Genomic DNA, 63,460 nt, shown 5'->3' on the forward strand with positions numbered 1-63,460 from the left:
TCTTGTTTTGAAGATTTCAAAAAAGCATTCGACTCAATTTGGCATAACGGTCTGTTCCTGAAGTTGATTGAAAACGGTGTAGGGGGGAAAACATATGATATCATTAAAACAATGTATACCAATAATAAATGTGCGGTGAAAATGGTCAATATGGAAACAGATTTCTTCCCCCAAAGTAGAGGGGTGAAACAGGGCTGCAGTCTCAGCCCCACCCTGTTTAACATTTATATTGATCAATTTGCAAAATCATTAGAACAATCCGATATCCCTGGACTCACCCTCTCTGACACACAAATTAAATGCCTCCTGTTTGCAGATGATCTAATATTGCTAGCTCCATCTAAGGAGGCATTACAACAGCAAATGGATCATCTGAAAAGCTTCTGTCAGACCTGGGCCCTGACAGCTCACCTGGAACCCTTCTGTCAGACCTGGGCCCTGACAGTTCATCTGGAACCCTTCTGTCAGACCTGGGCCCTGACAGTTAATCTGGAAAAGACCAGGATTATGGTCTTCCAGAAACGACCCAGGGGTCAGGGAAACCCACACCGGTTCTTACTGGGCTCCACTGGCATAGAACACACACACAGCTACACATATTTGGGACTCAAAATTACTTCAACAGGAAATTTCAATCTGGCCATTAATGATCTCAGAGACAAAGGAAGAAAGGCTTTCTATGCTATCAAAAAGTCTTCAAATATAGATATACCTGTTAGAATCTGGCTCAAAATATTCAATTCAATAATAGAACCAATCATACTGTATGGTAGTGAAGTGTGGGGTCCTCTTGGAAATCAAGACTTTGATCAATGGGACAAACACCCAATAGAAACCCTACATGCGGAGATATGCAAGAGCATCCTGAGAGTCCACAGGAACACCCCCAACAATGGATGCCGAGCTGAGCTAGGCCAATTCCCCCTTTTAATTAGGATACAAAAAAGAGCAGTCAAATTCTACAACCACCTAAAAACCAGCGATCCCAACTCCTACCATTACAAAGCCCTCCATTGCCAAGAGGAGAACATAGAGAGGAGTCCCCTCAACCAGCTGGTCCTGAGGCTCACCTCCTCTAACAGGACAAGGCCTCAGGACAGCCCTCACACAATCTGGCCCAACCAAATTATAGCTAAAGAAAAAGAAAATTACATCAACTATTGGACATGTACCACGAGAGCCCAAAACAAACTTCAATGCTATTTGTCTCTAAACAGACAGTACCCGGTGGCAAACTATCTGAGCGCCGTGACTGATCCCAAACTGAGGAAGACATTAACAATGTACAGACTCAGTGACCACAGCCTGGCCCTAGAGACTGGTCCACACAGGCAGACCTGGCTGCCTAGAGAAGAGAGGCTGTGTCAGCTCTGTCCTCAGAGACAGGTGGAGACAGAGAGAAGAGAGGCTGTGTCAGCTCTGTCCTCAGAGACAGGTGGAGACAGAGAGAAGAGAGGCTGTGTCAGCTCTGTCCTCAGAGACAGGTGGAGACAGAGAGAAGAGAGGCTGTGTCAGCTCTGTCCTCAGAGACAGGTGGAGACAGAGAGGAGAGAGGCTGTGTCAGCTCTGTCCTCAGAGACAGGTGGAGACAGAGAGGAGAGAGGCTGTGTCAGCTCTGTCCTCAGAGACAGGTGGAGACAGAGAGGAGAGAGGCTGTGTCAGCTCTGTCCTCAGAGACAGGTGGAGACAGAGAGGAGAGAGGCTGTGTCAGCTCTGTCCTCAGAGACAGAGAGAAGAGAGGCTGTCTCAGCTCTGTCCTCAGAGACAGGTGGAGACAGAGCAACACTTCCTGCTGCACTGTCAAACATACCAAGACATTAGAACAAAGTTCTTTACAAAGATAACATGTAAACTCCAAGATTTTTTAATCACTGTCTGACCAGAATAAAATGCAACATGTACTTGGAGAAAATAGTGCCAGCAGCATAGAAGCAGCGAAATATGTGAGCGCATGTCACAGCCTAAGAGACAACAACAACAACAACAACAACAACAACAACAACACATAACAGCTGTTCCTCTCAGCTCACTCTGATTGCTCCTCTACTTCATGTGTCTTTCTTTTCTTCCTTTTTACATTTGATACTTGAGGTTTTGTAATATATTGTTGTAAATTGTTTAATGAATGAATTGTATTTGTATGTTTTTCTTATCATATATCCTTGACGCTTTGGCAATATTGTTCACCTGACATTCATGCCAATAAAGCATATTGAATTGAATTGAACAGAGCTGAAAAGGCGTCCAAGAACGCTTCCCCTCTAGTCCAGGGTGAACATGTAGGATAAGGAACAGAGATAGAGAGCACAACGACCTATCTCTTCGTCAGATGCACTCCCCCGCCTGGATAAGCGACTCTGTGCCCCATCCCCCTCTACCGGACCTTAGATCCAGAGGGAGAGGGGAGGGACCAAGCCCAAGGGGGGGTTTAGGGTTTTAAAAGAAAACCCAGCAGAGATCCAAAAATGGATGAAAAAGTAATTACAAAACGGTTTATAAAACCAAGAGGTTATTTCTCATATTTCTAAAATGTTCTAATCTAATTCAGGGTTATACCAACTCAGCTCCAAGCAACCAGACGTAGCAACCAGTCAGTCCAGTCAGAACCTTCTCTGAGGTCTCCCCGCCCCCAACCTACTAATCATAAAAAAACTGAAACCCCATAAAATCCCAATAATATTAATAACACTTAATAATATTAAAAATAGTATCAATTCTGTGGATAACTAAATAAATAAATAATTAAACAAAAGCCAGAGAGAAAAAGTGAGTTTTAAGTGTTGATTTAAAAAAAAAAAAACAGGGTCTGGGCCGACCTCACATGGAGGGGCAGAGTGTTCCAGAGCCTGGGGCCCGCCGCTGCCCTCGGGGTTTGAGCCTGGTCTTAGGCACTATCAACAGCAGCTGATCAGCCGACCTTAAGGCTCTGCCTGGGGTGTAGCGATGGAGGAGTTCGGCTACATAGGCAGGAGCCAGCCCATTTAGGACTTTGAAAACAAATAAAAGGAGTTTAAAATCTATTCTGAACCGAACTGGAAGCCAGTGCAGTGAGGCCAGAATTGGGGTGATGTGGTCACGCTTTTTATGGCCAGTGAGAAGACGTGCAGCTGCGTTCTGCACTAGCTGCAGGCGTCTAATTGAGGCCTGGTCTATACCCACATAAAGAGCGTTGCAGTAATCCAGTCTCGAGGTAATAAAGGCGTTAATAACCCTTTCTAGGTCATTAGAAGATAAAAACGACTTGGTCTTAGCCAATAGTCGTATTTTGAAAAAGCAGGTCTTGACTACAGTGCTAACCTGCTTATCAAATTTAAAGGCGCTGTTGAAGGTCACTCCAAGGTTCATGACAGAGGGGAGGATATTTGTATTGAGGGAACCCAGAATATCAACCAGGGAGACTGTTGGTTGGGATCCAAAAAAGATGACCTCGGTCTTGCTCTCATTGAGGGTGAGGAAGTTTTGGCTCAGCCAGGATTTTATCTCCATTAAGCAGTCCTTCAACTGCTGTAGTGAGTTGGCATTTTGATTGAGAGGCAGATAAATCTGTACATCATCAGCGTAACAATGGAAGGGTTTATTATGTTTTGTGAGAATTGAACCTAGGGGCAGCATCTACAATAGGAAAAGGATGGGGCCCAGAATCGAGCCTTGGGGAACCCCAGATAAGAGGGGCTTTGGCAGGGGAGAAGGCACCTAGCTGCACTGAGAAGCTACGGTCCGTCAGGTAGGACCTGAACCATGCAAGGGCAGAGCCTGTAATACCTGCGGACTGTTCAAGCCGTGACAACAGGATACTATGATCCACAGTGTCAAAGGCAGCAGTTAAATCTAACAGCGCCAAAACAGCTGGGCTACCTGAGTCGGCGGCTAGGGGCAGATCATGAAAAACTCTTCAAAGGGCTGTTTCAGTGCTGTGCATAGGTTTAAAGCCAGACTGACATTTTTCGTGGATGCCATGCGTGGTTAAAAACGACCTGCAGCTGGGCGTAGACTACTCGCTTCAGGGCGTAGACTACTCGCTTCAGGGCTTTAGATAAAAAGGGTAGCTGGGAGATGGGCCTGAAATTTGCGAGAATGGAGGAACAGAGATTTCTCTTTTTAAGTAGTGGCTTAACCACGGCATGTTTGAAGGCAGCTGGGACACATCCTGAGCTAAGAGAGGTGTTTACAAGCAATAAAACACTTGTTCCAATGGATTCAAAAACATCTCAGACAGCATTCCACAGGTGGCCACAGGTGCGAAAGCTCTCTCCAGAGCTGCTGGAAGCCCAATCTCGGGGACCGGAGAAAGTGGAGCAATATTCTCGCCACGCCAAGCAACAGCCGAGAATAACCTCAACCTATAAGTAACCTCGTAAGCCAAGCTACTGATGCTGGACAGGTTCTCAGTGGCTGCACAATAAACAGCAACAAACACATTCATGTAAATAAATAGCCAAATAGTGGATCAACGCTCTGTCTAATATGTTCGCTAGCTGTTAGTGTTGTTGCATAGCAACCACCTCACACTATGTTTCGTGCAGAAGGCAACGGAGGGACCATTTTATTTTGATCATCATTATTTACTAATAGAAACAAATTAGAGTGTAGTTTTCTTTCATATTGCCACACTTGGTAACCGTTTTATAAAAGCAATAGCTCACTTCAGGCCGTGATATATCCTCATTGCATCACAGCTAAGGGGGTTGAACCACGCCCCCTAGCTGTGATACAATGAGCATATACCACGGACTGAAGTGAGCCATTGCTTAAATGTACCATTCAAACCTAAAAGCTTACAAGGTTTAAAAGATACCTTCTCCTTTTAAAATGAGAAAAAGTCTTGAGACAGAATCCAGCTCAAAACGTTTATTCAGTCATCAGAGACTTCCATGTTAAAAGTGTCACAGGAGAGGAGGATTATGGGTAATGTAGTCAAACATGATCATCTACATATGATCAGATCAGGTGAACTCTGAGGATCAGCTGATCTGTCAGGTGAGTTCAGTTCTTCCCCCCATGGTGTGCTTGTCGAACAGGTACTCGGCCATCTTGTTGGTGTTGGAGTCCATTCTGCTCAGATTAGCGATGAAGTCTCCGAGCTTCTTGATGGACTCGACCTGCTCGTTCAGGTAGTGAGTCTCCAGGAAGTCACACATCTGAGGAGGAGGAGGAGAGAGCAGACGTTAACAACTAAAGCTTCAGAGACGTTGAACCCCAGAGAGCATCAGTGTGTAGTTCCTCATGTTCAGCAGGTGTTCCTCACATGAGGGTCGGCGTGGTCTGAGGCCAGTTTGTGCAGATCCAGCAGAGCCTGGTTCACGTTCTTCTCCAGCTGCAGAGCGGCCTGCATGGCCTCCAGACCCGAGCCCCACTCGTCTCGCTCTGGCTTCTGTAACGAGGGAGCACCACCAGTTAGAGGGGAGGGTACATAAAGCAAAGAGCCTCAGTCTTAGTCTTAAATAAGTGAGAAACATGTTTATTTTAAGACAGACTTAGGAACGCCACCACTAAGTTTGTCCCTTTATAATAACCCGTATGCACTTGCAGTCTACAACACTTCTCTTCATTTAAGCACACTAGTTTCTCATGTTTACATAAAAAGACATTTAAAAATATTTGTTTATGTACTTTTTTTTATATATGCATTTAATTATATTTTGTACTCGAGCCCAAAGCCTTATTCACAAGCCGCTGTAACAAGAATAAAAACCCTTTAAAGTACATTTAATCTATTAGACGACATGTCAATATACATACTAAGATTAGTCCTGTACAATAAAACAGGACGAGGTGCAAATGGAAATATTCTGTATTTTTCCAAGCTAAGCCTTTAATGCATCCGTTAAAGTCAACGCCCTGTTGCATTATGGTACATATAGTTGGATAAATGACTCCCACCCTAAATAAGCTTTCTCACGGCGCTGCCAAGTCACCTGAGCCGAGAGCCAATGAAATCTGTGGCTTTAACGGCACTAGGATGTTGAGATTTAGGGTAAACATTTTTTACCAAAATAAGAGTATTTAAAGTCTTAATACTGCAGTTTAAGTTGTTCACGGTGTACTGAGTTCAACAGCCTCTGCTTCTTGTTTGTTTACAGAGCGTTGCATAAACAGGATGTGGGTGGATTGAGTGACTCAGCAGTTTATCTGGTAGACTATCTCTGGGTGCGTCGGGCAGACATTTTGTTCCAACAGGCGCTCACCTTGACTAAAAGCTCTTTGAGCAGGTTCTCTCTCACTGACCCTGCTGTGATGTTACATGTTTGTGGTTCGTTGCTCGTGTGTCTTGATGTGTGTCTGGTGGTGTTACACATGGAGCTGCTGTGATGCAAGGAGCATTTCAGACTTGATCTGACCATTAAAGTATTATCGTATCGTAGACGTTCTGCAGACATGACGTCCTGACAGATATTTACCTTGATGTCCTGCAGGAAGATGCGTCCTCCTCGACTGTTCTGGAAGGTGAGCAGCTTGTCGGCGTGCTCCCGCTCCTCCTCGCTGTTCTCCTTGAAGAAGTGAGCGAAGCCGGGCAGGGCCACGTCGTCACGGGAGAAATAAAAGGCCTGCAGACAGAGAACAGACCGGTCGTTACACACAGAACAGGTCGAGACAAAAGGTCGTTATGAGCCGAGGGCAGACAGAAACATGAGTCATGATTTCAGGGTGCGGATAACAACCAGCGTCAGCATGACACAGCATTATGTGTACTGCATTGTGGACAGGGACGGGAACAGTCAGAAATGGAAGCAGTATTTAGATCCATAACTTAAGTAGAAGTACTATCATCTTAAAATACTAAAGTGTCTGATTAGATAAAGTCAGTAATACTCGTTCAGTCTGAGGTAGAAACAGAGGAGGGTCTGTAATCTAAAGACAGTTTAACAGAAGTGAGAATAATGTAGTCTGTAGCCTTTAGGTTATGCTAATGCATGTTAGCTTAAAACAGGGATTCTGTGATTGTATGAGGACATCTGTAAAACAATAGTCCGCTATCTTGTATGTGTACACCCTGCATCACCAGATTACTCCACGGTTATGGAGATCATGTTGTATTTGATTGGGTACCAAACAGTTACACAGTTTTTAGTTTGTGTGTGTCCTTGGCTCTCTAGGCACTTGTGTTTTGCCCACCAGAGACTACGTGGTTCCCCTGTGACGTTCGCTTGTTTACTCATAATACACTTAAACAATTTAATACAGGCACACAATTAACATGTAACGGTGTAAGAAGAGTGTTTCTTACCATGGAGGTGTAGGAGTAGGAGGCGAACAGCTCCATGTTCAGCATTCGGTTAACGGCCGCCTCGCAGTCGCGGTGGTAGCTCTGTCTCACCTGGGAATCCATTTCAACTGGCGTTTCTTCGCTGTTTTTCTTAACAAAACGGTACAAAAATAAAGCTTACGAAAACTCTTCGGAAGTGCAAATTGAAGCAGAGGTTTTTTCCTGTGTGTCCGGAATGGATTTAAGTGCGAATTCAGATAGAGATGAAAGAAAAGTTCCGTTCAAACACTGTTGAAGCAAGAACTGTTTCTTCCCGAGTGTGAAATGGCAGTTGAGTCGCTTCCTGTATTTATACCAGACGGGGGTCGTGGCGTCACTGCGCGTCTCCTCCAATCAGTGAGCTTTGGAGATCACGTGACGGTGACTAAGCATTCTCTCTTCAGACTGGTGACATTGACTCAGCCGTTTTGACATCAAGTTTATATACAGAAAATGTTATATACATATTTTTTATTATAATTAATTTCATTTTATTAATCTTTTTTTTGCACATTTTTACGGAAGAGGATTAGGGCCACATGAATCATTTTTTGGGAGGATTTGAAAAAAAAACGTGTTTTCTTTTCAGATAAAAAAAACGTGTTTTTTTTTCAGATCAAAAAAACTTTTTTGGGAGAAAAAAGTCAGAAATACCGGTAACTGTAGAACCAGCTTCAGTGAGAGACTTACACATTGCAGTAGGCAACAATGGAGGACGTGAGTGAATTTCTGCGCGCCAGAGGGGTCCAAGAGGAAACCATATTGCAAATGGAAGAACAAAAGGTGAGTTATAAATATATAAGTGTGTTTTGGGCGTTCGTAAAAACAACGAAAAGGCATTAAAACTGGGGTTACCTAACTGTAACCCAGCTTCTATGAGTAATGGCGCAGCCCTCTAAGGCTATCGCTATTGGGTTATCCCTCTGCGCCCCCGCGCAGCACTGAAACACTTGTAGTCCATGCCCACCCGCCAGGTGGGCCCCACCCTCGGGCCTCCTTCCGGTATAAATAGAAAGGTGGCCCGACAATCTACTCCCATACAATATAACTTATCTTCAGCTATTCGTAGAGCCAGTGGGGCCCAGCGCTTAGAGGGCTGCGCCATTACTCATAGAAGCTGGGTTACAGTAGCTAACCCCAGCCTATTTCGTATATGGCTTCGCCCTCTAAGGCTATCGCTATTGGGTTAAGGGCGAAGCATGATGTAGTCTGCGCCCCACTGGGTCCGCCCGGCACTAGAAGCACAGACACACCTGCTCAATAACACCCCCTGCCTGTTGTGCCATGCGTAATGGCGCATCACCGTCCCTGGAACATAGCAAAACATGCCTATCTTCCCGACGGGGTGAAGGCTGGGAACAATACATACCGGCCGCTGTGAGAAAGTAGAGACGAAGGTCCCACCTTATCCTGCGATCATAGAGGGGGAACAGCTGCTCTCTGCGTGTCAGACAGGTAGGAGAGCGCTCAGCTGGATCCCTGACGTCACTCACTCTGATCAGGCACTCCGTACGTACGAAGTGTGTCAGAGTAAAAGGAACATCCCTCTCATACGAGGGGAAAAAAGGGCCGCTCTCCGCGTGCCGAGAGCCAGGAGAGAGGCGCACCGCTGGCTCCCTGACGTCACTCACTCTGACAGGACACCCAGTACAGGGTGCGTCATAGAGGAAAGGGAGACATCCCTCAAATAACATTGAATAAATGAACAGGGGGAAGACCAAGATGCAGCCGTGCAAATATCTTCCACTGACATTCCTCCGTGCAACGCCGTGGAGGCGGAAATTCCTCTGGTGGAGTGCGCTTTGATATTCTCCGGGGGATCCACCCCCGAGGAGACATATGCCTGTGCCACCGCCTCACACAGCCAGTGTGACAGCCGTTGTGCAGACAGAGGTTGCCCGATCGAGCGCTCTCTATAATGCACAAACAGGCGCTGAGAACGGCACCATGCCGCCGTGCGCGCCACATAGCAGGCCAGTGCGCGCACCGGACAGAGGAGATGAGATGTGGCTTCTTCCTCCGTTTTATGAGGAGGCGGAAAAAACCCGTCCAGGGTGATCACTCTTGACCTAAAAGAGCTTGTGATGACCTTTGGCATAAAGGCTGGGTTAGGGCATAACACAGCCGAACTGCCATCCCCTTGGACCCGGAGGCATGACGGGGCCACAAAGAGAGCCGATAAATCACTCACCCTTTTCGCCGATGTTAGAGCCAAAAGCAGTACTACTTTAGCTGATAACATGTTGAGGGGAACCTGCTCTAAAGGTTCAAATTGGGCTTTGCTTAGTTACTTAACACCAAAGCCAAATCCCAGTGAGGCGCCAGTGCGCGTGACACTGGTCTGAGTCTTCGTACCCCTTGCAGAAACCGTTTCGTCAGTGGGTGACTGAACACCGTCCCTGCTCCGAAACCCACGTGACAAGATGATATGGCAGCCGCATATACCTTGATTGTGCTGAACGCCAAATTCCTGTCCAACAACAGCTGGAGGAATGACAGCACGTGAGGCAGGGGGCACGTGATGGGGTCCAGGCTTCTTTCTACACACCAACGCTGGAATGCTGCCCACTTGGCTGTGTAGGACGCTCTGGTAGACGCGGCCCTGGCTCCCTGAATGGTGCGTACAACATCTTGAGAGAGACCCCACCTCTCTAAGTGTTCCCGCTCAGGGGCCATGCCCATAAGGGCTGGCCTATCACTGGGTGACTGTAGATCGCTCCCTCCACCTGTGAGAGAGCGTCCCCCCGCCACGGGATCTCCCATGGCCTGCCTGACAGCGTACGCTGTAGGCATGGAAACCAGGAAGCTCCCGTGCGTTCCGGGGCAATTAGGATCACTGACAGCCGCTCCTCCTGTACTCGGTCCAGGAGCCGAGGAATCAGCGGGACTGGGGGGAAGGCGTACAGCCGTCCCTTGGGCCAGAGGGGGGTGGTCCCGCGCTGACAGGGAGAACCAGAGCGCGCATTGCGCGTTCCCGCATGCGGCGAATAGATCCACCTCCGGCCTCCCGAACCGGCTCCAAACGTGGGCGATCAGCTCGGGATGGAGGCTCCAGTCTCCCTGGCGAGGACCTCCTCGGGACATGAGGTCTGCCCCTTTGTTCAGCTCTCCGGGCACATACAGTGCTCTGATGGAGAGCACGTGTGCGCGCGCCCAGATCAACAGCCGCCTGGCTGTGTTCAGGAGCTGCGCTGTGTGTACACCTCCCTGGCGATTGATGTAGGCTGCTGCGGCTCTGTTGTCTGTGCGAATCAACACATGCTGATTCCGCAGCAACGGGGCAAAATGTTGACTTACTCTCCGTACGGAGATTAATTCCAGCACATTTATGTGGAAAGACATGTGAGCCGGCCACTGTCCTCCCACTGCCTGCGTCATGCACGTTCCTCCCCACCCTGAGAGAGATGTGTCTGTGAACACCGAGGTGTGTGACGTAACTCTGCCCAGGGGAACCCCCTCTGACAGGACGTGGGGACTTTTCCAGTAGATTAAGTCTGAACCCACGGACAGAGGGATGACCACCATGCGCCTCTTCTGTCGTACGGGGTCGATGCGCAGGCTGATGAACCACCTCTGCAGTCTCCTCATGTGCAGGAGACCCAGGGGAATCACCCCGTGACCTGCTGCCATCATGCCGAGCAGCCGCATCACGGAGAGTGACATCACCACGCTGCGTGGTATGACACGTTGAAGGAGAGCTGTCAGCTTCTCCACTCTCTGCCGTGAGAGTCGTGCTCTCATGCGGGCTGAATTCAATTCCACTCCCAGGTAAATAATACTCTGGGAGGGAAGAGGACAGCTCTTTTTCCAGTTCATTATGAAACCCAGCTTTGACAGATGCGATATGAGTTGTACCGTCTGTAAAGCTGCTTCCTCCCTGGAGCGAGCCAGCAGCAGCAGGTCGTCCAGGTAAAATAGTACTCTCATCCCTCCTCTGTGTAGCGGCCGTAGCGCCGTCTCTACACACTTTGAAAAAGTGCGAGGAGCCAGGGAATAACCGAACGGCAGACGGTTGTACTGGTACGATATTCCCTGGAATGAAAACCGCAGGAATTTCCTGTGTTGCGGGATGATGGGTACATGGAAGTAAGCATCCTTTCGGTCTATAGAGGTGAACCAGTCTCCCTGGTGAACACACTAGCACCTTTTTGACCGTCAGCATGTGAAAAGGCCTCTTCATTATTGCCTTGTTGAAAGCTGACAGGTCGAGGATGGGTCTCATTCCCCCCGTCTTTTTCGGGATAAGAAAATAGCGGGAGTAATACCCCTGATTTTCTTCCTCCCGGGGAACCCTGGAAATAGCCTATTTCAACAGGAGTTCCCGTAGCTCTGCTTGGAGCGCAAGACACTGTTCTCGGGATGTTAGGCATGTCATCTGTATCCCGTTGAACTGTGGGGGGGGAGAGGCGAACTGCAGGGTGTACCCTCTGCTGATCAGCCTGCTAATCCATCTGTCCATCAGACACACGCGCTGCCACTCCGAGAAACACTCTGAGAGCGGGCGCACATGCTCGAGATGTGTTGTGGTTGTCACGACAACGAGCCACGCCAAAGCCCTCGCCGCCGCTGCCCGTGAGGCAACCCAAGGTGGGCCTAGAGCGAAAGGGCTGTGAGGAAACCTCCACACGCTGCATTTCACTCCGCCTCTCATCACGCTCAGAGGATGGATGGGTGTGTGTGCAGTGATATCCACATGAGGCGTTACCACGGCGCTCATGGGCTTATTGTGACCGTGTGTAGGTGGCATATCTCGGACAGAGGAATGCCGCGAGGTCTGTGGTTTAATAACCGAAAAGTCATAACCATCAGACCTCTGCAGCGACTCCTGCTGCCTACTAATCAACAGATTGGAGGCAGCTGGTGTAGTTACTGTGCTCCGCAGCTTATTAATCGATAGATTAAATAGTGCAGGCTTTTGTAACGAACTCTGCTGGCTATTAACCGATAGGTCATAGGCAGCTGGTTCACCCAGGGTGGAGGATATGTGAAATACATTTGTAACTGATGACTCAGACAACATGTTGGGAAATAATCTTTTTTTATTTCCTTCACACTCCCCCCCAAACCGCTTTGCTTCTTCGGCGGCTCTCGTGGAGCAGACGCCGAACGGGAGTACCTCACTCCCTTCTTGCCCCCCCTCTCTGGTGGGGGGCCGGAGGCGCGGGACGGTGCCCTGGAGGCACGGGACGGTGGCCCCGCCGCCGCTGACGGACGAGTCTGACGCCTCGGCTGTGCGTGTCTGTCCGTCTGCCGCTGTGGCTGGGTTGGCTGCTCCTGCTGCCGCTGGAGCCGTTGCGGCTTCCCCGCTGGCTGGAGCCAGCTGATGTGCTGGCGGATGTCCTCCGCTTGCGCCGATGCCGCCTTCATGGACTCGACCATGGCCAGGAACTGGGGTCCGAACAGCCCGTCCGAGCTGATCGGAGCGTCCAGCAGAACCTTCCCGGCTGGCTCTGTCACCGCTGCCTGCTGCAACCAAAGGTGGCGCTGGATCTGAGTCATCCAGGCCGTGATTCTAGCCTGGGAGACTGCCACGGCTGCGCACAGCGTGAGTGCCGTGCTGGCCGCCTTAGCGATCTCCTCTGCCTCCTCTGGAGCTACGGTGGTGGACCGTTCGACCAACGTCACCACCGAGTTGGTCAGCAACGCGATGTTGTTCGCTGCTGCCGACGCCTGGAACGCACACTGGTGCGCCCGGTCAGCCTGGCGGGCGACATACTGGTCTTTGGGGGTGGCCAACATAGGGCGCCGTCCGGCGACCAAGTTGGCCTGTCTAACCCCGAAAAACGCCGTTAAGCTCGGTTCCAGAGCGAGTGTGGTTGGAAAAACCTCGCCCGTGAACCCCTCCACCATAGTGAAGGGAACAAAGGTGGCCACCGGAGCCCTTAAGGTCCTCGGGTTCGCCGCTGCCCCTTCCTGGTAACGCCTAATGGCGGGGAAGCGCGGCCAGATCGGGTCAATGCTGCTCATCTGAACCCGGGAAAATACTCCGGCCATGTCATCCAGAGCCACCCTCTCCCGTCCTCGGGGAACGGGGAGGCCTCTGCATGCTGCTGCTTTGCCGATTATCTCCGACAGCTCCAGCATAATGCCACCCAACGCCGGTAGCGCCGTGGACACGGAGAAGGGGACCACGTGCTCGGCCGCCACCTCTGACTCTCGCTCCGACCCCGTCTCCCCCGTCCGGGGAAAAGGGGGAAGGGGAGAGCCGCATGGCGAGCCATGGAGGGAGACGGGGTAGGAGTCGTCCGACTCCTGCCCCCCACTCGCCTCCAGAAACAGGTTGTCGTCCCTGTTCTGGATGGGCCAGTCAGCGCCCGCCCTTTGCTTCCTGTCGGATGATGGGAGACGCACACAGTGAGAACATGCGATCTGCTGGCTGAGAGCCGCGTCCGCGTGCTCTGGCCCCAGGCAGGATGCGCATATCGGGTGTAAAGGACACATGCGGATACGATCATTGCTGCTCATGATTTTTCTCGTGCTTCAGTACTGCTGGTTGCTGAAGAAAAGAGGGAGCAGATTGTCGGGCCACCTTCCTATTTATACCGGAAGGAGGCCCGAGGGTGGGGCCCACCTGGCGGGTGGGCGTGGACTACAAGTGTTTCAGTGCTGCGCGGGGGCGCAGAGGGATAACCCAATAGCGATAGCCTTAGAGGGCGAAGCCATATACGAAATAGAACAGGGGTGCCCAACCTTTTTTGAACCGAGAGCTACTTTTAAAGTTGCCAGTCTGCCGAGATCTACCAGTCCAAATAGAGAGGCGTAGCCATTACTGACAGCCTACTACCAGGTAAATACACACTTCTACTTGTATAAAACTGACCTTTGTACGATTAATACTTCATAAAATACTGCAGATCCTTTATCTTACCTCTTTCTAATCTACACACATACAAATATCTAACTGAAGTTACACAACAGTGTTGTTGATACAAAGTTGGAGTTTATTCACACGTCACATACTACAGTGGGTGATGTTTTCAAGAAACATTGAACAGTGCTGCCACATATGACACAGGGAAAAAAGAAAATACTCTGAACCCTTTCTTTGCCATTATATAAAAATAGTGTTGCTACAAAAGTATAAATTAGGCTTACTAATAAGACAACTCAGATCTGAAGCTACACAGGAATCTGCTGCCAAAGTGCAATAAAAAAGACAAAATTAATAGAATCAAAATGTTGAATTTTAGTAGAGTATAAAAAGAAATGCCTTTAAAATAGGATGCAAGCAACTTAGAAATAGCCTCCTTGTTCTTTTGTTGAGTATGTTAATGGTATGTAACTTAGGCCCCGGCCACACGAGGACTAAAACGGCTAAACGCATAGGATTAACGCAATCGCAAAAAAGCTTCCGTCCACACGCAATAGTCATCCGGATAGTGTCTGTAAAGACAGTAAAAATAAACATATTTATAACTAGTTTAGGTAGTTTGAGAGGTGTCTCTGTCCTGTCAGATTAGACTTCACTCACGTTTATGTCCATATCGAGAGAAAGATAAATAATCTGAATTCAGTGTGCAGTTTACTTTGACGCAGGGGTGAGCAGCAGAGGTGGGGAGAGGCGGGCTATTGCCTCATCATTATCAGAAAATTATCGTATAGGGCGTACACACGGAGCCGTTGAACCCCCCAGAGAGTTGCGTATGCCGTTCTATCCACCTTGGGACCTGTTATCGTTTCCGCAGTCGTTTAGTGCCGTATTCGGTCGTCCTCGTGTGGCCGAACGGTCTATATGACACTAAACAGTAACGCAAACGACCGTTTTCGTCCTCGTGTGGCCGGGACCTTAGTGCGTCACCACCTTCAAAAAACTCACAAAAACTCACCTCTTCAATCTGGCTTTTAATGTGTGATTGTTTTTGTATTATTTAACTTTAACTATATATTTATTTGTTATTCCTTCCTTTTCTTTTCCCTTCACTATATCTGTAAAGCGTCTTTGAGCACCTGTAAAAGCGCTAACAAATTAAATCTATTATTATTATTATTATTATTATTATTATATTTGACCTCCTCATTCTCTGTTTGATACAATTCAACTTTATTCTAGAACAGAATACAAATGAAGTGAAAGAATGAACTAAACGTTATCATAATGTCTGCGTGGTACTCACGTGGGTTTAATTTATACAAACTGATACCTTGGCAATGTAAATGGTGGCCAGATTTGTGCTTTTCCTGTCATGATGGATCATTTAAAGGTAACCTTGATTTGAAGTTCCGCATATTGTTTTATCCTATATGATTTGACATGCTCATATAAGTATTCAGATGCATCACATATAGGGTATGACACATAATAACACAAATAGCATGAGGTAACTGATCATTTTAAAGTAAAAAAAAGTGTGCAGCGGGAGAGTAGTATGATAAAAGTCAAGGTAAGTGTATACTTAATATATGCCATAATAATATCATATAATAACAATTATTTTGTTTAGGAGTGGGAAGAGGAGTTGTGGACCTTGTCTCATTTCCTTGGTGATGATGAAGATCAGGAAAAAGAGGAAGATGATCAAGACAGTGTTGAAACCATAGACTGTATATATAAAGGTGGAAACGCTGTCAGCGCTGTATGGAGAAAAACAACTCTCCTGATAACCTCATGGATAAAGAATACTTCAGAGAAACTCCTGAATGTCTCAATTCCAAGAGTAAGACTTTTACAAGGGATACAGTAAGTAAGACTACAACTTATATCATTTCATAAAACTAACTCTTGGTTGGTGTAGTTTCACGATAGACACCAAATGCCAACGTAAATCCGGTATGTACTCAGAAGAATGGGCTTGATCTATCTGGGCTCTACTAACAATAACTACAAAACCTTTCTACGTTATGCATCATAGGAAGGAACATGTCTACCAGGAACTAACTTGCTTGCAACAACCTAGATATTTAAGGCACTACCAGCTTTACTTTTGAAATCATGTTAAAAATGTTAAACCTAATTGTTCCCCATTACTCAAATATAAACGTACGGTTTGCTACGTTTTGATTGAATTCAGATGTTGTTGTTTCAGTGATAGGGTTTCAAATGTACTTTTAATGTTATTTTAAAGCAATTTAAAGTGAAAGTTTGTTCATGTAAAATAAATGGCCTTGCATTGCCTCTTGTTTTATTATTTATTTTAGGCTGAAGACTTGTCTGCAGAATTGGTCAAATACACTGGAAGTGAGTCAAAAGAGGAAGAGGACTAGAGGCGGGAAGAAGTGCTATTGGCCACTGGTGAAGTGTGTGACTGTCAGGGTGCCGAAGAAGGGTCTTCTCCGGCACGTCACACTTGTGGATCTTCCTGGAAACCGGGATCGTAACAAGAGCAGAGACCCGATGTGGAAAAAGGTGATTTATCCACACGCAATGCGGATCATTGTGGAACACTGACAATCTAACCATTATTATTTGCTGTATTCCCCTCCAGGTTGTTGGAAGTTGTTCTACTGTGTGGATTGTGGCTGAGACCAATCGAGCAGCTTCTGAAAAAGAGTCCTGGGCGGTCCTGGAAGAATCCTGCAGCCTCATGGGAAATGGTGGCGAGTGTCAGCAGATTCATTTGATCGGATAGTCTTGGAGGTTCAGATGATCAGTAAGTGGTTTCAGATGCCAAAAGTACAGTTAAATGTACCATCCAATTTAGACACTGACGCTTGAGACGGAGATGGCCAAGAGGAGAAACCATGGAAACATTGATTACGCTTACAGGCACATCAGTATCCTGGTTTGGATGGTATTCAGGGAGAAACCAGGGTATTCACGATCACAACAGTATCCGTGTTTCTAACATGTCTGCATTTGTGTCTTGATTCCTCAACATCTCAGCCATTTCTTTCTGTCCTAATGTTGTTGCATCACAAACACTTTGTGATGCTGGATGAAGCTACTCCATGTGATCATTGGTCATTGAAAGCAAGATGGAGATGCGTAGTGATATAATATCCTGCAATGTATATGCAGTTCATGTCATTCTTCAAATACAAATCTTTTCATATAGGTCAGCAGCTGATGTTCGTGCTCTGATACTAAAACAAAACGAGCAAGCCAAGATAGACGTGAAGGCAGAATTCAGCAAACTGAAAGACGTTAAGGTGAGTTATATTGAATACAAAAACACAAATATTGTCCAAAACGGCAAACCTGCTTTGATATCGAAACCCTTTATTTTTGTAGAAACAATTCAGTGAGGAATGTTTCAAATCAAGTTTTATTTATAGCACATTTATAAACGATGTATGGTGGAGCCAAAGTGCTGTACATATAATAAAATTAGCCTACAGTAGAGACACTTTATAGCAAATACAACAGCACAGATTGTTCAGAATATCAGTATGAGAAAAACGACACCCTCTGTCCTTAGACCCTCTGTCCTCAGACCCTCTGTCCTCAGACCCTCTGTCCTCAGACCCTCTGTCCTTATACCCTCTGTCCTCAGACCCTCTGTCCTTAGACCCTCTGTCCTTATACCCTCTGTCCTCAGACCCTCTGTCCTTAGGCAAGACAAGGCAAGTTTATTTATATAGCACTTTTCAACGCAAGGCAATTCAAAGTGCTTTACAAAAAATTAAAGACATTAAGCATTAAAAAAGAAAAGCTAATAAAATAAACATTAAAAGGAAAAAGTACATGGATAAAAGTTACAGTGCAGTCTAAGATATGAATAGTTCAATTAAAAGCAGCGGCAAAAAGAAAAGTCTTCAGCCTGGATTTAAAAGTAGTCAGAGTTGCAGCGGACCTGCAGGTTTCTGGGAGTTTGTTCCAGATATTTGGAGCATAATAACTGAACGCTGCTTCTCCATGTTTAGTTCTGACTCTGGGGACAGAAAGCTGACCAGTCCCTGAAGACCTGAGAGATCTGGATGGTTCATCATTTAGCAGGAGGTCAGACATGTATTTTGGGCCTAAACCATTCAGTGCTTTATAAACCAGCAGCAGTATTTTGAAATTAGACCTTAGACCCTCTGTCCTTAGACCCTCTGTCCTCAGACCCTCTGTCCTTAGACCCTCTATCCTTAGACCCTCACATCGTACAAGGAAACACTTCCAGAGAAACCCCACAGTTTAAGGGGAACATGGGAGAAACCTCAGGGAGAGCAACAGAGGAGGGATCCCTCTTCAGGACGGACAGACTGCAATAGATGCCGTGTGTAAATCCAAGAGATAATACATTGTACAGCATATAGACCGAATGTTAGGAAATGCATGTGTCTGTAATGAGAAGATGAATCCACGAGGATGTCAGCTACAGTCCTGTGGGAGCCATCAGGGAAGCAGCATGACGAGACCCAAGGCAGGACCGCAGAGACAGGTTCAGCCACGACCCGAAGTCCACGACTTAATCCAGAACTCAGGATAGAGGATCCAAGACACAGGACTACAGCAAGAGGATCAGCCTCAACTCCGGATCCCGGCGTAGATATAGATACAAGACAAGAACAAAGATGTGGCTGGGTTAATCGGAACAAGAGAATACACAGAGGGGAAAGGTCATTGGATAAAAGTTATTCTTGATAACCCTCTAGAAAGATCTCATGAACTTCACCACTCAATCTATCAAGACCCGAGCAGTTCTATTAGAAGTCCAAGGTAAAGGGCTTTGTGGACTTAATCCATGACAAACTGGAGTTGAGACCAGGAGGCGGAGTCGCAGTCTTACACGCTTCTCTGCGCTCTCTCCTAGGCAGTCATCCATAGGAATCCCGAACCCAATAAAATACCCAATATTAGCGGTGTGTGTGTCTGCCCAAGGACAATTTAAGGTAAAACCTAATAGAGGTGTCATACATAATAACCTAATAAAAGTAAATGTAACAACTACTACAGTGCAACAAAACAGGAAGATTAAATGTGGTCTCTTAAACATAAGATCTCTAGCATCTAAAGCAATATTGGTAAATGATTTAATATCAGATTATAATATTGATATATGCTGTGTCACTGAAACTTGGTTGAGACATGAAGAATATGTCAGCATAAATGAGGCCACTCCACCCAGCCATATCAACACTCATATTGCTCGAGGCACGGGCCGAGGAGGTGGAGTTGCAGCAATCTTTGACTCAAGTTTACTTATCAATACTAAACCAAAATTAAATTATACCTCCTTTGAAAGCCTCGTTTTTAGTCTTACGCATCCGACCTGGAAAACTTTGCAGCCAATCTTATTTGTTACAGTGTATCGTGCACCAGGTCTTTATTCAGAATTCTTATCAGAATTCTCTGAGTTTTTATCAACTTTGGTTCTTAAAACAGACAAAGTAATTATCGTAGGTGACTTTAATATTCATGTTGACGATGATAAAAATAGCCTTACTGTTGCATTTAACTCTATATTAGATTCTGTTGGTTTCTGTCAGAGTGTAAATAAACCAACCCACTGCTATAATCACACTCTCGACCTTGTTCTGACTTATGGTATTGAAATTGAGCAACTATTAGTCGAACCGCATAATCCTGCTTTATCCGACCATTTCTTAGTAACTTTTTTAGTACTATTACGAGACTACAAAGCATTAGTCAAAAGCTCTTGCAGCAGAAACCTATCTGTTAGTGCTATAGCCACATTTAAGGAAGAGATTCCACCAATACTTAACTCGATAGCATGTCTGAATGTAGGGGAGGAAACTTATACAAAATGTACACCACCCCAAATTGATCATATTGTTGATAGTGCTATAGATGCGCTGCGAATAAAATTAGACTCTGTTGCTCCTTTGAAAAAGAAGAAAATAAAACAACATAGATTAGCTCCATGGCATAATGCCGAAACCCGCAAAATAAAGCAAAAGTCTAGACAACTTGAAAGGATATGGCGTTCCACTAAACTTGAAGAATCTCGTTTAATTTGGCATATTACTCTCAATGAATATAAGAAAGCACTGCGTAAAGCGAGAGCAGCCTACTACTCTTCATTAATAGATGAGAATAAGAATAATGCAAGATTTCTTTTCAGCACTGTAGCCAGGCTGACAGAGAGCCACAGCTCCATTGAGCCTTATATTCCCATAGCACTCACGCAGCGTCCACACTACAGCTCCAAAAATAGCTTGGAGCTGGGCGTGTCTGGAGCTTGGGGATTTTATTCAAGCAACACGACCAACAACCAATCACATGAATCTCCCGCCCCCGACATACAAAGCAAAAACCCCCGGGGATTTTATGCGAGCAATATATATATATAAATAAACTCCCCAAACAGGCGAAAACCTACCAGTTCCCCCCACTGCCTCTGCCACCTCCCTCCATGCTGGTTCCTCCGGTTTGTGTCCCGGTAGGTGAAGAGGGTCTGGTCATACAAAACCGGGTGATTGCTACGGTGATAGTTAGTTTCTCCTCCGACTTTTTTTGAAATATAGAAATGAACGGCGGGATATCTCTCCCAGCTTAGACGCGGTTTGATTGGCTGGCGCTTCAGCTGTCAGATTTTGGGAAACGGGATTTGATTGGCTGGCGCTGGCTACTCCGGCGTCCAGGCGACCAGAAGTTGAACAATGTTCAACTTCTGGTCGCCTGGGTCGCCTGAGACGCCTCGCTCTGCTACCCACAATTCAGTTCGGCGAAAAAGCGCGGCTACGTGACGTCACCCCATTGAAAGTGAATGGGCAGCTTGGAGCTGCTTGGAGCTGCTTGGAGCTTTCGACGCTGTAGTGTAGACGGGCCGTAACGCAGCGTCCACACTACAGCTCCAAAAATAGCTTGGAGCTGGGCGTGTCTGGAGCTTGGGGATTTTATTCAAGCAACACGACCAACAACCAATCACATGAATCTCCCGCCCCCGACATACAAAGCAAAAACCCCCGGGGATTTTATGCGAGCAATATATATATAAACTCCCCAAACAGGCGAAAACCTACCAGTTCCCCCCACTGCCTCTGCCACCTCCCTCCATGCCTGGTTCCTCCGGTTTGTGTCCCGGTAGGTGAAGAGGGTCTGGTCATACAAAACCGGGTGATTGCTACGGTGATAGTTAGTTTCTCCTCCGACTTTTTTTGAAATATAGAAATGAACGGCGGGATATCTCTCCCAGCTTAGACGCGGTTTGATTGGCTGGCGCTTCAGCTGTCAGATTTTGGGAAACGGGATTTGATTGGCTGGCGCTGGCTACTCCGGCGTCCAGGCGACCAGAAGTTGAACAATGTTCAACTTCTGGTCGCCTGGGTCGCCTGAGACGCCTCGCTCTGCTACCCACAATTCAGTTCGGCGAAAAAGCGCGGCTACGTGACGTCACCCCATTGAAAGTGAATGGGCAGCTTGGAGCTGCTTGGAGCTTTCGACGCTGTAGTGTAGACGGGCCGTAAGTAGTAATGATTTGATGTGCTTTTTTAACGATAAAATTGTTACTCTTAGAAACAAAATTAATGACCTCTTGCCTTTGACCAGTATAGTGTTATCAACAGCTCCCGGAAACGTAAGTTCTAATATTACACGAGATATTAAACTAGAATGCTTTTCAGCCATAAACCTTGAACAATTACATTCAATGATTCTCTCTTCTAAACCATCAACGTGCATGTTAGACCCAATTCCAACTAAGCTGTTGAAGGAAGTTTTTCCATTAATTAGCACTTCTTTATTAAATATTATGAATATGTCTTTATTATCAGGCTATGTTCCACAATCATTCAAAGTAGCAGTGATAAAACCGCTTCTTAAAAAGCACAACCTCGATCCAGAGGTTTTAGCCAACTATAGACCTATTTCTAATCTTCCGTTCCTCTCAAAAATTCTTGAGAAAGCGGTCGCAAAACAGTTGTGTGATTACTTAAAAAACAAAGATTTATTTGAAGATTTTCAGTCTGGCTTTAGAACACATCATAGCACAGAGACAGCTCTGGTTAAAGTCACAAATGACATTCTAATAGCCTCAGACAAGGGACTTGTCTCTATTCTTGTGTTGCTCGATCTCAGTGCTGCATTTGATACTATCGACCATGATATCCTATTGCAAAGACTAGAGCACTTAGTTGGCATACAGGGAACTGCTTTAGGCTGGTTTAGGTCCTATCTATCTGAACGCTCTCAGTTTGTACGTGTTAACGATGAATCTTCCACGCAAACCAAAGTTAGCCATGGAGTGCCACAGGGCTCAGTGCTCGGACCTATTTTGTTCACATTATATATGCTTCCGTTAGGCAATATTATAAGGAATCATTCTGTAAACTTTCATTGTTATGCGGATGATACTCAACTATATTTATCAATCAAGCCTGATGAAATTAATCATCTAAATAAAATTCAAGACTGCCTTAAGGACTTAAAAACGTGGATGACCTTAAACTTTTTGATGTTAAACACGACCAAAACTGAAGTTATTGTACTTGGCCCGAAGAATCTACGAAAAACAAATTATCTAAAGATATACTAACTATGGATGGCATTAATTTGGCCTCCAATGAGACTGTAAGGACTCTTGGTGTTATATTTGATCAGGATTTATCCTTTAACGCCCACATAAAATCAATTTCAAGGACCGCCTACTTCCATCTACGTAACATTGCCAAAATCAGGCATATCTTGCCTCAAAACGATGCAGAGAAACTAGTCCATGCATTTGTTACTTCTAGGCTGGATTATTGTAACTCTTTATTATCAGGGAGTACCAAGAAGTCAGTCAAGTCGCTTCAGCTGATTCAAAATGCTGCGGCTCGTGTACTAACCAGAGTTAGGAAAAGGGACCACATTACTCCTGTTCTGGCTGCCTTACACTGGCTCCCTATAGCAGTGGTTCTCAAAGTGGGGTCCGCGACCCCCCGGGGGTCCGTGGCACTCTGCCAGGGGGTCCGTGAAAAGTTTTCAGATTCATTAATTTAAATTATCATATCATTTTTTTTTAACAAATAATATATATTTTTTTTCATCTAAAATAGTTCATAGATTACGTTCTAATCTAACAAATAGATACATTTAAAAATCAAGCGCGTCACCCATTACCGTGGAAACAACAATAACTGTTACGTCAGTCAGAGAGCGCCGCTGCAAGCATCATAGAGATATAACACGGCTAGCATACTAGGAAGATGGACAGATTTTTAAAACGACCGGTTACGGCTACAAATGAAAAACAAAAAACAAAAGTAAGGAAATACGATGACGAGTATCTCCAATATGGATGTATTGAAGTGGAAGGGAAACCGAAATGTCTGATATGCCTGCGGTGTCTTGCCAATGAGGCGATGAAGCCTGCCAAATTGAAGAGGCACCTCGAGACCAAGCATCCAGATTATGTAAAAAAAGACCGGGCTTTTTTTGAGAGGAAGGGTGAGGACTAACGCCAGCAACAACAACGGATGGTTAATGTTACGTCTGTTTCTGCTAAAGCGCAGCGGGCCTCCTACCTGGTAGCGCAGAGGATTGCTAACGGTACGTCCACACAGCAGCTTTACGGTACGTCCACACAGCTTCAGACTAATCTTCCACCGCTTCCAACGCTTCTCTGCCTATTGACTTTGAATGGGGATGACGTCACTTTGCCTCGCTTTTCGCCGCACTGCATTGTGGGGGAGCGAAGCAAAGATTTCCAGGATTTCCAGGATTCCAAAGTTGAGCAATGTTCAACTTTTGAAGCTGAGCTTGAAGCGTCAGCCAATCAAATCACGTTTATGCAAATCTGACAGTAGAAGCGCTAGCCAATCAAACCGCGTGTAAGCAGGGAGAACCAGACCGCAGTTCATTTCCTCATATTCCAAACGAGAAATTACGGTAGCAAATCACCCGGTTCTTTACGACCAGAACTATTAACGGGATACAAACCGGAGGAACCAGGCATGGAGGGAGGTGGCAGAGACAGTGGGTGAAACTGGTAGGTTTTCGCCTGTTTGGGGAGTTTATATATATATATATATATTGCTCGCATAAAATCCCCGGGTTTTTTTGCTTTGTATGTCGGGGGCGACGGATTCATGTGATTGGTTGTTGGTCGCGTTGCTCACAAAAAATCCCCAAGCTTTCAGACACGCCCAGCTCCAAGATTTTCAAGATTTTTGAAAAGCTGCTGTGTGGACGTAACATAAGGCGCGAAAGCCCCACACAATAGCGGAGGAACTACTGCTCCCTGCTGCGGTGGATCTGTGTGAGGTGATGGTGGGGAAAGATGCGGCTGCCAAAATGAGAAGTGTACCTCTGTCAAATGACACCATCAGACGACGAATTGAGGACATTTCTGATGATATCAAATCACAACTGCTGGAAAGACTGAGAGGGTCTAAATTGGCGGTTCAATTGGATGAGTCCACTGATGTGTCTGGCTCTGCGCAGCTCATCGCGCTGGTTCGCTACCCGTGGGAAGGAAGGATTCAGGAAGATTTTTTATTTTGTCAAGAGTTGACGGGGCGAGCAACAGGTGAAGAGATTTTCAATGTTATAGATATGTTCATGGAGACTGGCAATGTGAGTTGGGAGAATTGCATTGCGATTTGCACGGATGGGGCAGCTGCCATGACTGGACGCAATAGTGGGGTGGTTGCTCGTGCCAAGGAGCGCAATCCAATGATGATAGCTACCCACTGCATGCTGCACAGGCAGGCTCTGGCGTCAAAATCGTTGAGTCCTGAGCTACAATCCGTTCTCAGCACGGTGGTATCTGTGGTCAACCACATCAAGTGTAAGCCACAGTCCCGTTTATTCTGCCAGCTCTGCAGGGAGATGGGCGCAGGACAGGACACCCTGCTGTTCCATTCAGAGGTGCGTTGGGTCTCCCGTGGAAAAGTGCTACAGCGGGTGTACGAACTGCGCTCAGAGCTGTGTGAGTTCATCCAGAATGACAAGCCAACCACTGCAGCACTCTTCTCGGACCCCGAATGGATCGCACAGCTCGCCTACCTCGCAGATGTGTTCAACTTATTGAACGATCTCAGTTTGTCCGTTCAAGGCAGATATGCCTCTATTCTGGAGGTAAGCGACAAAATCCAGGCATTCCGTGCCAAAACAGCGATCTGGAGAAGGCAGGTGCAAAATGGCATTACAGACATGTTCCCCCAACTCACAGAGTTTCACATAACTAAGACTATAGAAGTGTAAAAAATAGGCTACGTCAGATTATTCCAAGGGACATACATGTCAAATCAAGTCAATTTTTATTTCTATAGCCCAAAATCACAAATCAGAATGAGGGGGTCTTTGGTGTATTCTCTATCTTGTAAGGGGTCCTTGGCTGAAAAACAATTGAGAACCTCTGCCCTATAGAACACAGGATAGAATTTAAAATTCTTCTTCTCGCCTACAAAGCCCTTAATGGGCAGGCGCCATCTTACCTTAAATAACTCATTATACCCTACTGTCCTACTAGGGCATTGCGTTCCAAGAATGCAGGGTTGTTGGTTGTTCCTAGAATCTCTAAAAGTACAATGGGAGCCAGAGCCTTTTCTTATCAAGCTCCACATTTGTGGAATCAGCTTCCAGTTTATGTTCTGGCGGCAGACACCCTATCCGTTTTTAAGAGTACGCTTAAGACCTTCCTTTTTGATAAAGCTTATAGTTAGGGCTGATTAGATTCAGCCCCTAGTTTTGCTGATATAGGCTTAGTTTGTCAGGGGACATCTTACTTCTTCCTTCTCTCTGTCTATACCTGTGTACTCTCATGTTCCGATTAACCCAGCTTCCCCAAATGTCTTTCTTTTTGGTGTCTATATACGCTGGGATCCGGAGTCATGGATGATCCTGCGATCGCGAGCGCTGGATCTTGAGTCGTGGCTGTGGTCCTGGATCATCGGTCCTGGATGGATATCTTCGTGGACTCATCTTCCTATTATACACACATGCATTTCCAAACATTTGGACTACCTATGTTGCAAATGTATTATCTTTTCAATTTACACACGGCATCTATTGCACGTCTGTCCGTCCTGGGAGAGGGATCCCTCCTCTGTTGCTCTCCCTGAGGTTTCTCCCATTTTCCCCTTTAAACTGGGTTTTCTTCGGAAGTTTTTCCTTGTACGATGTGAGGGTCTAAGGACAGAGGGTGTCGTATTGTCATACTGATATTCTGTACACACTGTGAAGACCACTGAGACAAATGTAACATTTGTGATATTGGGCTATATAAATAAACATTGATTGATTGATTGATTTATAAAGGTACAGGCCGGCGCATACCGCTCATGGAATCCCTCACCATATGAACTCTGACCCCTCAAGTGTACAAGTGAAGAGACACCATGTGTCAGCTCCTTTTTAGAATAGTATTTATTCTCTTCTCTGAGAAACAAGGGTATGAAAGAACAGCCAGAAACAGAGGAAGAGAGGCAGAATGTGACTACGTGATGCACTCTCCTAAATATGAAACGAGTAAGAGGTAAAGAAACACAAAGCTATCATGCTTCCCCTTAGAATAGGGTGGAAATTATGAAGACCCAAATTATGAAGAGGGACAACAGTGAAAAGGCCCAACGTGTCCAACGTACTAGCACTCTCCAAAGAGACAGAAAGTCAAAGTATACGCCGAGAGGCACAACGTGACTACGTAAATGCACTCTCCCGTATAAATGAGTTCAAGGGAAAGGGGGTGAAAAACTAAACTAATCAAAAGCAGGAAGTAGAGAGGCCTAAATGCCCTCTCCTAGATTCAGTTAAAGGAAAGAACTGGGGAACAAACAAGTACAGGAGGAAAGGCCCAATGAGTCAACGTCAACACACTCTCCTGGAATAGTTCAAGGTAAACGGGGTAGGAAGAATATAGTAAGAAACAGAGAGAGAGAGAATTTTGATGAGAACAGCAGCATCATCATGAGCTCTTGAAGATTTCAACTTTTCTGTTTTTAAAATGAGATAAACTTAAACTTTTCTGACAAAATTATAAGAAGAAACACCTGTGGAACGGATTTACCTACCTGGAAACAAAAAAAGAAAGAGATACGGCAAGAAACGGCAAGAAACTTGGGTAAAATACGGTCCAACTGAAGAACCCAGCAGAGAAGCTAACCAACTGCCAACCAACTGCCAAACTGACGGTTAGTTAACTGTCCTGCTAGCTAACTAACACTAAGCTAAGAAGAGGAATTCAGGAGTAACAGCAGCAGCAGCTCAGCAGCAGCAGAGCCCCATGGCTTCAACCACAGCCTGTACAGAGGATGTTCCTCTTGTATACCCACAATAAGTCAACAATGACAGTGCCAGGAAGGCATACAAACTAAAACTGTTGAAGAATAGACCAGAGACGCTCTTTGCTGACCTGTACAAGAGTGGAGAAGTCAGCAATCTGATCTTCCTCACAGACCAGCCATTAGCATGGCACGCCGCCATAAGTGCCCACTACCCTTCTGTGAAGAAAGAGGGGATCTGCAATGGCTGGAAACTCAAAATTAAAGAGTTAGAAGACCCAGACACTGTCATGACAACAGTCAACATATATAAGAGTGCAGGGGAACTTCACACAATTTGGGCTGGACTTTCTCCTTATAAAGGAACGGGCCCAACAGGAGAAATCTGCCCCCACTGAGAACAACCACACCCTGCCAGAGACGGACACCACCCCCACTTCTGGCTGCCCCACTGCTGAACCTGAGGAGGGACAACCCGCCGGCACAGAACAGGCCCAGGACCCCCAGCTGAACCACACCATCAATGACCTGAAGGTGAAGTTCACAGAGTTGGAGAGAGAGCTCGTACAGTTGCGAGAGCTGATCAGCCAACAGCCAACCCAGGACACCACGGTCCAGGGGGACTCGTCTGCCATCAGCACAGAGCTCACCAAGCTGAGGCAGGACAGAGACAGCCACAGGAGAGAGCTGTCCACCGTGAGGACTGAGGTGCGAGAGCTGCAGCAGGACAGAGAGAGTCACATGGCACGGCTGGCCGCTCTGACAGAGGAGGTGAGGGAGCTGAGAGAGGAGGGACAGAGCTACAGGAGAGAACTGACTGCTCTATCTGAGGAGCTTCCGGAGACAGAGAGAGTTGCACAGGCCCTGAAAGAGCAGCTGGACTCACACCCAGACCACAACCAGAACCCTGTGGCCCCCATTGAGAGCAGCCAGAACCCTCCAACTCAGCAGCCACCCTCTACCCCCAGCTCCATCTCTAGCCCACAGGCTAACCCAACTCCCAGATCTCCCCCATCACACAGATGAACACCACCCCTAGCCCACAGACTAACACCACCCCTCATCCTTCCAGACCAGCACAGCAGAGAGGGAAGCCAGACATTGTCATCCTCATCGACTCCAATAGCAAATTCATTGATGAAAAGAAACTTTTCCCCACCCACACAGTGGCTAACATCTGGTGTCCAAACACCCAACATGCCATGGACCTGCTGTCAGAGGAGCAGCTGGGATCCCCAAGCCACATCATCCTCCACACTGGCTCCAACGACCTGAGGAGCCAGCAGGAGAGAGTGTCAGAGTCACTCAGAGGAGTGATGGAGAAAGCCTCCACCACCTTCCCCAACAGCAGAGTGGTCATGTCAACCCTGCTACCAAGGAAAGACCTCCACCCCGACACATCCACAGGATCAACAGCAACATGTCCAGAGACTGTATCCTGAGGCCCAACGTCCACCTGGCCCACCACGGATATCAACTGTCTATACGACCAAGTCCATCTGTATAAAAATACAGTCCCCATCTTCGCCCGGACACTGAAAGACGTCGCTCTCAATAGAGACCAATCCACACCCCGCAGAAGGAGCAGCCCGGCCCAAAACCCCCTTAGACCAGAAAGGCACCCCACTGGACCACCACCCAGACAACACCTATGGAGACAAGATCATCCTCATCTTCTTCTACACCATGACCCACTAAGATCCCACCAGGGCAACTATGATTACCCTCAAACAAGGCCAGAACCACTCCTGTCCCCAGGGGTCCTACCCCAACCACAGCGACGGAAGCTACACCCTGACCCACTGAGTTATGCTCAGGCAGTGAAGAGAACAGCAGGCCCAACCCTTACCACCACCACCCATTAATGCAATCCAGATCATTTATTATTTCATGTTGGAATGTCCAGGGTCTGAGGTCCTCTGCTTTTGGCCTTAAGAGCAGGACCCCAGACTTCACCAAAGAGTCAGGAGATGTCCGGGGTCTGAGGTCCTCTGCTTTTGGCCTTAAGAGCAGGACCCCAGACTTCACCAAAGAGTCAGGAGATGTCCGGGGTCTGAGGTCCTCTGCTTTTGGCCTTAAGAGCAGGACCCCAGACTTCACCAAAGAGTTAGGAGATGCAGATGTGATGGTTTTACAGGAGACCTGGAGTAGAGGAGACATGTCCACTGGTTGTCCCTTAGGCTATAGAGAGATAGTGTTCCCATCCACCAAACTCAAAGGAGTGACCCAGGGCAGGGATTCAGGAGGATGCTCATTTGGTACAAGGAGAAACGTGTACACTCAATAGAACTCATCAAAAAAGGCACATTTTCAATTTGGCTCAAAATAAAAAGAGAGGTGGTCGCCATGGATAAAGATATTTTCATGTGTACAGCATATATCCCTCCATCAGAATCACCTTATTATAGTGAAAATAGTTTCTCCATTCTTGAAGATGAGATCAATCAGTACCAGGCCCAGGGAAGTGTACTGATCTGTGGGGACCTTAATGCCAGGACAGGTATAGAACCAGATTCTATTAGCCCACAGGGAGACAAACATATACCTGGCCAAATCAGCATTCCCCTCCCTTCACATCCCCACAGGAACAACTTTGACAAAACTGTCAACAAAAGTGGGCGGCAACAACTGCAGCTGTGCTGAACGCAGGGCCTGTACATTGTTAACGGTCGGCTTCGAGGGGACTCCTTTGGTCACTACACACACAGCTCTCTTCTTGGCAATAGCTCAGTAGATTATAGCATCACAGACCTCGACCCCTTCTGTCTGAGGGCGTTCACAGTCAGCCCCCTAACACCCTTATCTGATCATAGTAAAATTACACTCTACATTAAGAAGACAGTAACAGACCCTCACACAACAGAACCCAGTAAACTGAACTATTCCAAACAACCTTATAGATGGACAAACAATAGCAAGGACGAGTACCAGAAAGCAATCAGACATCAAACAATTCAATCTCAATTAGACAATTTTCTATCCACCCCGTATCCCCACAGTAACGATGGCCTGAATCAGGCTGTGTGGGACCTTAACAGCCCACCCCGTATCCCCACAGTAACGATGGCCTGAATCAGGCTGTGTGGGACATTAACAGCATCTTTGACAATGTGGCAGATTTATCCAATCTGAAAAAACCACAATATCATAAATCAAAAAAGTCAACCAATGAAAAGTGGTTTGATACAGACTGCAGACATTTGAGAAAAACCCTCAGAAGTTTATCAAATCAAAAACACAGACAACCTGACAATCCTGAGCTCCGCCTCCAATATTGGGAAACACTGAAAGTATACAGAAGAACACTCAGAACTAAAAGGGAGCAACATGTGCAGCACCAACTTGAAATCATTGAAGAGTCCATTGATTCAAATCATGTCTGGAAGAAATGGCACTCTTTCAGCAAAGCACACAAGGAAGAACTGGCTATTCAAAATGGGGACATTAGGAAAACACACTTTGAAAACCTGTATAGTACCGTTACACTGAATTCGGCCCAAAATGATCTCCTCAACAAACTACACATTCTAGAATCAGTCGTTAAAGACAACCAGAACCCTTTAGACTATGACATTACTGAGGAAGAGCTCCTGGCTAGACTCCAGGCCCTACAACCAAGGAAGGCCAACGGTCCTGATGGCATTTTAAATGAAATGCTCACATTTAGCAGCCATAAGTTCAACACTGCCATGTTGAAACTATTCAACCTCGTTCTGGGCATTGGTCATTTCCCTGACATCTGGAGCAAAGGAATCATCACACCAATATTTAAAAATGGAAATAAATTTGACCCAAACAATTACCGAGGCATATGTGTCAGCAGCAACCTGGGGAAGTTATTCTGCAGCATCCTTAACAGCCGACTGCAAGACTTCCTCAGTGAACATAATGTCCTGAGCAAGAGTCAGATTGGATTTACACCACAACATCGGACCACAGACCATATATATACCCTCCACACCCTCATTAATAAACATGTTCACCAAAATAAGAAGATTTTCTCTTGTTTTGAAGATTTCAAAAAAGAATTCGACTCAATTTGGCATAACGGTCTGTTCCTGAAGTTGATTGAAAACGGTGTAGGGGGGAACACATATGATATCATTAAAACAATGTATACCAATAATAAATGTGCGGTGAAAATGGTCAATATGGAAACAGATTTCTTCCCCCAAAGTAGAGGGGTGAAACAGGGCTGCAGTCTCAGCCCCACCCTGTTTAACATTTATATTGATCAATTTGCAAAATCATTAGAACAATCCGATATCCCTGGACTCACCCTCTCTGACACACAAATTAAATGCCTCCTGTTTGCAGATGATCTAATATTACTAGCTCCATCTAAGGAGGCATTACAACAGCAAATGGATCATCTGAAAAGCTTCTGTCAGACCTGGGCCCTGACAGCTCACCTGGAACCCTTCTGTCAGACCTGGGCCCTGACAGCTCACCTGGAACCCTTCTGTCAGACCTGGGCCCTGACAGCTCACCTGGAACCCTTCTGTCAGACCTGGGCCCGGACAGTTCATCTGGAACCCTTCTGTCAGACCTGGGCCCTGACAGTTAATCTGGAAAAGACCAGGATTATGGTCTTCCAGAAACGACCTAGGGGTCAGGGAAACCCACACCGGTTCTTACTGGGCTCCACTGGCATAGAACACACACACAGCTACACATATTTGGGACTCAAAATTACTTCAACAGGAAATTTCAATCTGGCCATTAATGATCTCAGAGACAAAGGAAGAAAGGCTTTCTATGCTATCAAAAAGTCTTCAAATATAGATATACCTGTTAGAATCTGGCTCAAAATATTCAATTCAATAATAGAACCAATCATACTGTATGGTAGTGAAGTGTGGGGTCCTCTTGGAAATCAAGACTTTGATCAATGGGACAAACACCCAATAGAAACCCTACATGCGGAGATATGCAAGAGCATCCTGAGAGTCCACAGGAACACCCCCAACAATGGATGCCGAGCTGAGCTAGGCCAATTCCCCCTTTTAATTAGGATACAAAAAAGAGCAGTCAAATTCTACAACCACCTAAAAACCAGCGATCCCAACTCCTACCATTACAAAGCCCTCCATTGAGAGGAGTCCCCTCAACCAGCTGGTCCTGAGGCTCACCTCCTCTAACAGGACAAGGCCTCAGGACAGCCCTCACACAATCTGGCCCAACCAAATCATAGCTAAAGAAAAAGAAAATTACATCAACTATTGGACATGTACCACGAGAGCCCAAAACAAACTTCAATGCTATTTGTCTCTAAACAGACAGTACACGGTGGCAAACTATCTGAGCGCCGTGACTGATCCCAAACTGAGGAAGACATTAACAATGTACAGACTCAGTGACCACATCCTGGCCCTAGAGACTGGTCCACACAGGCAGACCTGGCTGCCTAGAGAAGAGAGGCTGTGTCAGCTCTGTCCTCAGAGACAGGTGGAGACAGAGAGAAGAGAGGCTGTGTCAGCTCTGTCCTCAGAGACAGGTGGAGACAGAGAGAAGAGAGGCTGTGTCAGCTCTGTCCTCAGAGACAGGTGGAGACAGAGAGGAGAGAGGCTGTGTCAGCTCTGTCCTCAGAGACAGGTGGAGACAGAGAGGAGAGAGGCTGTGTCAGCTCTGTCCTCAGAGACAGGTGGAGACAGAGAGGAGAGAGGCTGTGTCAGCTCTGTCCTCAGAGACAGAGAGAAGAGAGGCTGTGTCAGCTCTGTCCTCAGAGACAGGTGGAGACAGAGAGGAGAGAGGCTGTGTCAGCTCTGTCCTCAGAGACAGGTGGAGACAGAGAGGAGAGAGGCTGTGTCAGCTCTGTCCTCAGAGACAGAGAGAAGAGAGGCTGTGTCAGCTCTGTCCTCAGAGACAGGTGGAGACAGAGCAACACTTCCTGCTGCACTGTCAAACATACCAAGACATTAGAACAAAGTTCTTTACAAAGATAACATGTGAACTCCAAGATTTTGAATCACTGTACTTGGAGAAAATAGTGCCAGCAGCATAGAAGCAGCGAAATATGTGAGCAAATGTCACAGCCTAAGAGACAACAACAACAACAACAACAACAACAACAACAACAACAACAACAACAACACATAACAGCTGTTCTTCTCAGCTCACTCTGATTGCTCCTCTACTTCATGTGTCTTTCTTTTCTTCCTTTTTACATTTGATACTTGAGGTTTTGTAATATATTGTTGTAAATTGTTTAATGAATGAATTGTATTTTGTATGTATGTTTTTCTTATCATATATCCTTGACGCTTTGGCAATATTGTTCACCTGACATTCATGCCAATAAAGCATATTGAATTGAATTGAACAGAGCTGAAAAGGCGTCCAAGAACGCTTCCCCTCTAGTCCAGGGTGAACATGTAGGATAAGAAACAGAGATAGAGAGCACAACGACCTATCTCTTCGTCAGATGCACTCCCCCGCCTGGATAAGCGACTCTGTGCCCCATCCCCCTCTACCGGACCTTAGATCCAGAGGGAGAGGGGAGGGACCAAGCCCAAGGGGGGGTTTAGGTTTTTTTTTTTTTACAAATCTTTTTATTGCAAACAAGTCATAATCCAGCAAATGACAAGAAGTAAGCACAGTAGTAGTCAATACAAAACAGTACAGATGTTACAGTTAGCAAATGTAGACAATGGGGATCATTACAAAGGACCTCCTTGAAAATAAAATAAAGTATTGCTCCATATTCACTTCAAGGTTCGTAAAGAGTCCTTGTTTACAGTTTTTTTTTTCATTTAACCCCCCCACCCCCCACCCACAGGTATGGTTGGCCCCAAATAGTAAAATAACTGAATTAGTAAGTAAAACATAAATAATAATAACAATAATAATCATACTAATACAAATACAAATAAATAAAAAGAAAGTCGAGAGCGAAAACAGTCTGTAAGAATCCGGTATAAGGGAAGAAAATAATAGTAAACATTGTCGTCTTGGTGAGAAAAAAGGGTTTCATTAAGAGGGAAAAGGAAATATAGAAGTATAGTAGTCTAGGGCAAAAGACAAAGGGTCATGGCGGAAGAGCAGTAATATGAATGGTCACATTTATTTTATTTATTTCCTTTCAGAGAGCTACCTGGGACTCAGCGTTAGAAGTGATAGGGAGTTCTTTGATAAGGCCTAATAGTGGGTCCCAGGTAGTATGGAAGGATTTCAGAGATCCTTTTAATGAGAATCTTAACTTCTCCAACTGAAGGCATTGCAAGACATCACGTATCCACTGATCATGTGTTGGTGGGGAAGCATGTATCCATTTTAAGAGAATAGAGCGTCTAGGTAATAGAGTGGTGAAGGCAATGACACGGCGTATAGTAATGGGCATATTCTCAGATGGAGGAAGGCCGAACAGTGCAGTCATAGGATTAGGGTCTATCTTTGTGTTAAAGGCCCGCTCAATGGTTCCAAATATGTCAGACCAAAATGTGTCCAACCTCGGGCAAGTCCAGAACATGTGCAGATGGTCAGCTGGGGATTGATTGCATCTGTTACAGGCATCACTACGATCTGGGAATATTTTAACCAGCTTAGCATTAGTAAAGTGAGCTCTGTGGAGCACCTTGCACTGAAGTAGGCCATGTCTAGCACAGATAGAAGATGTATGGACTAGGTTGAGAATGTCACTCCATTGATCCTCAGAAATGTTGCTACCTAGATCACGCTCCCAGAGCTCCTTAAGAGGTACCATAGGGTCCGGACTCAGGGAACCAAACTGACCATAGAGAACTGAAACCAAGCGCTTTTGATCAGGGTCGAGTGTGAGAAATGTATCAATCGGCGATTCGGGGGGGCGGTTAGGAAAATGGGGAAATTGCTTTTGGATGAAGTGCCTGATTTGGAAAAACCGGAAGAGATGACTGTTGGGCAGGTTGAATTTGACTGAAAGGGACTCAAAGGATGCAAAGACTCCATCCTCGTAAAGGTCATTAAGCGTTGCGAGACCATTGTTCGACCAAACGCGGAAGGCCGGGTCAGTACACGATGGGGAGAATAGGTGATTGTTTGAAATTGGGGCGTGAACCGAAGCTCTATGTAACCCGTGCTGTTTCCTGAATTGGAGCCAAATGCTTAAGGTGCTAGTAACAATTGGGTTACTCAAATGTTTATGGGAAGCTACAGGGAGCTGAGAGCAGATTATAGAGTGCAAAGGAGCAGAAGATGACAGCTCGATATGTACCCAAGGTGGGCAGGGGTCTGAAAGTTTATATTTAGCCCAATAGAGGAGTTTGTTAATATTAGAGGCCCAGTAATAGTGGCGAAAGTTGGGGAGCGCCAGGCCCCCTTCTGATTTAGGGAGTTGGAGACACAACCTTCTAATACGCGCAGGCTTGTTGTTCCAGATGAACGCATTCAACTGCTTATCAAGATCAGTGAAAAAAGATTTATTGATGCGCACTGGGATGTGTTGGAAAAGGTAAAGAAACTTTGGCAGGATGACCATCTTTATAAGGTTTACGTGACCCGCAAGAGACAGGGGAAGGGAGGCCCACCTAGACATATCGGCTTTGCATTTATCTAGTAGAGGCTGAAAGTTTTTAGGGAACAGGTCTTTAAAAGAGTTTGCAACAAACACCCCCAAGTATTTGAACCCCTCCACAGCCCTTTTAAAGGGGAATAGGGATTGGGGAAGTGCCTCAGCCATTTTATTTACAAAAAATACTTCGCTCTTTTGAATGTTTAGTTTGTAACCTGATACACGGCCAAATTGATCTAAAATCGACAGTATGGGGGGGAGAGAGGATAAGGGGTTCGAGATCATAAGAAGAAGGTCATCAGCATATAGAGACAGTTTATGAACCATGCCATGACGCGTAATGCCCTCAAACCTATCATGGCTTCTGAGCCAGATAGCGAGAGGTTCAATGGCTATATTGAACAACAGCGGCGAAAGAGGACACCCCTGGCGAGTACCACGTTGGAGAGAGAAAGGGGGAGATCTAATGCCATTAGTGTGTACAGAGGCAGATGGAGAGGTATATAGGAGTTTAATCCAGGAAATAAATTGGGAATCGAAACCAAATTTATCAAGACTAGAAAATAGGAAACCCCACTCAACCCTATCGAAGGCCTTCTCTGCGTCAAGTGTCACTATGACTTCGGGGGTGTTAGAGGAAGGAGAGAACATTATATTGAGCAACCTCCTTGTGTTAAAAAAAGAGTGTCTCCCCACCATAAAGCCTGTTTGGTCCAGCGAAATGATATCTGGCAGTACACGTTGGAGACGGATAGCCAGTATTTTGGCCAGTATCTTGCAGTCCACATTTAACAGTGAGATTGGTCTGTAACTGCCACACGAAGTAGGATCTTTGTCTTTCTTGAGAAGCAAGGAGATAGACGCAGTGGACAAAGTTTCTGGCAATCGGCCTGACTGGCGAGAGTCATTGTACATCCTAGCCAAAATCTGAGCTAACTTGGAAGAATATGCCTTATAGAATTCAACTGTATAGCCGTCGGGCCCAGGAGACTTCCCACTTTGCATAGATTGTATTGCATCATGTATCTCAAGGGTGGAGATGGGGCCGCCCAATTCACTAGCGATGTTCTCGTTAATTTTGGGGTAAATTAAGGAGTCAAGAGGATTGGGGGTCGTGGCAGGGATCGGGGGACAATCCGAAGTGTAGAGATTGGTGTAAAATTCCGAGAAAGACCTGTTAATATCAGCTGGATTAGAAGTAAGGTTGCCATCGGACAATCTGATTTGGGGAATCAATCTGGACGCACTGACCGCACGAGCTTGTTGAGCTAGGAGTCTACCAGCTTTGTCGCCCTGCTCAAAGTAACGCTGCCTACACTGTCTCAGTTGTCTCTCAACAATGCCTGTCATCAGAAGGTCGTGTTCTGAATGTAGCAGGAGGCGTTTTTTATAGAGAGAAGGAGAGGGAGAGGAGGAGTATGTTTCATCGAGTAAGTGAAGCTCAACACAGATTTCTGAAAGCCTTTTCATCTTTTCTCTTACGTGAAGTGTACGAAATGACCTGTCCCCGCACAGTGGCCTTAAGAGCCTCCCAAAGAATACCGCTACTAACGTCGGAAGTGTCATTAATTTCAATGTAGGAAGAAATCTGAGTGGAAAGATAGTCTCTAAATTCACTGTCTGACAGCAGGGGAGAATTGAATTTCCATAATGGAGGGGGGGACATACCAAGAGGGAAATTAATGTCAACTGAAGTGGGAGAATGATCTGAGATGGCTATCGGATGGTATTCGCATGAATTGACTAGATGAATCAAATTGTTATCGAGTAAAAAGAAATCAATTCGTGAAAAAGTGTGGTGCCTGTGCGAGAAGAAGGAAAATGCTATACTTTGCGGGTTAATACATCTCCAGGGGTCTAAGAGTCCTAATCGTAATGCATTGTGCATTACTACCTTGGCTGAATTGGAGAGAGTGGCTTGTGTGAGCGATGACCTGTCGAGACTCACGTCCTGGACCAAATTCCAGTCACCAGCCATAATAATACGATGGTTGTCGGCATTGGGAATTTGAGCAAAGAGGTTCACAAAAAAATTACCATCATCCCAATTGGGAGCGTAGATAGAAGCTAGTATCACTGGTGTGTTCTGTAGTATGCCCGAAACTATGACATAACGACCATTGGGATCTGATATCGAATTTGTCAATTCAAATCTGACATTCTTGTGAATAATAATAGCTGCCCCTCTGGCTTTGTGGGAGAATTTTGAGTGGAACAAGTGACTCATCCATGCCCTTTTAATACGAAGGGTATCAGAAGATTTAAGATGAGTTTCCTGCAGGAATATGACATCTCCATTCAGATGTTGCAACCGTGTCATTACCTTACCAATCTTAGTAGCGTTGTTCATGCCCTTAGTATTCCAGGAAATCAGGCGCACTCCTCTACCTGTCGTTGTCATGGCAGACACCATCTAGGAAGTTCCTCAAAGACAAGTTTACCTGGACAAACACTATCTTGCATACACAGGAGAAAGAGAAGAGAGGACGACAAAAAATAATAATAGTAATGATAATAACAAAAACAAAACAAACAAAAAAAAAACATGTGGCCATACCTATAGCTAAACCCAAAATGCACAGCATAATCAAGCACTCTAGCTTAGATCTATGTAATTACACTAACGCTTGTAATTACACTAACACTAGTCTTCCGGGGACCTAGTCCCTATCTAAACAGTAAACCATCCCCAAAATATCCCACACAGAACAAGTGGATGGGTAAGTGAATAGGAAATTGTCAAATATTATGCAGATAAATCTATGCCAATACCAAACCACAGAGAACAGAGAAGAGAACACACATACAATTTAGTGCAGTAAAAATCAGCATGAATAGCCGGTCCAACAAGTAAATACAATGTATTTTATCCATACAGATACCCTAAATGAGACATAATAGGAAATAAAATAAAGTGCAAAAGAAATCCCTGAATGGTAAAGGCACAGGTGGACAAGAAAATAAGCAAGTGCAACAGCTCCACGTCAATAGAGCTGTGGCTCCCTCTAGATGCAAAAGCGATACCCTGCGGATAATGTGTCGTGTGACCTATCAACAGGCATTCATAACGGCAAGGAACACACACAAAAAAAGAAAATATAAGAAGTCTAGCCGTGGGAAAACACACATGTCTGTCTGTCTGCGTGTTAACGGCATAATTGGAACCCATGTGAACTAACAGGTCAGACAAGTTACTTAGGTAGCCAGTAAGGCTAGTAAAATGGGCTAACGTTACCAAACCGCAGCAGTCAGGCGGAGGAGGAGGCATGAGAGCCGATACCAGATCGGTTAGCTGCAATAAAGTTCTTGGCCTCAAAAACGGAGGAAAGTCTCTTCCTGGCCCCGTCCTTCAGTGTGATGTTAAGCCTCGCCGGGAAAAGTAGTGCGGGCTTGAAGCCCCGTTGGTAAAGTTCAGACATCACCTCTTGGTATTCCCTGCGCTGTTCCACTATCTCAGAAGGATAATCCTCGTAGATTGCAATGGGGGTCCCACGGTACTGCAGCTTGCCTCCCTTAGCTCTGGCCTCACGGATGATCTTATCTTTCTGCTGGAATCTGTGGAGCCTGATGACCACGGGTCTCAGTCTCTGACCCGGTCCTGGCTTGATGGAGAGTGTACGGTGCGCTCTGTCGCACTCCGGTGGAGACTCAAAAACGCTGTCACCAAGGACTTCAGCCAGAAGTTTAGAAAAGAAGGAAGAGGGGTGAGGCCCTTCGATGGACTCAGGTAGACCAATGATCCTGATATTGTTACGGCGGCTGCGAGACTCGAGGTCCGTCAATTTAGCTTGTAGCTTAGTATTATTCTCAGCTAGTTTAGCACACATCGATTCCAAACGTTGTATGCGTCCGTCTTGTTCGTTAGCGTTGGATTCAAGCGAATTAATTGAGTGGGTATGATCGGAGACTGTGGTTTGAATGCAGTCTAGCTTGGCTTCGAGCGTAGATATAGTAGCCTTGAAATCCGCAGAGATAGCATTCCGGCGTTGTTCCAGTTGGTTAGCCAAGGCCGCCATGTTGAAGTCACCGCCATTTGCCGCGGGCACGGAAGATTGCTCCTTCTTGCCCGATCTCTGTTGCTTGGCAGCCATAATCCAGCACCAGAGTGTTCAGAGAGGAATAATTATCCACCTGGAGATGGCCAAAGGCAAAACTATGGGGATTTAAAATAGTCAATGAATAAAAGTTACGGGAGCTAGATTCGACACTGCCTACTCCATCTTGCCCCACCGAAAGTCTCGGTTTAGGGTTTTAAAAGAAAACCCAGCAGAGATCCAAAAATGGATGAAAAAGTAATTACAAAACGGTTTATAAAACCAAGAGGTTATTTCTCATATTTCTAAAATGTTCTAATCTAATTCAGGGTTATACCAACTCAGCTCCAAGCAACCAGACGTAGCAACCAGTCAGTCCAGTCAGAACCTTCTCTGAGGTCTCCCCGCCCCCAACCTACTAATCATAAAAAAACTGAAACCCCATAAAACCCCAATAATATTAATAACACTTAATAATATTAAAAATAGTATCAATTCTGTGGATAACTAAATAAATAAATAATTAAACAAAAGCCAGAGAGAAAAGGTGAGTTTTAAGTGTTGATTTAAAAAAAAGAAAACAGGGTCTGGGCCGACCTCACATGGAGGGGCAGAGTGTTCCAGAGCCTGGGGCCCACCGCTGCGAAAGCTCGATGCCCTCGGGGTTTGAGCCTGGTCTTAGGCACTATCAACAGCAGCTGATCAGCCGACCTTAAGGCTCTGCCTGGGGTGTAGCGATGGAGTGAATTGGGGTGATGTGGTCACGCTTTTAATGGCCAGTGAGAAGACGTGCAGCTGCGTTCTGCACTAGCTGCAGGCGTCTAATTGAGGCCTGGTCTATACCCACATACAGAGCGTTGCAGTAATCCAGTCTCGAGGTAATAAAGGCGTTAATAACCCTTTCTAGGTCATTAGAAGATAAAAACGACTTGGTCTTAGCCAATAGTCGTATTTTGAAAAAGCAGGTCTTGACTACAGTGCTAACCTGCTTATCAAATTTAAAGGCGCTGTTGAAGGTCACTCCAAGGTTCATGACAGAGGGGAGGATATTTGTATTGAGGGAACCCAGAATATCAACCAGGGAGACTGTTGGTTGGGATCCAAAAAAGATGACCTCGGTCTTGCTCTCATTGAGGGTGAGGAAGTTTTGGCTCAGCCAGGATTTTATCTCCATTAAGCAGTCCTTCAACTGCTGTAGTGAGTTGGCATTTTGATTGAGAGGCAGATAAATCTGTACATCATCAGCATAACAATGGAAGGGTTTATTATGTTTTGTGAGAATTGAACCTAGGGGCAGTATCTACAATAGGAAAAGGATGGGGCCCAGAATCGAGCCTTGGGGAACCCCACAGATAAGAGGGGCTTTGGCAGGGGAGAAGGCACCTAGCTGCACTGAGAAGCTACGGTCCGTCAGGTAGGACCTGAACCATGCAAGGGCAGAGCCTGTAATACCTGCGGACTGTTCAAGCCGTGACAACAGGATACTATGATCCACAGTGTCAAAGGCAGCAGTTAAATCTAACAGCGCCAAAACAGCTGGGCTACCTGAGTCGGCGGCTAGGGGCAGATCATGAAAAACTCTTCAAAGGGCTGTTTCAGTGCTGTGCATAGGTTTAAAGCCAGACTGACATTTTTCGTGGATGCCATGCGTGGTTAAAAACGACCTGCAGCATTCCCTCTCGCTTCCTCAGTGGCCACAGGTGCGAAAGCTCTCTCCAGAGCTGCTGGAAGCCCAATCTCGGGGACCGGAGAAAGTGGAGCAATATTCTCGCCACGCCAAGCAACAGCCGAGAACAACCTCAACCTATAAGTAACCTCGTAAGCCAAGCTACTGATGCTGGACAGGTTCTCAGTGGCTGCACAATAAACAGCAACAAACACATTCATGTAAATAAATAGCCAAATAATGGATCAACGCTCTGTCTAATATGTTCGATAGCTGTTAGTGTTGTTGCATAGCAACCACCTCGCACTATGTTTCGTGCAGAAGGCAACGGAGGGACCATTTTATTTTGATCATCATTATTTACTAATAGAAACAAATTAGAGTGTAGTTTTCTTTCATATTGCCACACTTGGTAACCGTTTTATAAAAGCAATAGCTCACTTCAGGCCGTGATATATCCTCATTGCATCACAGCTAAGGGGGTTGAACCACGCCCCCTAGCTGTGATATAATGAGCATATACCACGGCCTGAAGTGAGCCATTGCTTAAATGTACCATTCAAACCTAAAAGCTTACAAGGTTTAAAAGATACCTTCTCCTTTTAAAATGAGAAAAAGTCTCGAGACAGAATCCAGCTCAAAACGTTTATTCAGTCATCAGAAACTTCCATGTTAAAAGTGTCACAGGAGAGGAGGATTATGGGTAATGTAGTCAAACATGATCATCTACATATGATCAGATCAGGTGAACTCTGAGGATCAGCTGATCTGTCAGGTGAGTTCAGTTCTTCCCCCCCATGGTGTGCTTGTCGAACAGGTACTCGGCCATCTTGTTGGTGTTGGAGTCCATTCTGCTCAGATTAGCGATGAAGTCTCCGAGCTTCTTGATGGACTCGACCTGCTCGTTCAGGTAGTGAGTCTCCAGGAAGTCACACATCTGAGGAGGAGGAGGAGAAGAGAGCAGACGTTAACAACTAAAGCTTCAGAGACGTTGAACCCCAGAGATCATCAGTGTGTAGTTCCTCATGTTCAGCAGGTGTTCCTCACATGAGGGTCGGCGTGGTCTGAGGCCAGTTTGTGCAGATCCAGCAGAGCCTGGTTCACGTTCTTCTCCAGCTGCAGAGCGGCCTGCATGGCCTCCAGACCCGAGCCCCACTCGTCTCGCTCTGGCTTCTGTAACGAGGGAGCACCACCAGTTAGAGGGGAGGGTACATAAAGCAAAGAGCCTCAGTCTTAGTCTTAAATAAGTGAGAAACATGTTTATTTTAAGACAGACTTAGGAACGCCACCACTAAGTTTGTCCCTTTATAATAACCCGTATGCACTTGCAGTCTACAACACTTCTCTTCATTTAAGCACACTAGTTTCTCATGTTTACATAAACAGACATTTAAAAATATTTGTTTATGTACTTTTTTTTTATATGCATTTAATTATATTTTGTACTCGAGCCCAAAGCCTTATTCACAAGCCGCTGGAACAAGAATAAAAACCCTTTAAAGTACATTTAATCTATTAGACGACATGTCAATATACATACTAAGATTAGTCCTGTACAATAAAACAGGACGAGGTGCAAATGGACATATTCTGTATTTTTCCAAGCTAAGCCTTTAATGCATCCGTTAAAGTCAACGCCCTGTTGCATTATGGTACATATAGTTGGATAAATGACCCCCACCCTAAATAAGCTTTCTCACGGCGCTGCCAAGTCACCTGAGCCGAGAGCCAATGAAATCTGTGGCTTTAACGGCACTAGGATGTTGAGATTTAGGGTAAACATGTTTTACCAAAATAAGAGTATTTAAAGTCTTAATACTGCAGTTCAAGTTGTTCACGGTGTACTGAGTTCAACAGCCTCTGCTTCTTGTTTGTTTACAGAGCGTTGCATAAACAGGATGTGGGTGGATTGAGTGACTCAGCAGTTTATCTGGTAGACTATCTCAGGGTGCGTCGGGCAGACATTTTGTTCCAACAGGCGCTCACCTTGACTAAAAGCTCTTTGAGCAGGTTCTCTCTCACTGACCCTGCTGTGATGTTACATGTTTGTGGTTCGTTGCTCGTGTGTCTTGATGTGTGTCTGGTGGTGTTACACATGGAGCTGCTGTGATGCAAGGAGCATTTCAGACTTGATCTGACCATTAAAGTATTATCGTATTGTAGACGTTCTGCAGACATGACGTCCTGACAGATATTTACCTTGATGTCCTGCAGGAAGATGCGTCCTCCTCGACTGTTCTGGAAGGTGAGCAGCTTGTCGGCGTGCTCCCGCTCCTCCTCGCTGTTCTCCTTGAAGAAGTGAGCGAAGCCGGGCAGGGCCACGTCGTCACGGGAGAAATAAAAGGCCTGCAGACAGAGAACAGACCGGTCGTTACACACAGAACAGGTCGAGACAAACGGTCGTTATGAGCCGAGGGCAGACAGAAACATGAGTCATGATTTCAGGGTGGGGATAACAACCAGCGTAAGCATGACACAGCATTATGTGTACTGAATTGTGGACAGGGACGAGAACAGTCAGAAATGGAAGCAGTATTTAGATCCATAACTTAAGTAGAAGTACTATCATCTTAAAATACTAAAGTGTCTGATTAGATAAAGTCAGTAATACTCGTTCAGTCTGAGGTAGAAACAGAGGAGGGTCTGTAATCTAAAGACAGTTTAACAGAAGTGAGAATAATGTAGTCTGTAGCCTTTAGGTTATGCTAATGCATGTTAGCTTAACACAGGGATTCTGTGATTTTATGAGGACATCTGTAAAACAATAGTCCGCTATCTTGTATGTGTACACCCTGCATCACCAGATTACTCCACGGTTATGGACCATGGTACCAAACAGTTAAACAGTTTTTAGTTTGTGTGTCCTTGGCTCTCTAGGCACTTGTGTTTTGCCCACCAGAGACTACGTGGTTCCCCTGTGACGTTCGCTTGTTTACTCAGAATACACTTAAACAATTTAATACAGGCACACAATTAACATGTAACGGTGTAAGAAGAGTGTTTCTTACCATGGAGGTGTAGGAGTAGGAGGCGAACAGCTCCATGTTCAGCATTCGGTTAACGGCCGCCTCGCAGTCGCTGTGGTAGCTCTGTCTCACCTGGGAATCCATCTCAACTGGCGTTTCTTCGCTGTTTTTCTTAACAAAACGATACAAAAATAAAGCTTACGAAAACTCTTCGGAAGTGCAAATTGAAGCAGAGGTTTTTTCCTGTGTGTCCGGAATGGATTTAAGTGCGAATTCAGATAGAGATGAAAGAAAAGTTCCGTTCAAACACTGTTGAAGCAAGAACTGTTTCTTCCCGAGTGTGAAATGGCAGTTGAGTCGCTTCCTGTATTTATACCAGACGGGGGTCGTGGCGTTACTGCGCGTCTCCTCCAATCAGTGAGCTTTGGAGATCACGTGACGGTGACTAAGCATTCTCTCTTCAGACTGGTGACAATGACTCAGCCGTTTTGACATCAAGTTTATATACAGAAAATGTTATATACATATTTTTTATTATAATTAATTTCATTTTATTAATCTTTTTTTTGCACATTTTTACGGAAGAGGATTAGGGCCACATGAATCATTTTTTGGGAGGATTTGAAAAAAAAACGTGGTTTCTTTTCAGATAAAAAAAACGTGTTTTTTCAGATCAAAACAACTTTCTTTTTTTTGGGAGAAAAACGTCAGAAATACCGGTAACTGTAGAACCAGCTTCAGTGAGAGACTTACACATTGCAGTAGGCAACAATGGAGGACGAGTGAATTTCTGCGCGCCAGAGGGGTCCAAGAGGAAACCATATTGCAAATGGAAGAACAAAAGGTGAGTTATAAATATATAAGTGTGTTTTGGGCGTTCGTAAAAACAACGAAAAGGCATTAGAACTGGGGTTACCTAACTGTAACCCAGCTTCTATGAGTAATGGCGCAGCCCTCTAAGGCTATCGCTATTGGGTTATCCCTCTGCGCCCCCGCGCAGCACTGAAACACTTGTAGTCCACGCCCACCCGCCAGGTGGGCCCCACCCTCGGGCCTCCTTCCGGTATAAATAGGAAGGTGGCCCGACAATCTACTCCCATACAATATAACTTTTCTTCAGCTATTCGTAGAGCCAGTGGGGCCCAGCGCTTAGAGGGCTGCGCCATTACTCATAGAAGCTGGGTTACAGTAGGTAACCCCAGGCTATTTCGTATATGGCTTCGCCCTCTAAGGCTATCGCTATTGGGTTAAGGGCGAAGCATGATGTAGTCTGCGCCCCACTGGGTCCGCCCGGCACTAGAAGCACAGACACACCTGCTCAATAACACCCCCTGCCTGTTGTGCCATGCGTAATGGCGCATCACCGTCCCTGGAACATAGCAAAACATGCCTATCTTCCCGACGGGGTGAAGGCTGGGAACAATACATACCGGCCGCTGTGAGAAAGTAGAGACGAAGGTCCCACCTTATCCTGCGATCATAGAGGGGGAACAGCTGCTCTCTGCGTGTCAGACAGGTAGGAGAGCGCTCAGCTGGATCCCTGACGTCACTCACTCTGATCAGGCACTCCGTACGAAGTGTGTCAGAGTAAAAGGAACATCCCTCTCATACGAGGGGAAAAAAGGGCCGCTCTCCGCGTGCCGAGAGCCAGGAGAGAGGCGCACCGCTGGCTCCCTGACGTCACTCACTCTGACAGGACACCCAGTACAGGGTGCGTCATAGAGGAAAGGGAGACATCCCTCAAATAACATTGAATAAATGAACAGGGGGAAGACCAAGATGCAGCCGTGCAAATATCTTCCACTGACATTCCTCCGTGCAACGCCGTGGAGGTGGAAATTCCTCTGGTGGAGTGCGCTTTGATATTCTCCGGGGGATCCACCCCCGAGGAGACATATGCCTGTGCCACCGCCTCACACAGCCAGTGTGACAGCCGTTGTGCAGACAGAGGTTGCCCGATCGAGCGCTCTCTATAATGCACAAACAGGCGCTGAGAACGGCACCATGCCGCCGTGCGCGCCACATAGCAGGCCAGTGTGCGCACCGGACAGAGGAGATGAGATGTGGCTTCTTCATCCGTTTTATGAGGAGGCGGAAAAAACCCGTCCAGGGTGATCACTCTTGACCTAAAAGAGCTTGTGATGACCTTTGGCATAAAGGCTGGGTTAGGGCATAACACAGCCGAACTGCCATCCCCTTGGATCCGGAGGCATGACGGGGCCACAAAGAGAGCCGATAAACGCTGCCCACTTGGCTGTGTAGGACGCTCTGGTAGACACGGCCCTGGCTCCCTGAATGGTGCGTACAACATCTTGAGAGAGACCCCACCTCTCTAAGTGTTCCCGCTCAGGGGCCATGCCCATAAGGGCTGGCCTATCACTGGGTGACTGTAGATCGCTCCCTCCACCTGTGAGAGAGCGTCCCCCCGCCACGGGATCTCCCATGGCCTGCCTGACAGCGTACGCTGTAGGCATGGAAACCAGGAAGCTCCCGTGCGTTCCGGGGCAATTAGGATCACTGACAGCCGCTCCTCCTGTACTCGGTCCAGGAGCCGAGGAATCAGCGGGACTGGGGGGAAGGCGTACATCCGTCCCTTGGGCCAGAGGGGGGTGGTCCCGCGCTGACAGGGAGAACCAGAGCGCGCATTGCGCGTTCCCGCGTGCGGCGAATAGATCCACCTCCGCCCTCCCGAACCGGCTCCAAACCTGGGCGATCAGCTCGGGATGGAGGCTCCAGTCTCCCTGGCGAGGACCTCCTCGGGACATGAGGTCTGCCCCTTTGTTCAGCTCTCCGGGCACATACAGTGCTCTGATGGAGAGCACGTGTGCGCGCGCTCAGATCAACAGCCGCCTGGCTGTGTTCAGGAGCTGCGCTGTGTGTACACCTCCCTGGCGATTGATGTAGGCTGCTGCGGCTCTGTTGTCTGTGCGAATCAACACATGCTGATTCCGCAGCAACGGGGCAAAATGTTGAATTACTCTCCGTACGGAGATTAATTCCAGCACATTTATGTGGAAAGACATGTGAGCCGGCCACTGTCCTCCCACTGCCTGCGTCATGCACGTTCCTCCCCACCCTGAGAGAGATGTGTCTGTGAACACCGAGGTGTGTGACGTAACTCTGCCCAGGGGAACCCCCTCTGACAGGACGTGGGGACTTTTCCAGTAGATTAAGTCTGAACCCACGGACAGAGGGATGACCACCATGCGCCTCTTCTGTCGTACGGGGTCGATGCGCAGGCTGATGAACCACCTCTGCAGTCTCCTCATGTGCAGGAGAACCAGGGGAATCACCCCGTGACCTGCTGCCATCATGCCGAGCAGCCGCATCACGGAGAGTGACATCACCACGCTGCGTGGTATGACACGTTGAAGGAGAGCTGTCAGCTTCTCCACTCTCTGCCGTGAGAGTCGTGCTCTCATGCGGGCTGAATTCAATTCCACTCCCAGGTAAATAATACTCTGGGAGGGAAGAGGACAGCTCTTTTTCCAGTTCATTATGAAACCCAGCTTTGACAGATGCGATATGAGTTGTACCGTCTGTAAAGCTGCTTCCTCCCTGGAGCGAGCCAGCAGCGGCAGGTCGTCCAGGTAAAATAGTACTCTCATCCCTCCTCTGTGTAGCGGCCGTAGCGCCGTCTCTACACACTTTGAAAAAGTGCGAGGAGCCAGGGAATAACCGAACGGCAGACGGTTGTACTGGTACGATATTCCCTGGAATGAAAACCGCAGGAATTTCCTGTGTTGCGGGATGATGGGTACATGGAAGTAAGCATCCTTTAGGTCTATAGAGGTGAACCAGTCTCCCTGGTGAACACACTCTAGCACCTTTTTGACCGTCAGCATGTGAAAAGGCCTCTTCATTATTGCCTTGTTGAAAGCTGACAGGTCGAGGATGGGTCTCATTCCCCCCGTCTTTTTCGGGATAAGAAAATAGCGGGAGTAATACCCCTGATTTTCTTCCTCCCGGGGAACCCTGGAAATAGCCTCTTTCAACAGGAATTCCCGTAGCTCTGCTTGGAGCGCAAGACACTGTTCTCGGGATGTTAGGCATGTCATCTGTATCCCGTTGAACTGTGGGGGGGGAGAGGCGAACTGCAGGGTGTACCCTCTGCTGATCAGCCTGCTAATCCATCTGTCCATCAGACACACGCGCTGCCACTCCGAGAAACACTCTGAGAGCGGGCGCACATGCTCGAGATGTGTTGTGGTTGTCATGACGACGAGCCACGCCAAAGCCCTCGCCGCCGCTGCCCGTGAGGCAACCCAAGGTGGGCCTAGAGCGAAAGGGCTGTGAGGAAACCTCCACACGCTGCATTTCACTCCGCCTCTCATCACGCTCAGAGGATGGATGGGGGTGTGTGCAGTGATATCCACATGAGGCGTTACCACGGCGCTCATGGGCTTATTGTGACCGTGTGTAGGTGGCATATCTCGGACAGAGGAATGCCGCGAGGTCTGTGGTTTAATAACCGAAAAGTCATAACCATCAGACCTCTGCAGCGACTCCTGCTGCCTACTAATCAACAGATTGGAGGCAGCTGGTGTAGTTACTGTGCTCCGCAGCTTATTAATCGATAGATTAAATAGTGCAGGCTTTTGTAACGAACTCTGCTGGCTATTAACCGATAGGTCATAGGCAGCTGGTTCACCCAGGGTGGAGGATATGTGAAATACATTTGTAACTGATGACTCAGACAACATGTTGGGAAATAATCTTTTTTTATTTCCTTCACACTCCCCCCCAAACCGCTTTGCTTCTTCGGCGGCTCTCGTGGAGCAGACGCCGAACGGGAGTACCTCACTCCCTTCTTGCCCCCCCCTCTCTGGTGGGGGGCCGGAGGCGCGGGACGGTGCCCTGGAGGCACGGGACGGTGCCCCCGCCGCCGCTGACGGACGAGTCTGACGCCTCGGCTAACGCCTCGGCTGTTGTGCGTGTCTGTCCGTCTGCCGCTGTGGCTGGGTTGGCTGCTCCTGCTGCCGCTGGAGCCGTTGCGGCTTCCCCGCTGGCTGGAGCCAGCTGACGTGCTGGCGGATGTCCTCCGCTTGCGCCGATGCCGCCTTCATGGACTCGACCATGGCCAGGAACTGGGGTCCGAACAGCCCGTCCGAGCTGATCGGAGCGTCCAGCAGAACCTTCCTGGCTGGCTCTGTCACCGCTGCCTGCTGCAACCAAAGGTGGCGCTGGATCTGAGTCATCCAGGCCGTGATTCTAGCCTGGGAGACTGCCACGGCTGCGCACAGCGTGAGTGCCGTGCTGGCCGCCTCAGCGATCTCCTCTGCCTCCTCTGGAGCTACGGTGGTGGACCGTTCGACCAACGTCACCACCGAGTTGGTCAGCAACGCGATGTTGTTCGCTGCTGCCGACGCCTGGAACGCACACTGGTGCGCCCGGTCAGCCTGGCGGGCGACATACTGGTCTTTGGGGGTGGCCAACATAGGGCGCCGTCCGGCGACCAAGTTGGCCTGTCTAACCCCGAAAAACGCCGTTAAGCTCGGTTCCAGAGCGAGTGTGGTTGGAAAAACCTCGCCTGTGAACCCCTCCACCATAGTGAAGGGAACAAAGGTGGCCACCGGAGCCCTTAAGGTCCTCGGGTTCGCCGCTGCCCCTTCCTGGTAACGCCTAATGGCGGGGAAGCGCGGCCAGATCGGGTCAATGCTGCTCATCTGAACCCGGGAAAATACTCCGGCCATGTCATCCAGAGGCACCCTCTCCCGTCCTCGGGGAACGGGGAGGCCTCTGCATGCTGCTGCTTTGCCGATTATCTCCGGCAGCTCCAGCATAATGCCACCCAACGCCGGTAGCGCCGTGGACACGGAGAAGGGGACCACGTGCTCGGCCGCCACCTCTGACTCTCGCTCCGACCCCGTCTCCCCCGTCCGGGGAAAAGGGGGAAGGGGAGAGCCGAATGGCGAGCCATGGAGGGAGACGGGGTAGGAGTCGTCCGACTCCTGCCCCCCACTCGCCTCCAGAAACAGGTTGTCGTCCCTGTTCTGGATGGGCCAGTCGTCCTCCTCACCCGCAGCAGCTAGAGCGCCCGCCCTTTGCTTTCTGTCGGATGATGGGAGACGCACACAGTGAGAACATGCGATCTGCTGGCTGAGAGCCGCGTCCGCGTGCTCTGGCCCCAGGCAGGATGCGCATATCGGGTGTAAATCATAGCTCATGATATATCCTGTATTGCACGAAGGACACATGCGGATACGATCATTGCTGCTCATGATTTTTCTCGTGCTTCAGTACTGCTGGTTGCTGAAGAAAAGAGGGAGCAGATTGTCGGGCCACCTTCCTATTTATACCGGGGCCCACCTGGCGGGTGGGCGTGGACTACAAGTGTTTCAGTGCTGCGCGGGGGCGCAGAGGGATAACCCAATAGCGATAGCCTTAGAGGGCGAAGCCATATACGAAATAGAACAGGGGTGCCCAACCTTTTTTGAACCGAGAGCTACTTTTAAAGTTGCCAGTCTGCCGAGATCTACCAGTCCAAATAGAGAGGCGTAGCCATTACTGACAGCCTACTACCAGGTAAATACACACTTCTACTTGTATAAAACTGACCTTTGTACGATTAATACTTCATAAAATACTGCAGATCCTTTATCTTACCTCTTTCTAATCTACACACATACAAATATCTAACTGAAGTTACACAACAGTGTTGTTGATACAGAGTTGGAGTTTATTCACACGTCACATACTACAGTGGGTGATGTTTTCAAGAAACATTGAACAGTGCTGCCACATATGACACAGGGAAAAAAGAAAAGACTGAACCCTTTCTTTGCCATTATATAAAAATAGTGTTGCTACAAAAGTATAAATTAGGCTTACTAATAAGACAACTCAGATCTGAAGCTATTCAGGAATCTGCTGCCAAAGTGCAATAAAAAAGACAAAATTAATAGAATCAAAATGTTGCAGTATAAAAAGAAATGCCTTTAAAATAGGATGCAAGCAACTTAGAAATAGCCTCCTTGTGCTTTTGTTGAGTATGTTAATGGTATGTAACTTAGGCCCCGGCCACACGAGGACTAAAACGGCTAAACGCATAGGATTAACGCAAACGCAATCGCAAAAAAGCTTCCGTCCACACGCAATAGTCATCCGGATAGTGTCTGTAAAGACAGTAAAAATAAACATATTTATAACTAGTTTAGGTAGTTTGAGAGGTGTCTCTGTCCTGTCAGATTAGACTTCACTCACGTTTATGTCCATATATATGTTATTCCTTCCTTTTCTTTTCCCTTCACTATATCTGTAAAGCGTCTTTGAGCACCTGTAAAAGCACTAACAAATTAAATCTATTATTATTATTATTATTATTATATTTGACCTCCTCATTCTCTGTTTGATACAATTCAACTTTATTCTAGAACAGAATACAAATGAAGTGAAAGAATGAACTAAACGTTATCATAATGTCTGCGTGGTACTCACGTAGGTTTAATTTATACAAATTGATACCTTGGCAATGTAAATGGTGGCCAGATTTGTGCTTTTCCTGTCATGATGGATCATTTAAAGGTAACCTTGATTTGAAGTTTCGCATATTGTTTTATCCTATATGATTTGACATGCTCATATAAGTATTCAGATGCATCACATATAGGGTATGTATGACACATAATGTGAGGAATTGCAGTATCTCCTTCTCCTTTTTTCTGTTTGTTTGTCTATCTGTTTGTCTGTCTTCCTGGCTGGGCGTGGTTGACCTACTTTCCGTTTTCCGCCAACTCACCTCCGCTCCTGTTTCTCATCATCACTGATTACCACCACTCACCTGCTGCTGCTTAAAACTTCGCCAGTTCTTCGTATACTCACAGTGGTAAACTCCAGTTCCGGCTGACTAGTATTGCTAGTCTTTTTGTTTACTCTTCCAGTTGGAATTTTTCCTATACCAATCCTGTTCTGTTTTGTGCCTGTTCCAGATACTCCATATTCCATTCCGTCCTGCCTGCCACGTCCAGCCCAACCTCCGTCTCATCCCTGCTCCACGTTCTTCCCACTCTGTTGAGAGTCTACTTTGTCTCCTGCCTGTTTTTTGAGGAACGTAAATAAATCTAGTTTTTTTGACACTACACCTAAGTCTCCGTCCCAAGTGTTCTGCATAGCTGGTTCAAGTTTTGAGTCTCTTTACGAGGAGCGTAACAGAAGAACTGGCCAAGAATGAACCCTGCAGGATCCGGAGCGGATTCTACCCCAATCCTTCATGCCCTGTCTAGTCAGGGCTCCCTCCTGGGTGAACACGAAAAGCTCATCCGAGCGTTGGTGGAGAGTAACCGGTCCATGGCTCATCATGTCTCCGAGTTGGCGTGCCAGATCTCCGCTCTCACTACCTCGACGGTAGCATTTCAGGCTACTCCCAGTCCAGCCCCTTTGCTCCCTCCTCGCCAGGATTTTCCTATCACCGATCCTGAGCCATTTCACGGAGATGTGGAGAAATGCAGAGGTTTTTTGTTCCAATGTAACAAGGTTTTTCGCCAGCGTCCTGTTGCATTTGCTGCTGAAGCAACAAGGATTAATTTTGTTTTGGGGTTGCTCCGCGGGAGAGCTTTAACCTGGGCAGAGGCTTTAAACTCTTCGGTGGATTTTGACACTCTACGTTTTGAGGGCTTCTCTGATCGGTTCTCAGCTGTTTTTGATCATCCCAACTCCTCTGGCTCCGCCGAGAATAAGCTGCTTAGCCTGCAACAAGGAAGCCGGACAGTGGCTGATTACTCCATCGAGTTTCACACACTCGCTGCAGAGGCTCGATGGGACGAGGCGGCTCTCAAGGCGGTGTTTTTAAGAGGATTAAGGGACCAGCTTCGGGACGAATTGGCAGCACGAGACGTTCCAGCGGATCTCTCAGAGCTGATCTCCTTAGTGTCTCGTTTGGACGGTCGTCTGCGGGAGCGCCGAGCTGAGCGAACACGGAGGGATTCACCAGCCTCACTCAGTAAGCCCAGTTTTTCCTCCTACTCTGCTCACTCGGTGTCTAGACCTCCCTCTTTTCCCCCGTCGTCCAGTGTGCGCACCTCTTCTCAGGAGGAGCCCATGCAACTGGGTCGTGCTAGACTTTCTCTGGAGGAGCGTCAGCGCCGGATAGGTGCAGGCCAATGCCTGTATTGTGGAAAGACTGGGCATAGCATTCCCAACTGCCCAGTACGGCCAAACTGGGAGGCTCGTCAGTAAGATTGGGGGTCCTGACGAGTCCACAGCAATCATCTCTAACCCCATCCTTGACTCGTTTTCTTATTTCCGCCAAGCTCTGTGTTAGTTCTATGACATTGCCTCTCCAGGCTCTCATTGATTCTGGTGCAGAGGATAGCTTTTTGGACCAGGAGCTAGCTGAACAGCTGGGACTCTGCTTGGAGCCGCTAGAGGAACCGTTAACTGCCTATGCTCTAAATGGACAAATCATCTCCTCAGTCACAGCACAGTCACCCCTTGTGACTTTAATCACCTCCGGAAACCACCGTGAACGTATCCAGTTTAAGGTAATATCCTCTCCTTCTACACCTCTGGTTTTGGGTTACCCGTGGCTACGTACTCACAACCCACACATTGATTGGGCAAAGGGAAGGATTATTGAATGGTATCAGCACTGTCTCGCTAACTGCCTGTGTTCTGCCATACCTTCAACTTCTGTTTCCCCAAATCCTGTTGTCTGCCCTGATGCATCTGTAGATTTGACTGGTGTTCCTACTACTTACCACGACCTGCGTAGGGTCTTCAGCAAAGAGAGGGCTCTCTCTCTTCCTCCCCACCGACCCTACGATTGCCCTATTGATCTGCTCTCTGGAGCTCCTCTACCCTCCAGCCGCCTCTACAATCTGTCCCGTCCTGAGAGGGAGGCTATGGAGCTTTATATCACGGACTCTGTGGCTGCTGGTATTATTCGTCCCTCCTCTTCTCCTGTGGGTGCCGGGTTCTTCTTTGTAGGCAAGAAGGATAAGTCGCTACGACCTTGCATAGACTTTCGGGGGTTAAACAATATCACGGTCAAGAACAAGTACCCATTACCCCTTCTCACCTCAGCTTTTGAACCTCTCCAAGAGGCAACCCTGTTCACCAAGCTTGACCTTCGAAATGCCTATCATCTGATCCGCATCCGCCAGGGGGATGAATGGAAGACAGCGTTTAACACTCCATTGGGCCATTTTGAATATCTGGTCATGCCTTTTGGTCTCACTAACGCCCCAGCAGTTTTCCAGTCTATGATCAATGATGTCTTGCGTGACTTCCTTAACCGCTTTGTCTTTGTCTACTTAGATGACATCCTGATTTTCTCCAGAAATCAGGAGGAACACGAGAACCATGTCCGCACGGTCCTACAGAGACTGCTGGAGAACAAGCTCTATGTTAAGGCGGAGAAGTGCGAGTTCCACCAGAACCGGATCAGCTTCCTGGGCTACATCATCAGTCAGGGCAAGGTGGAGGCAGACCCTGGAAAGATCAAGGCAGTGGTGGAGTGGCCAGTCCCAACTACAAGGAGGGAGCTCCAGAGGTTTCTGGGATTTGCAAACTTTTACCGTCGCTTCATCCGGAACTTCAGTAAGGTAGCTGCACCTCTCTCCAGACTCACCTCCGTCAACATCACGTTCTGTTGGACTCCAGAGGCTAACAGAGCTTTCATTAAACTCAAGTCCTTGTTCACCTCAGCTCCCATCCTTATTCAGCCAGACACAGAGAAGCAGTTTGTTGTGGAGGTGGACGCGTCTGATACTGGAGTAGGAGCAGTTTTGTCTCAGATGGCTGGTCCTGATAACATCCTCCATCCCTGTGCTTTTTTTTCACGTCGCCTCTCTCCTGCGGAGCGCAATTATGATGTTGGTAACAGGGAGCTTCTGGCTGTTAAGTTGGCACTAGAGGAGTGGAGACACTGGCTCGAAGGCAGCAAGCAGCCTTTCCTGGTCTGGACGGACCACAAGAATCTCTCCTACATCCAGTCGGCGAAGCGACTGAATTCCCGACAGGCCAGATGGGCTCTGTTCTTCTGTCGCTTCGACTTTTGCCTCACCTTCCGCCCTGGCTCCAGAAATGTAAAGCCTGATGCTCTGTCTAGGCTATACTCTCCTGACTCTCCTGATCCTCCAGATGCTTCAATCCTTCCCAAGAGTTGTGTAGTAGGCGCCCTCTCTTGGGAGATTAATAACACCATCCTGGAGGCATTGAGAGAGCAACCAGATCCAGGCAATGGTCCTCCGAACCGTCGGTTTGTTCCTGATGCTGCCCGCTCCAAGGTTCTACAGTGGGTCCACAATTCCCGGTTCTCAATCCATCCCGGAGTAAACCGCACTCTTTCTTTCCTGAAGAGACATTTCTGGTGGCCAACGATCAACAGGGACACTCTGGAGTACGTTTCTGCCTGTCCCACGTGTGCTAGGAGTAAGTCCTCCCACCAGTCTCCTGCAGGGTTTCTCCAGCCCCTTCCTATCCCTAGTCGTCCCTGGTCACACATCGCACTAGATTTTGTTACCGGCCTGCCCCCCTCCCAGGGCAACACCACAATCCTCACTGTAGTAGACCGGTTTTCCAAGTCAGCTCACTTCGTTGCTCTTCCAAAACTCCCGTCAGCCCTGGAGACCTCCCAACTCCTCACAGAACATGTTTTCCGGTTACATGGTATCCCTGCCGACATTGTCTCAGACCGCGGTCCCCAGTTCACCTCTCGAGTTTGGAGGGAGTTTTGTCAATCCCTGGGAGCCTCAGTCAGCCTGACTTCTGGATATCACCCCCAATCAAACAGCCAAACAGAACGAACTAATCAGGACCTGGAGTCAGCTCTCTGCTGCATCACCGACCGAAACCCCTCTACTTGGAGCTCTCATCTCTCCTGGGTTGAGTACTCCCACAACGCTCTTACCTGCTCCGCTACTGGTCTCTCCCCCTTTGAGGCTTCATTGGGGTACCAGCCGCCCCTGTTCCCCGAAGAGGAGCGAGACTTGGCAGTTCCCTCAGTCCAGCAGCATGTGCGTCGCTGTCAGAAGATCTGGAGAGATACACGATCTGCCCTTCTCCAGACTTCGGCACGGAACCAGCGATCAGCCAACCGTCACAGAAAGGCAGCTCCTCTATACGTCCCAGGCCAGTCAGTCTGGTTGTCCTCCCGCAACATTCCTCTCATCTCTGAGTCCAAGAAGCTTTCCCCACGCTTCATTGGTCCTTTTCCCATCCTAAGGATCATTAACCCTTCCGTAGTTCGGTTGAATCTTCCCAGAGCTCTGAGAATTCACCCCACTTTCCACGTGTCTCAGCCCTCCGGCCTTACCCCCTCCTCCCGCCCGTATCATCGACAATCACCCTGCAATCATCCAAACAAGCCTGGTGGTCGCCAGATGTCTCCCATTGAGGGGGGGGTACTGTGAGGAATTGCAGTATCTCCTTCTCCTTTTTTCTGTTTGTTTGTCTATCTGTTTGTCTGTCTTCCTGGCTGGGCGTGGTTGACCTACTTTCCGTTTTCCGCCAACTCACCTCCGCTCCTATGTTTCTCATCATCACTGATTAACACCACTCACCTGCTGCTGCTTAAAACTCCGGTTCGATCATCAGACTTCGCCAGTTCTTCGTATACTCACAGTGGTAAACTCCAGTTCCGGCTGACTAGTATTGCTAGTCTTTTTGTTTACTCTTCCAGTTGGAATTTTTCCTATACTAATCCTGTTCTGTTTTGTGCCTGTTCCAGATACTCCATATTCCATTCCGTCCTGCCTGCCACGTCCAGCCCAACCTCCGTCTCATCCCTGCTCCACGTTCTTCCCACTCTGTTGAGAGTCTACTTTGTCTCCTGCCTGTTTTTTGAGGAACGTAAATAAATCTAGTTTTTTTGACACTACACCTAAGTCTCCGTCCCAAGTGTTCTGCATAGCGGGTTCAAGTTTTGAGTCTCTTTACGAGGAGCGTAACACATAATAACACAAATAGCATGAGGTAACTGATCATTTAAAGTAAAAAAAAGTGTGCAGCGGGAGAGTAGTATGATAAAAGTCAAGGTAAGTGTATACTTAATATATGCCATAATAATATCATATAATAACAATTATTTTGTTTAGGAGTGGGAAGAGGAGTTGTGGACCTTGTCTCATTTCCTTGGTGATGATGAAGATCAGGAAAAAGAGGAAGATGATCAAGACAGTGTTGAAACCATAGACTGTATATATAAAGGTGGAAACGCTGTCAGCGCTGTATGGAGAAAAACAACTCTCCTGATAACCTCATGGATAAAGAATACTTCAGAGAAACTCCTGAATGTCTCAATTCCAAGAGTAAGACTTTTACAAGGGATACAGTAAGTAAGACTACAACTTATATCATTTCATAAAACTAACTCTTGGTTGGTGTAGTTTCACGATAGACACCAAATGCCAACGTAAATCCGGTATGTACTCAGAAGAATGGGCTTGATCTATCTGGGCTCTAATAACAATAACTACAAAACCTTTCTACGTTATGCATCATAGGAAGGAACATGTCTACCAGGAACTAACTAACTTGCTTGCAACAACCTAGATATTTAAGGCACTACCAGCTTTACTTTTGAAATCATGTTAAAAATGTTAAACCTAATTGTTCCCCATTACTCAAATATAAACGTACGGTTTGCTACGTTTTGATTGAATTCAGATGTTGTTGTTTCAGTGATAGGGTTTCAAATGTACTTTTAATGTTATTTTAAAGCAATTTAAAGTGAAAGTTTGTTCATGTAAAATAAATGGCCTTGCATTGCCTCTTGTTTTATTATTTATTTTAGGCTGAAGACTTGTCTGCAGAATTGGTCAAATACACTGGAAGTGAGTCAAAAGAGGAAGAGGACTAGAGGCGGGAAGAAGTGCTATTGGCCACTGGTGAAGTGTGTGACTGTCAGGGTGCCGAAGAAGGGTCTTCTCCGGCACGTCACACTTGTGGATCTTCCTGGAAACCGGGATCGTAACAAGAGCAGAGACCCGATGTGGAAAAAGGTGATTTATCCACACGCAATGCGGATCATTGTGGAACACTGACAATCGAACCATTATTATTTGCTGTATTCCCCTCCAGGTTGTTGGAAGTTGTTCTACTGTGTGGATTGTGGCTGAGACCAATCGAGCAGCTTCTGAAAAAGAGTCCTGGGCGGTCCTGGAAGAATCCTGCAGCCTCATGGGAAATGGTGGCGAGTGTCAGCAGATTCATTTGATCTGCACCAAGTCTGATAGTCTTGGAGGTTCAGATGATCAGTAAGTGGTTTCAGATGCCAAAAGTACAGTTAAATGTACCATCCAATTTAGACACTGACGCTTGAGACGGAGATGGCCAAGAGGAGAAACCATGGAAACATTGATTACGCTTACAGGCACATCAGTATCCTGGTTTGGATGGTATTCAGGGAGAAACCAGGGTATTCACGATCACAACAGTATCCGTGTTTCTAACATGTCTGCATGTGTGTCTTGATTCCTCAACATCTCAGCCATTTCTTTCTGTCCTAATGTTGTTGCATCACAAACACTTTGTGATGCTGGATGAAGCTACTCCATGTGATCATTGGTCATTGAAAGCAAGATGGAGATGCGTAGTGATATAATATCCTGCAATGTATATGCAGTTCATGTCATTCTTCAAATACAAATCTTTTCATATAGGTCAGCAGCTGATGTTCGTGCTCTGATACTAAAACAAAACGAGCAAGCCAAGATAGACGTGAAGGCAGAATTCAGCAAACTGAAAGACGTTAAGGTGAGTTATATTGAATACAAAAACACAAATATTGTCCAAAACGGCAAACCTGCTTTGATATCGAAACCCTTTATTTTTGTAGAAACAATTCAGTGAGGAATGTTTCAAATCAAGTTTTTTATTTATAGCACATTTATAAACGATGTTTGGTGGAGCCAAAGTGCTGTACATATAATAAAATTAGCCTACAGTAGAGACACTTTACAGCAAATACAACAGCACAGATTGTTCAGAATATCAGTATGAGAAAAACGACACCCTCTGTCCTTAGACCCTCTGTCCTTAGACCCTCTGTCCTCGGACCCTCTGTCCTCATACCCTCTGTCCTCAGACCCTCTGTCCTTAGACCCTCTGTCCTTAGACCCTCTGTCCTCAGACCCTCTGTCCTTATACCCTCTGTCCTCAGACCCTCTGTCCTTAGGCAAGACAAGGCAAGTTTATTTATATAGCACTTTTCAACGCAAGGCAATTCAAAGTGCTTTACAAAAAATTAAAGACATTAAGCATTAAAAAATAAAAGCTAATAAAATAAACATTAAAAGGAAAAAGTACATGGATAAAAGTTACAGTGCAGTCTAAGATATGAATAGTCCAATTAAAAGCAGCGGCAAAAAGAAAAGTCTTCAGCCTGGATTTAAAAGTAGTCAGAGTTGCAGCGGACCTGCAGGTTTCTGGGAGTTTGTTCCAGATATTTGGAGCATAATAACTGAACGCTGCTTCTCCATGTTTAGTTCTGACTCTGGGGACAGAAAGCTGACCAGTCCCTGAAGACCTGAGAGATCTGGATGGTTCATCATTTAGCAGGAGGTCAGACATGTATTTTGGGCCTAAACCATTCAGTGCTTTATAAACCAGCAGCAGTATTTTGAAATTAGACCTTAGACCCTCTGTCCTTAGACCCTCTGTCCTCAGACCCTCTGTCCTTAGACCCTCTGTCCTCAGACCCTCTATCCTTAGACCCTCACATCGTACAAGGAAACACTTCCAGAGAAACCCCACAGTTTAAGGGGAACATGGGAGAAACCTCAGGGAGAGCAACAGAGGAGGGATCCCTCTCCAGGACGGACAGACTGCAATAGATGCCGTGTGTAAATCCAAGAGATAATACATTTTACAGCATATAGACCGAATGTTAGGAAATGCATGTGTCTGTAATGAGAAGATGAATCGACGAGGATGTCAGCTACAGTCCTGTGGGAGCCATCAGGGAAGCAGCATGACGAGACCCAAGGCAGGACCGCAGAGACAGGTTCAGCCACGACCCGAAGTCCACGACTTAATCCAGAACTCAGGATAGAGGATCCAAGACACAGGACTACAGCAAGAGGATCAGCCTCAACTCCGGATCCCGGCGTAGATATAGATACAAGACAAGAACAAAGATGTGGCTGGGTTAATCGGAACAAGAGAATACACAGACACAGACAGAGAGGGGAAAGGTCATTGGATAAAAGTTATTCTTGATAACCCTCTAGAAAGATCTCATGAACTTCCCCACTCAATCTATCAAGACCCGAGCAGTTCTATTAGAAGTCCAAGGTAAAGGGCTTTGTGGACTTAATCCATGACAAACTGGAGTTGAGACCAGGAGGCGGAGTCGCAGTCTTACACGCTTCTCTGCGCTCTCTCCTAGGCAGTCATCCATAGGAATCCCGAACCCAATAAAATACCCAATATTAGCGGTGTGTGTGTCTGCCCAAGGACAATTTAAGGTAAAACCTAATAGAGGTGTCATACATAATAACCTAATAAAAGTAAATGTAACAACTACTACAGTGCAACAAAACAGGAAGATTAAATGTGGTCTCTTAAACATAAGATCTCTAGCATCTAAAGCAATATTGGTAAATGATTTAATATCAGATTATAATATTGATATATGCTGTGTCACTGAAACTTGGTTGAGACGTGAAGAATATGTCAGCATAAATGAGGCCGCTCCACCCAGCCATATCAACACTCATATTGCTCGAGGCACGGGCCGAGGAGGTGGAGTTGCAGCAATCTTTGACTCAAGTTTACTTATCAATACTAAACCAAAATTAAATTATACCTCCTTTGAAAGCCTCGTTTTTAGTCTTACGCATCCGACCTGGAAAACTTTGCAGCCAATCTTATTTGTTACAGTGTATCGTGCACCAGGTCTTTATTCAGAATTCTTATCAGAATTCTCTGAGTTTTTATCAACTTTGGTTCTTAAAACAGACAAAGTAATTATCGTAGGTGACTTTAATATTCATGTTGACGATGATAAAAATAGCCTTACTGTTGCATTTAACTCTATATTAGATTCTGTTGGTTTCTGTCAGAGTGTAAATAAACCAACCCACTGCTATAATCACACTCTCGACCTTGTTCTGACTTATGGTATTGAAATTGAGCAACTATTAGTCGAACCGCATAATCCTGCTTTATCCGACCATTTCTTAGTAACTTTTTTAGTACTATTACGAGACTACAAAGCATTAGTCAAAAGCTCTTGCAGCAGAAACCTATCTGTTAGTGCTATAGCCACATTTAAGGAAGAGATTCCACCAATACATAACTCGATAGCATGTCTGAATGTAGGGGAGGAAACTTATACAAAATGTACACCACCCCAAATTGATCATATTGTTGATAGTGCTATAGATGCGCTGCGAATAAAATTAGACTCTGTTGCTCCTTTGAAAAAGAAGAAAATAAAACAACATCGATTAGCTCCATGGCATAATGCCGAAACCCGCAAAATAAAGCAAAAGTCTAGACAACTTGAAAGGATATGGCGTTTCACTAAACTTGAAGAATCTCGTTTAATTTGGCATATTACTCTCAATGAATATAAGAAAGCACTGCGTAAAGCAAGAGCAGCCTACTACTCTTCATTAATAGATGAGAATAAGAATAATGCAAGATTTCTTTTCAGCACTGTAGCCAGGCTGACAGAGAGCCACAGCTCCATTGAGCCTTCTATTCCCATAGCACTCAGTAGTAATGATTTGATGTGCTTTTTTAACGATAAAATTGTTACTCTTAGAAACAAAATTAATGACCTCTTGCCTTTGACCAGTATAGTGTTATCAACAGCTCCCGGAAACGTAAGTTCTAATATTACACGAGATAGTAAACTAGAATGCTTTTTAGCCATAAACCTTGAACCATCAACGTGCATGTTAGACCCAATTCCAACTAAGCTGTTGAAGGAAGTTTTTCCATTAATTAGCACTTCTTTATTAAATATTATGAATATGTCTTTATTATCAGGCTATGTTCCACAATCATTCAAAGTAGCAGTGATAAAACCGCTTCTTAAAAAGCACAACCTCGATCCAGAGGTTTTAGCCAACTATAGACCTATTTCTAATCTTCCGTTCCTCTCAAAAATTCTTGAGAAAGCGGTCGCAAAACAGTTGTGTGATTACTTAAAAAACAATGATTTATTTGAAGATTTTCAGTCTGGCTTTAGAACACATCATAGCACAGAGACAGCTCTGGTTAAAGTCACAAATGACATTCTAATAGCCTCAGACAAGGGACTTGTCTCTATTCTTGTTTTGCTCGATCTCAGTGCTGCATTTGATACTATCGACCATGATAACCTATTGCAAAGACTAGAGCACTTAGTTGGCATACAGGGAACTGCTTTAGGCTGGTTTAGGTCCTATCTATCTGAACGCTCTCAGTTTGTACGTGTTAACGATGAATCTTCCACGCAAACCAAAGTTAGCCATGGAGTGCCACAGGGCTCAGTGCTCGGACCTATTTTGTTCATATTATATATGCTTCCGTTAGGCAATATTATAAGGAATCATTCTGTAAACTTTCATTGTTATGCGGATGATACTCAACTATATTTATCAATCAAGCCTGATGAAACTAATCATCTAAATAAAATTCAAGACTGCCTTAAGGACTTAAAAACGTGGATGACCTTAAACTTTTTGATGTTAAACACGACCAAAACTGAAGTTATTGTACTTGGCCCGAAGAATCTACGAAAAACAAATTATCTAAAGATATACTAACTATGGATGGCATTAATTTGGCCTCCAATGAGACTGTAAGGAATCTTGGTGTTATATTTGATCAGGATTTATCCTTTAACGCCCACATAAAATCAATTTCAAGGACCGCCTACTTCCATCTACGTAACATTGCAAAAATCAGGCATATCTTGCCTCAAAACGATGCAGAGAAACTAGTCCATGCATTTGTTACTTCTAGGCTGGATTATTGTAACTCTTTATTATCAGGGAGTACCAAGAAGTCAGTCAAGTCGCTTCAGCTGATTCAAAATGCTGCGGCTCGTGTACTAACCAGAGTTAGGAAAAGGGACCACATTACTCCTGTTCTGGCTGCCTT

The 63,460-nt window shown here is 46.4% G+C and overlaps 4 protein-coding genes across 4 annotated transcripts; 2 read left to right on the forward strand and 2 right to left on the reverse strand.

Annotated features, from left to right (window-relative positions):
- Positions 1–4,833: 4,833 nt before the first annotated feature.
- Positions 4,834–7,547, reverse strand: LOC117460053 (ferritin, middle subunit-like). Its single transcript, XM_034101272.2, has 4 exons — positions 7,226–7,547; positions 6,399–6,545; positions 5,246–5,371; positions 4,834–5,138 (listed from the first exon to the last, which is right to left on the reverse strand). Exons 1-4 carry the CDS (start codon positions 7,325–7,327, stop codon positions 4,974–4,976), a joined length of 540 nt encoding a protein of 179 aa, XP_033957163.1. The 5' UTR covers positions 7,328–7,547; the 3' UTR covers positions 4,834–4,973.
- A 319-nt stretch (positions 7,548–7,866) lies between these two features.
- On the forward strand, positions 7,867–18,299 carry LOC117460195 (nuclear GTPase SLIP-GC-like). Its single transcript, XM_071205699.1, has 6 exons — positions 7,867–8,026; positions 15,685–15,920; positions 16,379–16,586; positions 16,666–16,830; positions 17,236–17,329; positions 18,044–18,299. The coding sequence occupies exons 1-4, from the start codon at positions 7,952–7,954 to the stop codon at positions 16,807–16,809; spliced, it is 663 nt and encodes a 220-aa protein (XP_071061800.1). The 5' UTR covers positions 7,867–7,951; the 3' UTR covers positions 16,810–16,830; positions 17,236–17,329; positions 18,044–18,299.
- Positions 18,300–42,090: 23,791 nt separating this feature from the next.
- On the reverse strand, positions 42,091–44,780 carry LOC117459939 (ferritin, middle subunit-like). The gene is made up of 4 exons (XM_034101109.2): positions 44,468–44,780; positions 43,659–43,805; positions 42,507–42,632; positions 42,091–42,396 (listed from the first exon to the last, which is right to left on the reverse strand). The coding sequence occupies exons 1-4, from the start codon at positions 44,567–44,569 to the stop codon at positions 42,241–42,243; spliced, it is 531 nt and encodes a 176-aa protein (XP_033957000.1). The 5' UTR covers positions 44,570–44,780; the 3' UTR covers positions 42,091–42,240.
- A 459-nt stretch (positions 44,781–45,239) lies between these two features.
- Positions 45,240–60,115, forward strand: LOC117459938 (nuclear GTPase SLIP-GC-like). Its single transcript, XM_034101108.2, has 6 exons — positions 45,240–45,269; positions 57,460–57,695; positions 58,158–58,365; positions 58,445–58,620; positions 59,026–59,119; positions 59,851–60,115. The coding sequence occupies exons 1-6, from the start codon at positions 45,255–45,257 to the stop codon at positions 59,854–59,856; spliced, it is 735 nt and encodes a 244-aa protein (XP_033956999.1). The 5' UTR covers positions 45,240–45,254; the 3' UTR covers positions 59,857–60,115.
- Positions 60,116–63,460: the final 3,345 nt, after the last annotated feature.

This window comes from Pseudochaenichthys georgianus, chromosome 15, assembly GCF_902827115.2.
Source record: "Pseudochaenichthys georgianus chromosome 15, fPseGeo1.2, whole genome shotgun sequence".
Taxonomy (NCBI): domain Eukaryota; kingdom Metazoa; phylum Chordata; class Actinopteri; order Perciformes; family Channichthyidae; genus Pseudochaenichthys; species Pseudochaenichthys georgianus.

Excerpts from the sequence above, each read along its gene's own strand:
- LOC117460053 (XM_034101272.2), bottom strand. The coding sequence starts at position 7,327 with ATGGATTCCCAGGTGAGACAGAGCTACCACCGCGACTGCGAGGCGGCC. Across the intron at positions 6,546-7,225 it reads CCTACTCCTACACCTCCATG|GCCTTTTATTTCTCCCGTGA; the intron begins GTAAGAAACACT and ends CTCTGTCTGCAG. Across the intron at positions 5,372-6,398 it reads TCTTCCTGCAGGACATCAAG|AAGCCAGAGCGAGACGAGTG; the intron begins GTAAATATCTGT and ends CCCTCGTTACAG.
- LOC117460195 (XM_071205699.1), top strand. The coding sequence starts at position 7,952 with ATGGAGGACGTGAGTGAATTTCTGCGCGCCAGAGGGGTCCAAGAGGAA. Across the intron at positions 15,921-16,378 it reads AGACTTTTACAAGGGATACA|GCTGAAGACTTGTCTGCAGA; the intron begins GTAAGTAAGACT and ends TATTTATTTTAG. Across the intron at positions 16,587-16,665 it reads GAGACCCGATGTGGAAAAAG|GTTGTTGGAAGTTGTTCTAC; the intron begins GTGATTTATCCA and ends ATTCCCCTCCAG.
- LOC117459939 (XM_034101109.2), bottom strand. The coding sequence starts at position 44,569 with ATGGATTCCCAGGTGAGACAGAGCTACCACAGCGACTGCGAGGCGGCC. Across the intron at positions 42,633-43,658 it reads TCTTCCTGCAGGACATCAAG|AAGCCAGAGCGAGACGAGTG; the intron begins GTAAATATCTGT and ends CCCTCGTTACAG. Across the intron at positions 42,397-42,506 it reads CAGACCACGCCGACCCTCAT|ATGTGTGACTTCCTGGAGAC; the intron begins GTGAGGAACACC and ends CCTCCTCCTCAG.
- LOC117459938 (XM_034101108.2), top strand. Across the intron at positions 57,696-58,157 it reads AGACTTTTACAAGGGATACA|GCTGAAGACTTGTCTGCAGA; the intron begins GTAAGTAAGACT and ends TATTTATTTTAG. Across the intron at positions 58,621-59,025 it reads CTTGGAGGTTCAGATGATCA|GTCAGCAGCTGATGTTCGTG; the intron begins GTAAGTGGTTTC and ends CTTTTCATATAG.